The sequence below is a fragment of the Acipenser ruthenus genome, chromosome 29 (assembly GCF_902713425.1).
Source record: "Acipenser ruthenus chromosome 29, fAciRut3.2 maternal haplotype, whole genome shotgun sequence".
NCBI lineage: Eukaryota > Metazoa > Chordata > Actinopteri > Acipenseriformes > Acipenseridae > Acipenser > Acipenser ruthenus.
The window spans coordinates 8,839,278-8,906,935 of NC_081217.1; the positions used below are offsets into that span (position 1 = coordinate 8,839,278).

The 67,658-nt window shown below is 38.4% G+C and overlaps 1 protein-coding gene across 4 annotated transcripts; it reads left to right on the forward strand.

Annotated features, from left to right (window-relative positions):
• The first annotated feature begins 31,336 nt into the window (after positions 1–31,336).
• Positions 31,337–37,005, forward strand: LOC117964441 (zinc finger protein 64-like). Of its 4 annotated transcripts, none has more exons than XM_034907855.2 (6): positions 31,337–31,570; positions 33,063–33,230; positions 33,767–33,913; positions 34,751–34,813; positions 35,030–35,281; positions 35,455–37,005. In XM_034907855.2, the coding sequence occupies exons 1-6, from the start codon at positions 31,555–31,557 to the stop codon at positions 36,900–36,902; spliced, it is 2,094 nt and encodes a 697-aa protein (XP_034763746.2). In that variant the 5' UTR covers positions 31,337–31,554; the 3' UTR covers positions 36,903–37,005. The 4 variants fall into 4 exon arrangements, with proteins under 4 accessions (XP_034763746.2, XP_058860134.1, XP_034763745.2 ...); XM_059004151.1 differs by lacking the exon at positions 31,337–31,570 and adding an exon at positions 31,589–31,669; XM_034907854.2 differs by lacking the exon at positions 31,337–31,570 and adding an exon at positions 32,025–32,293.
• The last annotated feature ends 30,653 nt before the right edge of the window (positions 37,006–67,658 follow it).

Consider the following 67,658-nt stretch of genomic DNA (forward strand, 5'->3'; position numbering starts at 1 on the left):
CAGTCATGAACTTGTTTTACCTTTTATTAACTGAATTCCCTCTGCTCCACCTACTTAGGAAATGGCTGTTAGCGGGGAGAATACTGTAAGTCTATTTTTAACAGTCCCAACAAGTAGTAGTGAGACTGTTTCTGTGACTTTCCCAATCAAGAAACCTCCTAAAAAGATGTAATCCCTTTACCTGTAAGTATATAATACACCGTACTGCTGTTCTGTAAATACCAGAGATTGAGGGATGAGAACTGCATTTTCTATGACAAAAGGGAAGAATAGTACCCAACCAGACAGGTTAACAATGGGCTGTTTGGATAAAAAGAGGTGCTGGGATAATCAGGATGTGGATCATTAAGTGTCTCTAATTACTGTGTATTTACATAGTAGTTACATACTAAATACATGTGTACTTACACATAATTACAGTGTTATTATGCATAGTTACAATGTACTTAATGTGTACATCTTTTTGAACGATATATGTAAGTACACGATTGTATCAGAAAAGGTTTAGGATTAGGGTTATATCATACAAAAAATGGCATGGGTAACATTGTAATTATTTACTAAGTAACTACTCTGTAAATACACAGTAATTAGAGGCACTTTATGTCAAGTCTTACCAAGGTTTTTAGGTAGATTGTTAAGCCCATGAATGTTTTTGTGAAAAGACATTCCCTTTCTCAAGTGGCCCCTAGCAACGCTTGAATAAGTGATTTGTAACACCCTGCTGCAGCCGGGCTCACAGAGGGACACAGTGGAAGACAGGTTTCAAGCAGCAGGAATCTTGTTGAATTAACTGAAGACAAGGTCTGCTTTCTGAAGTATAAAAGCACAGAAGGCTAGGCAAAATACTGAACAGAATTATCACCGCAGCTTTAAAGATTTTCTGCAAGTACTGTAAGTGTGAAACTGTACCATAATTAACAAGAATTAATGGAGTAATTATGAATGGTAATTATCTGTAATTGTCTCCATTTCTCTAGAAGTGTTACTATTGATTAGGTTGTGGTTAGAGTTGAGGCTAGGGTTAGGGTAATACCATTACTATGTAATATAATAAAACACAATTACTGGTTCTAACTGGGCTGTTGTTTTTATATGATACATTTACAAAGCTGACTTCTGAACATGTTTTTGTTGATGTTATAAAATGTACATGAGTTCAAAAGCAAAATTAATTAAATATTTGAAGGTATTACATAATAATTACAGTGTAACTACCTATGTCAGGAATAGGGTTAGGGATAGGGTTATAGCATGCAAAAGAAAACTGACACATTAAGTACATTGTAACTATGCATAATAACATTGTAATTATGTGTAAGCACCCATGCATTTACTAAGTAAACACAATGTAAACACACAGTGATTGTAAGGTGTTACCCAAAACACACATTTAACAAGTTGTATGTGTAGAACATTACACCCCACCTCAACAGTGTGTGTGTGTGTGTCAGCTGGTGTTGACTTGCTGTGCCAGGCGACAAGTCTCTAGTCATTATTGATTTACTTTATGCTCATTCATGTTTCCTCGCTGTGCTCTAATGCAAGAGCCGAAGCATATGGTTTCAGAGACACCCGTTTCACTCCTACAGTCACCCAACACGCATCACTATGTAGCACTGTATCACCATGGCACCTGTCATGAATATGTGTACCCTGAGAGTTCAGGGTGACTGTAATCATGGTGTCACTAAATTGCTTGTGTGCCACAAGCCATGCCCGTTGTTGTATACTGACCTTGGATAGGCTAGTATGTATTACTAGCTATATTACAAGTGCATTCCAAAAGGGGGTTACATTGCTTTTAATATAATGGAAGTTGGGGTGCGTGTATTTCACACTTAAAATTAGGGATGGTATTAAAGGTATAAAAAGAAACCAGGGATTGCATTTGTATTTCCTTTCCCCGCTGAGCAAATTGTTAGCAGACCCCTCTCTGTGTGTACAATAGAAGACAGATCAGAGAGATACAACACAAAAGGACGTCTTCTAGTCTGGAAGAGACAAGTGTGTGTGAGAACGGACATCTGAGAAACATTCCATGCCATTAAAAGAAAAAGCAAGTAAACTATGAATGTTAAATGAAAACGGGATGGCAACACTTTATATTACACTGGAAATGAAGTGTTTTTGCACGTGGTTCCATAGAAATTGCATTGTGAATACTGTACACCGGCACGTGTAAATACAATACAACTTACTTTTATATGTGAAGAATCCCAGGGCGCTTTACAATACAGTGCCATTGCATGTACAAAAGATGCTAGCAAATGGCAATACTTAAAAAAAATTAATTAATCATGTTAATGCATTGTAACTACAGAATCGCATGCGTAATTACAGTTAATGTATTACCAAGACAGTTAACATCTTACCAAAATAATGGTAGATTTCCACATAGTGTGAAATGTCACTGATCTCAGATTTGCCTGTTTACCTGCTGGTGGTGTTTTGGGGTGACCTGGCAATGTGCCCCTATGAACCTTTTCAGGCATGTACCAGCTGCAATGCATTGACAACTGCAGGCTTGGATCTGTCGCCATAGCAAATGGCCATTACACAGAATGCTTAAAACATAATTCATCTTGACCTGCAACTCTCATGAGACCACGCTCTGTCAATTCACTGGAATTTAAAGATGTTCTCCTAACCGGTAAACCCTGGTAGTGACCACGATGTGATGCTGATTCTCATTGGTATGAGTAAAGTATGCTGAAGGAAAGCCAACCCAACGCAAACCAGCTTGCTGTTCGTTTGAATGGCTTTCATCATATGATTTGCGGTTTGCATCCAGCCATTGTCATTCCATTCAATGGGTTGAGATGCCAGTTCATTGGAGTGGTGTTCTGTGGGAAAGAATCATGTGTCCGGTTGCATCTTAAAACATCTTAAGTGTGTTTTTTCACTTAGCTAAGGGAAAATCTTAAGGGTGCACAAAACATCTTACCCGCTCTCCTTAGCTAAGTGAAAACACTTACGTGTATCTGGAATCTTTAAAGAGTTCAACCAATAGGCGAGTAGCTTACTGTACTCTGTAAATCCTGTCTCCATGGCAACATTTGGGCAGTTAAGTAAAACTACAGTATGGCTGATAAAAAAAAGAAACCCAAACTGGACAGAGGAGGAAAAAATAATGCTTATGGAGGAATATAATACAAGAAAGCACATAATAACAGGCAAACTGTGTCCGAATTTGACATGAAGAAGAAGAAATGGGCAGAAATAGATGAATGTGTGAATGCAAGAAATTTAACGGTAAATCGCAGCATTCACGAGATTAAAAAAAAAATAGAAATGAAAATATGTCAGTTGCTGCAAAAAAGGATTTTTCTGATTTCAGAAGAACATCACACAAAACAAGTAAGTCTACAAAAAATGTACACTAAACATATTTGTTTAAATACTATTTGTATGGCTGTGTTCACAAAAAAAGTGAGAGCAGTAGCTTGTATTTCGCGGACTTAACCATTACAATCTCACTCCAGATGTTATGCAACCGGCCAGATGTGTTTTATTAAGTATACATTTTTATAGTAATAAAAACACTTAAGCAATTTTGTAAAATATGTGCTTGAATGCAGTAGCTATCTTGATATAGTTAACTTACATGCTTTCTGATTAAAAGTGACTTTATAGCAACTATGTTCGTAATATAAGAACTTTGTCTTGTACGACGATAATAATAATATTGATTATCATCATCACCTCCCCTGTCATTTTCGCCCCCTTCCATTTTTAGAAGGAGGGCCGCCACCCAGCTGCTGGTTAATATAATTGGAGTGGACTCCCCTGTTTTAAGCGGGATTCGTGGTGGTATGGAAAGCGAGATAACCATTTAATCAAGGTAGCAACGAGGAACTAGTGTACAATGGAAACATGTACAGTATATTACAAGTGTAATAAACAGATAAACAGACAATACTGTAAGGAAATGGTATAGGGTAGTTAATTTGAGTGTCCAATAGTTTGCTACAAACTATATCAATTTAATCCCATACTATTTACTTTTAAATTTGCGGTTTACACATTTTACATTGTTATATTGTATGTTACCAGTCATTTATTATGTTACAGGGAGATCAGGAAAGAGCTAAAGACGGCGGACAAAGCAGAACTGAAAACAGAACTGAAAACATCAAGAGAAGAAATCTTTAAAAGGAGGTTTTAATCGTAGAGAGGCAGAAAATTAAGTCGTTTTGCAGAACGGTTGACTAACTTAAGTGAAATATTTAAGTACAAATACTACTGATGTAGGATCACTGGTTCCCACTAAGAGATTTCCCTTTAGCTGTTTTATGCAACACACTTAAACTTAAAGAACATTTAAGGGGAAAACTAAGGGGGAAATTTCACTTCAGGTGTTTTATGCAACCGGGCAGTGACCCCTGTAGTTGAAACAGGTAATTAAATGAGCGTGTTCTTTGCATTGTTAGTGATAGTGATAGTGATATCCTGGCTTGTGAGACATGTGATTCTCTAATGTTGCTCCAGATCTTTGGGGTTATGTAATGGATCTTTGTCTTTGAACCGTATGGTTTACAGTTCATATAATTTATTGGGCTATATATATATATATATATATATATATATATATATATATATATATATATATATATATATATATATACACATTGTATATATTGTATATAGTTGCTGTGATTCAGATTGAAGATGCTATCATTTGTAGACAGCTTACAGTACACAGCCGTCAGATAGAAAAAAAATAAAAATAAAATGCCAAGGCAGAAAGGTAATCTATTAATAGACTACAGCACCTAGAACTGTCACACAGATCTTCTGCTCCATGGGACCCACTCCAGCACAAGAGTTTCCTAACTTGAAAAGTACAGAGATGCCTGCTGTTGCCTGTAATTTAAAGACCTTACCTACTTAGGCCCTTGTTCATAAAAGACGTTTTAGCAACTTGCTAGATTCTTATCAACTTCCAAATATTTCGGTTATATTTGTTAGCAACTTGGTTATCACGCTACTAATAAAGATGCTAAAACACACGTAAGTTTTATGATTGAGGTTCATGGTCTTTCAGGTTTAGGTGCAAAGGAGCAGATTTAACGAATCCATGTAAATTGACACAACTGCATAACTACCTTTTTAAATATATAATATATACCAGAAGACCTAGAACCACGGTCCCTGTGGAATCCTTAGCGAAGATCAGCGACTGCATGAAGACAACACATGTTTTAAAGTTTTAATAAAACTTGATTTTCTTCTACATTTGTGGATAATCACTTACTGCTACAAGGCGTGCTTGACATTTATAGAGGCCTTTCTATGGAACACCCCCCCCCCCCCCCCCCCCAGAGACGCCCCCCTCCCCCCAGAATTCTAGCAACTGTCCACAACCCCACACAAAAGATGTGCCTGATCCCACCCTCCCCTTTTAGTTTCACCAAACATACTATAAGTAGAATTGAATTCAGTTTGAGGGTAGCGTACAGCAGCAACCATTTATGAAAGTGATGCATGGAAAGAGATTTTCTTTTTGGTAAAGTCAAAGCAGAGCAAGGGAATTGACTGTGATGTGATTAAACGACCGTAGCCAGTTAACATGACCTTTTTATAAGGAAATTAGGGCATTGTCTTTCAAGTTTTCTTACAAAGAAGAGCATGAAACAAGTGAGTTAAACATATTGTGTGAAAAAAATGATAAAATGCGTCTGAAATCAAACGTATCAGGTGCCTTTCAGCCCTTAACGTATAACTCAGTTAAATGTTCCTCAAGCACGGTGTAATACAGCTCTTTTCAAACAGCTTTTTGCTCTTTCATTTACTCTCCGATTATTCCCTTGACGTCCCTCACACTCTGTTTAGTTCTGAGTGGGTGGCACTGTGTGATCGAGTGGGCTGGTCCCTTCCACGGGGAGGAAGGTATATCAGCAGGGCACAGCGGGACACAGACCCTGTGCTTTTCAACATAGACTTGTTTTCATCCCCTTGCACAAAGGCCACACCTCTGCAGCTCTCCCCTCCCCAGCTCCTGCTTACTCGGGTTCAGCTGCTATATTATATATAGTAAAGGTATATTATCTTTGGACCATCTATTTCTTTCATAAAATTGAATTTCTTATATGTTTAATACCACATCACAGGGTATTTTTAATGATCTAAAAAAGTGGTATTGTATTCAGGGAGGTTGACAGGTATATAAATAGGGGAAAAACACTAGTTTAATTTACACAAAATTAAAGGGTGGCGGTATTTAGATCAGCCACTGTTTAGATCATTAAAATAAACTCCCAGGTGTGTTCTCATTCCCAATTAACATTTCCGCCATCATTTACCATGCTTGCTAAATATTCCAGTAAATGGTGGTAAATCTACTAAGATCACCATTTACCAGGCATACTAACTAACTATTCTTGATAAAGACCGTGGTGGTTTGATAGAGGACCTCTAGGTGTGTGCTGCTATAATCTCTATCCCCTCTGTAACAGTGATTTTGAGTAGAGATTTTCCATTTATCACTGGGGGCAATTCAGAAACGCCTCACTTCGGATTTTAGGAGTGTGTTTTTGTCTTTAGGTAATACTCATTCTAAAGCAGTGGCACTGGATCTAGGGGTGCCGCCATACCTGATCTCCAGTCACAGAGGCACCCTGGGAAATGTAGTCCATACTCAATTTCACAGGGTAGAAACTACACATTATTCAGGATCCTGTATACCTACCCTCTATAACTTTTCATCATACTTTATCACAATATATACAAATAGCCCTTCTATACAGCTGGTATCCATATTTTACAACTGCAACAGTAAAAATATGTTTCCTTTTTTCTTTCTCTGTTATGATGCCATACATTGATTGACAGTGGTGGTAAGATATAACAAGTGACATTTCAGCGAACCTGTCGGCACATTTATGCTGTTGACATATGAAACAACACTTACTTTGTTTCCCAAACTGTTGCTATAAACGCAACACGTATTGGCAGCCTTCAAACCACATTTCCATACTGTAGAGTTCTCAGGAACATGAGGGTATTTACACATACAACAGTGGTGTTCATGCAGGCTTGATCTTAACAACCTACTTTATTCTAGGTTATACCATACAGTGTAGACAGTCAAAGCTGTAGTTGCACAGATAATGGGGCCTCACACATGCATGCACAGTTTTGTACACCTGTAATCAAGTTGTGTGCTGATAGCTTGTACAGTCAAACCTGCTTAATATCACTCCTGTTAATGCCTCCCCCCGCTTATTATCACCACAGTGCATCGTCCCAGACAGAATACAATTGACGTCAATGGTGGCAAGTTTGTTTAATATCACTGACAAAGTTTCAAAGTAGGTTAGTTGCTGTACAGTGTTGAAATGTTCTGACTATAAAGCACTGCAGCACAATATAGAACACAGAGTCTAATATATTTAATGCTTTCTTATGTTTTTAATTTTTAGAATGTGCTGTACATGTACAATATATTAGGCTATATATTAGTATTTTATAAATGCCTCATATTGCAATCAAAGCATACCTATTACTATAGTACCACAGCTCCACACCAAAACAAGAATATTCAATCATAGCCCCTCTCTTAAATGATCAAGTGTGTACAGGGCCATTCGGGTGCTAAATATTCACTATAAATGTATAAAAGCATTCAGGTTCTGGCCCACTCTCAACTCTTGTAGGATGTACGATTTCAAATGCTGGTTCAAATCCCAACTCCCTGTGTATTTAATCAATAATCAATAATCAATAATAATAGTTCTGATACTGATAAAACTGTTCTAGACTGCTGGTAAAGAAGCCATCAAAAGTTTAGAACGGTTTCAGAAACATAAAAAAAAAAAAAACCCAGTCCATGTGTAAGTAAAGGTGTTCTGAATCGGGAACGCTGTTTCAGTGGTCAGTGTGTATAGATTTTATTGATATGATACAATAGGAAAAAGATGGTGTCTTGCACAGTTAAAGCAGCACTCATTAGTAACTTCAATAAGGCAGAAATGCTAATGCCACAGATTTCCTCTAAGCTAGTATTGCTATTAATGTATGCAACATGATGCCACTGCTGGATGCCAGTAATTCCCTTTCCTTTCATCTTATGCTATGCATATGGTGAGCACTGCTAGATTTAAACATTTTAATAGCATTCCCAGTGGAGTCTGACTCACACACTGTTAAACATCAACCTTGTCCGTGAAGCCTATTATTGAAAGAACCCTAACGAGAATAATTTCCATAGCTCTGTTTATTACAGTTCTGCACTGAGCAGGCAACATGTTGCTATAGTTCAGTGAACATGCACAGTATAATATCCATTACGAAGTTTGAGCTATTGATACTGTATACACACAGTCTTGTAATTGCATCCCATGGTTGCTGCCTGTTTTGTGTTTCATTTACTCTGTAAAAACGGATCTGTATTAGTTTCCCGGTAAATAAAAATGACCGCTTTGCATTTTTTAAAAATGTCTATTACAGTATTTCAAAGTGCTGTTACGGGACACAATAAAACCAAGTTTCAAGACTTGTTTTTGTTTGTGTTTATGATGTTAACAAGGTACAGTACAATATGTACCAGCAATGATAACCAAGGAGGAAAAATATGTTGACTGGAAACTTGCGTACCACAAATGTCTCTTATTAATACATTTATATAAAACGTACCTCTTATTTAAAGGGTATAGGGGGGTATGCATTAAAACAGTGCTCATCCTGCTAATTTACTGTGACAGATTTACTTATTTTTCGAATGAATAAAATCAACGTTGTGATAAATATGATGACAATGCCATATCACTGTCTGATTTGTGGTGCTGGTAGATTATTGATTTCTCATGTCCGATGGAATTGAGTGTTTAAATTAACTTTGCCTTTAGTATAATATCAGCACTGCTGACAGTAGAGATAGTTCAGTCCCTGTAAGGGACAGTTCAGAGATCAATGGAAAGAAAGACTAAACCAAATAAAGGAATCACAGTACAGCAGAGGATGTTGAAGCAATACAGGATGAGTGTCATGAAAACGATCAATGAAATTTGACTCTAAATAAATAAACAAACCACCCATCTGCTCAAAGCACTGTCTGAAGGAATGTACCTGTAGCTTTCATTTTACAATCTCGCTATATATGTTTTTTTAAAGCTACACTATTATGTTATTTTGCAATACGAAAAATAAAAGAAAAAAACAAGGATGCAAAATTGGATTTAGGAACAAGAGACTCGTATCCTTATTTCTGGGGAGAGTCAACGCTGATCTACAGACGTGCTCAAATTTGTTGGTACCCCTCCACAAAAAACAAAGAATGCACAATTTTCTCTGAAATAACTTGAAACTGACAAAAGTAATTGGCATCCACCGTTGTTTATTCCATATTTAATAGAAATCAGACATTGCTTTTGATTTTTTATTCAACATAATATTGTAAATAATAAAACTAATGAAAATGGCATGGACAAAAATGATGGGACCGCTAACCTAATATTTTGTTGCACAACCTTTAGAGGCAATCACTGCAATCAAACGTTTTCTGTAGCTCTCAGTGAGACTTCTGCACCTGTTAACAGGTAGTTTGGCCCACTCTTCCTGAGCAAACTGCTCCAGCTGTCTCAGGTTTGATGGGTGCCTTCTCTAGACTGCAAGTTTCAGCTCTTTCCATAGATGTTCGATAGGATTCAGATGAGGACTCATAGAAGGCCACTTCAGAATAGTCCAATGTTTTGTTCTTATCCATTCTTGGGTGCTTTTAGCTGTGTGTTTTGGGTCATTATCCTGTTGGAGGACCCATGACCTGCGACTGAGACAGAGCTTTCTGACACTGGGCAGTACGTTTTGCTCCAGAATGCCTTGATAGTCTTGAGATTTCATTGTGCCCTGCACAGATTCAAGGCACCCTGTGCCAGGCACAGGAAAGCAGCCCCAAAACATAACCGAGCCTCCTCCATGTTTCACTGTAGGTATGGTGTTCTTTTCTTTGAAAGCTTCATTTTTTCATCTGTGAACATAGAGCTGATGTGACTTGCCAAAAAGCTCCAGTTTTGACTCATCTATCCAAAGGACATTCTCCCAGAAGGATTGTGGCTTGTCAATATGCATTTTAGCAAATTCCAGTCTGGCTTTTTTATGTTTTTCTTTCAAAAGTGGAGTCCTCCTGGGTTTTCTTCCATGGAGCCCACTTTCACTCAAAAAGCGACGGATGGTGCGATCAGAAACTGACGTACCTTCACCTTGGAGTTCAGCTTGTATCTCTTTGGCAGTTATCCTTGGTTCTTTTTCTACCATTCGCACTATCCTTCTGTCCAATCTGGGGTCGATTTTCCTCTTGTGGCCGCGCCCAGGGAGGTTGGCTACAGTTCCATGGACCTTAAACTTCTTAATAATATTTGCAACTGTTGTCACAGGAACATCAAGCTGCTTGGAGATGGTCTTGTAGCCTTTACCTTTACCATGCTTGTCTATTATTTTCTTTCTGATCTCCTCAGACAACTCTCTCCTTTGCTTTCTCTGGTCCATGTTCAGTGTGGTGCACACAACGATACCAAACAGCACAGTGACTACTTTTCTACATTTAAATAGGCTGAATGACTGATTACAAGATTGGAGACATGTGTGATACTAATTAAAGAAACTAATTAGTTTGAAATATCACTATAATCCAATTATTTATTATCTTTTCTAAGGGGTACCAACAAATGTGTCCAGGCCATTTTAGAATATCTTTGTAGAATAAGCAATAATTCATCTCTTTTCACAGCTTCTTTGCTTTATTCTATGACATACCAAAGGCATGCAAGTATACATGATAAAATAGCTTTTAATTTCATCACTTTTCAGGAAGAATGAAGCATTATTTCAATGAGCTGTAAGGGTACCAACAAATTTGAGCACGTCTGTATTTACTCAGTAGCCAGGAACCACAGGGCAAAACAACACAGAAACAAAATATATTGATATATACTGGAAATATATTGAAAAAAATCATTTAATATTGTAATAGATTTTGTTTCCTTAAGTACCAGCCTGTAAAAAATATATTTAAAAAAAAAATCTTAATGTTTGAGCAAAAGATTTTAGAACCATTTAGAACAATTGTAAACAAAACAGTAAGGGTGGGTAACTATTAAAATTGACTCATTATAACTCAGTACTATAACACAGTAAATCACTGTAACGCCTTAGCAATAAAGGAGACCAGAGAGACGATGTTGCAGTTTCTGAATTCACAGTTTATTTGTTGTACAATTGCTGGGTGCCGACCAAACGTGCCATAGCAGCCGGCAGTCCCTTTAAACTAAGAATAGAAGGGGCTGTTCTTAGCTGTTACAGGCTTCTGAATGCACTTGTGCCTCGACCACGCAAAACAACCGTGTACACGAGCTCTATACAATGCTAACCAATCTCTTCACTTACTTCTGACGCTTCCTCGTGGTGAGGGCACCCTGCTGCTTTTATAGCGCCCCTTGATCCCACCCCTTCTGATGCCAGTCCACCAGTCCCAAACAGCCCCTGAAGGTCACTTCACATTCAGTTCCATAGCAGTCTTAGTTCAGTGTCCCTTTTTCTGATAAACTGACTCTCCATTAAGCATACCCTGCAGCAGGGAGTCTGGTGACGTTAACCTTGCAGACTGTCTGTGTTACAAATCATATGGTAATTCTGCAAAAAGAGATTCAAACAAGGAATAAAAAAAAAAATGGGGATATATTTTTCCTCATTTCTTCCAGCAACCTCCATTGTTTAAACGATGCGTGAGAAAACCTGTTTGTGAAATCCACTGGGACCTTGTATTTAATCTTTTGAGTCTCTCTGTTGAGTTAAAGACCATGTTCTGTAGAGTGCATTTAACAGCTGGCACCATGGCACAGACAAAGTGCCTAGAAATGGTTCTTCTGTGGTACTTAATACCTGTTAGCTTTCAGTTTTAAGCTCCCCACATCTATATTATTAGGCACATTTCTCTGCACTCCATGCCTCTCAGTGATGATGACCAACAAAGATAAACAGATGGTACTCCAGTCTCCGCTGTAATGCGTGTTGTTATGTGAAGGAATCAATCAGAGAGAAGCAGATTATTAGAGTGTCTGAAAGAGATCAAACACTGTTGCCGTCTGCACCCACACACAGCTGATTTACAGGCAGGCTGATAAAGTACTGCAGCTCCCTGTCAGGACTACAAGACGGCTCTGCAAGCTTGTGGATAAATGATTGCAGAGCTCTGTGATAATGTTTCTCCACCTAGCAACCGCCGACTGCAGTGCTAGGCTGTTCAGGAGTCATAATAGTGTCGTTCCAGGGGTCAGGTTTGACCATATAAGCACTTGTTTTTATCCCTTGACCTGTCACTCTACTGCAGGCCTTCTGAGCTCTCTCGTAGAGTGTGGGGCTGATGGCACTGCAGTTGTAAGAAATTCAATGGCTTACACTTTGGCAGTTTGCAGGAAGCAGTAACAGGGAATTGATACAGAACTTGATATCATCTACATTATGTGTGTGTTTTTATGCCAGCTGACTTGTCCTGTCTAAAAAAAGTGAGGTTTCTTAAGTGAGGTGATTTGGTTGTTTATATATATATATATATATATATATATATATATATATATATATATATATATATATATATATATATATATATATATATATATATTTTAATAGACTGTTTTAAATTGTTCTATTTCTACAAACTGGCTTCATATATTAGTTGTTCTAATTTTACAATTAAAACTACTTTTTTAAAATTTCTGTCATCAAATTATGTATTAGTTTTTAATTTAATGGTTTAATTGTCAATTTTTTGTGCGTGTGAAGCGCTTTGGGATCCTTATGATGAAAGGCGAATAGAAAAGACAGAAGACTAGTTCCTTAGAAACTGGCAGCTGCGTGGCATTTGTTTTAAATATGAATCACATTAACACTTCATGTGGCTTACAAAGCAATTTAGTAAAATTTCTGAACTTCAAAAATGAAAGTTGTCTTCAAAAGTCAAATTAAGTTTAATCACTTTCTTGAATCAAATAGTTTGACCCGCAGCTGAAATTAGTGCAATTAATGCATCTTGGACTAACACCGTGTCCACCTTTACAAAAAAACCAAACATATATTTTAGGATAAGTGATAATTAACAAAAAGAAAACAGAATAGTTTCTGTACGAGACAATATGAAGTCCTTTGAGACACTGTTTTAAAAAAAGCTTCAAACAATCAATCATACACTCCGCTTTACCGATGAAGGCATTAGTCAACCTGTTCAAGATATTACTTTCTTATAATTTAACCTCAGAAATATATTTTTAAGCTTTTTAATACTGAAGTTTCTTTTAGTATTTCTAAAACCTGGCTGCAATGCCCTAGAAAGAACTAAATCAGATAAGTACTTGGTTACTCATGCCCACCAGTGCCCCTCCACCCTCACTCTCTCTCTCCCTCTTAAACAACAAACATCAACAGAGACACAATACAAACAGATAACCCCCCTGTTCCCCCCTTCCTTTTGCCCCTCCCTCCCCCTATGCACACACCCTCATTACCAATCCCCACCCCTCTGTCTATCTCTCTCCTTTCTCTCTCTCTCTCTCTCTCTCTCTCTCTCTCTCTCTCTCTCTCTCTTTTAATTATCAGTGATGCATGGCTGCTGTAAGCATTGGCAGCACATGTCCTGCATGTAATCCCCCCCAATAGAAATACATTCGTCTCATTACTAAGAAGATTCTCCTGCCAGAAGCAATCGATTCAGGGATGCTTTCTACCCCCAGTGAGGTACCTTCACAACCTGGTACGAAGGAACGAGACACACGAGTAGAGGAGACTCTGTGGAGCCAGACAAATTCAAATGCTATATCACTACCATTGATCGTCATCATAATCAATTTCACAGCAGCCTGAACCTCCCAACCATGTCTCCAAATGTTCTGCTTCAGTCCACCAGTGGTCTGAGGTAGTCGTGAGATGTTGTTGGAGCTTTAAGATAAACTTCAACACCAAAGCAGTAAAAATAAGCACACATCTGGGGGCTCCCGAGTGGCGCATGCAGTAAAAGGCACTTTGAGTCCAGGCTATTCCACTGCCGACCGTGGACGGGAGTTCCCAGGGGGCAGCGCACAATTGGCAGAGCACCGCCCGGGTGGGGAGGGCTTAGGTCGGCCAGGGTGTCCTGGGCTCACCGTGCACCAGCAACCCCTGTAGTCTGGCCGGGCGCCTGCGGGCCTGCCTGTAAGTTGCCTAGAGCTGCGTGGTCCTCCGATGCTGTAGCTCTGAGGTGGTTGCATGGCGGGCATGCAGATTGAAAAGAAGCGGATGGCTGATGGCACACATTTCAGAGGACGCATGTGTCCGTCTTTGTCTCTCCCGAGTCAGCACAGGGGTGTCAGCGGTGAGCAGGGTTGAAATAGCCATGTTTGGAGCCAAGAAAACTCCATTGCACAAAGCTGCATAGATCTACACTACAGGGTCAAACCCAAGATGTATGAGTTTGAGCTCTATCTTCTGGTAGCTTTCAAAACTCCCTTCCAATTGCTGTGTCTCCTATGTGTCACATGATTCCATTTCATGACTCCTGCAACCAGGAAACCAAAGGCAAAGCAAAAGGGTTCAAGATAAAATGTCTTCCTCATGTGAAAATTAAATGAAATAGCCTGTTTTCGATAAAGTACTGTAGAGCTGTAGATATTGCTTTCAAAACACTTCTGACATGCTTTCATCAGGAAGAGAAAGGTATGTGTTTGTAAATAAGACATATATAAGTTGGGTCATGTTTCATGTACAACCGTAAGACCTTTTGATATCTCTGGCGAGGATACAGCCTTACTGTAATTTCTCAGGCTAGAGGAGTATTTGAACTCTGGCATGGTCCACAGAGAGCTACAGCTTTTCTAATATCACTATACTATCATCATTTGCCCCTGACATTTAGATTCTAGAAGGCTGCAGTTTTGCACTGCAGACATTTAAACTATATGCATCCCATTCCCTTGCTGTTAGGGATCCATTTTCAGAATATTTTATTTTTCCAAATGAGAAACAAGCATGGCTCTTTTATTCTTTTAGAAAAAAATGGGTACATTCTGTAAATATTCAATATCTGCGAAAAAAAATTGTGCTCTATAGTCCATTTTTTACATACCATTTTTTTAATAAAATACCATTAATACAATATTAAGCCTTCTCTATTTTTTTTTTACTTCACATTGGTTCTCTGTCACTCCACAAGGTTTCTTCTATACAGCTTTTCAAAAGAACTCTCAGCACCTTGGATGTCTTTGTCTCTTTGGAGCTTTCTGTGCTTGCTCAGCCTGCTTGAGGAGGGCAGTGGTTGGAACTGCTTTCTCATCGAGAATGGTGTTCAGAACAGGGTGTGTGGCTAGAAGCATGGGTGTTGGCCTGTTCTGAGAAGAGAGCTGTCATTTAAAACCTCTGGGGGAGTTGATCTGCTTTGCCCACAATGTGATTGGCAAGCAGGATGCAAGGGCATAAGAAGCACTATAGCTAAAACTACCTTTGGGAAATGCAAACAACAACAAATAAGGTCTGCTTTCCTATAAACCAGAGTGCAGCAAAGACTATGCAAGGATGTAATACACATAAACAGTGTACAATTTAACATGAACAAGACTATTTTTTTTATTGGCTGGTTTGGCGGCATTCTATTGCTCTTTTGGCAATCTGCCACCTGAGCCCAGAGCGGTACCAGCTCACCATTGTTGTGTTTCATCTTGTCAGCCCTTGGAATGGCCTTGGTTTAATTAACTGCACCTCGATGAGCATATCTACATAGAATGTGAAGGTTAATTAATGAAGTATCAATGCTTACTCCTAAAACCATCACCTACCAATAGACAGCCTACTACTCATAATATTACCCAGTATCTCATTAGCAACAGCCGTCCGATTGATGTGTTAGCTCTGGTCTTGGAAATAAAAGCAAATTGTATTAATGATGAACATTTTGGTTCTCTCTCTCTCTTAATCTCTCAAATAAATATACACAGTCCATTGGAATTAATGAATGGACAGGGTAAACATATTGTTAGAAAGTAGACCCTCAGGCTGTACATTTGTTCTGTTTAAGAAGTCTTTACTATATGCTCAATCACCATGGTGTGTGCATTTACAGCACAACCAGCGTTGGGGTAATTAAGCTCATCTCGTTACCTTTTCTCTGTTATATACCTACATTGGTGTTTTTTTTTCTTCTTTTTTTTAAAGCCAGAGTACATTTCAGTTCAGTTGTAAGCATACATGTGAACGGCTCTTTATTGTATTTACAGTCGCAGTCAACCCGGAAACACTAACATCTCGGTTTACAGCCGTCCCTAAAAACGTAATTGCTAACGGCACAATCAGGATTAATTGGCTTGAGTACAGAGTTTAATAAAGGCGTACCAGAGATTCCGACAGGTATATAAACAGCTTCTTCTTCGGTATCCTAAGCTCCTTTTGATGCTATACAAGGACTGCTTAGATGTATAAACAAAACGTTCAAAATAGATTGACTGAATGCACGCTTTGAAGAACTCAAATTGCAGTCATACGAAAAATACTGCAGTATAATTGAGGAGAAGTATGTATCTACAAAATACACGTGCATATTACGTTAAATCATTTATCTAACACATGTTTTATATAAATTATGTCCATTTTTTTCCCAATTAACGCTAGCTATTCTCTTACAAAAAGCCTTTATGTAACTTCAGTTTCTTTTTTTTTTATTTTCACTCCTAATGACTTGCGCAAAGTCGCGTGTATTGTAATGATTACAATTTACTATGTGCTACATCCAGTCAATTATTAAGTTTGTTATACTGCAAACATTAAAATAAACCTGTTGACACAATGAATACATGAATTACCAGACATACAGTTAAATAGTAAACAACTGTTTCGCAAGACAAGAGAAAGAAATATAACGAGAAGCATTATATAGCGAGTAATATAACGAGTAATATAACGCACTACGTTTTTTCTGAATAAATTAGTAATGAGTATTAAGTTCCTTTTATTCAGTAACGTAACGTGCCCAACACTGCGCACACTAGTACATACAGGGCATGGTCAGTGTCGTTTATTTACAGTTTCTGAGTTGTGTAAGAAAGAAGTCGACAAGGTAAATAGGACATCAGCAATCCACATGTATTACGCACTTAACAATAGCTCTCCAAACGATAGCTTCTCCACTTTCTGTGTTCTGGAGTATACTGGCACTAAAAGAGCATGCTACCTCCCATCTCCTCCCATCATTTCTCCCTACACCCCCTCTCGCCCCCTCCACTCAGATTAGCTGTACCCCCCCCTCCGCTTCCAGATCTCGCTCCTTCTCCACCTTTGCCCCTCAGTGGTGGAACGACCTACCCACGGATGTCAGGACTGCTCAGTCCCTGACCACCTTCCGGCGCCTCCTCAAGACACACCTGTTCAGACAGCATCTGTAAACCTCACAACTCTCCACTATACTGGACTATATGGCACCCAATTGTACCAGTACTTGCATCAGCTTGTACTTGCACTGAACTGCTCCATACCCTGCTGTATTCAACTACTGCTCCTAGCTGTAACTACTTCCTGTATCTTGTGTTTGATTTTACTCTTACACGTATCCGTATTCACGTTTTTGTAATTGCACTTATTTGAAATCATTCTCATCAATTTATCGTATTCACTACATGCTCTTACTGGACTTTACTCCTATAAGCAAATAAGTTAACTGCTCTTAGTTGAACTCGCTGTTAAATGTAATTATTTACTTTATTCTTTATTTTGCTTTTATTTGAATTTGATCTTATTTGCTACAGATTTTATTGTACTTTATAACTGCTCTTATCTGTAATGTGATATTCTGTAATGTAATATTTTTTAATATGATGATTTGTAATGTGATACTTTGTATTGTGATATTTTGTAATAATTGCAAGTCTCCCTGGATAAAGGCATCTGCTAATAAATAAATAAATAAATAAATAAATAATAACATCTGCCTAGCGCAGATAAAAATCTGTGCAACCAATCAGGAGCATGCAGTACATCTGCAACTTCTTGCTCAGCTGAACTACATGCATTCATTGCATTTGCAAACATTTGCACTGCAGAAACATTTAGTAAGAATGTATAAAACCCAAATGTTGCACACTATTTTGTGAAAATGTCACCTATTTGCAAAAGGCATCCATATATTTCTCAGTTGCCCATAATAATTTGCGCAGCAGGGTTCTGCTGTAATTAAACAGTTACAACAACTACTATGCAGGGACCAGAAAGTCCCAACAATAGTAGATCTCGATATTTATGCACTGCAAAAACTAAATAGTTAATTTAGTTAAAGACTAATCTGCACCTGATTTTGATTTCAAACTTCTCAAACTGGCCGACCTCTGTAATTACTTCAGAGCTGTTTCAAACACTGCCGCATGTATGTGCAGCTGTGACAAGGCCTGTTCTGATTTTTATTACATGAGAGTAACTGTTATTTACTTTATGTTAATAAAGTGTTGGTGGCTGAAGAGTAATGCTGGCTCCAGAGATCGACCAAAGTGAGGCCTCCCTAGTGCTTCAGCATGACAGCCGTCTGGAATGGGCTGAGTGGTGCTTCACAGGAGACATCAGATGGACACCTCCTGTCTTCTGTGTTTCGTCGACTGGGGAAGGCTTGACAGGGATACTGGTGTCCCAGCACCCTTCACCCCACCCAACCCAGCCCAGTTTACTTACCTTAGCCGTCCATTCCTTTTCATTGATGTTAACTAGAATATGTAATAAATGACTGATGTTTCACAAGGAACAGTCTCAAAGCTTAGTCATTGTATAACGTATAAGGCATTTGGGCCCTTTAGTGACAGGAATACTAAACCTTTATAGTGGATGTGGGTATATGAATGCCACACTCTAGAGTGCTGCATATATTTAGAGAACCGCTTACTTACTTTAGCACAAGGACAAGCGCATGTGATTGAATGTATACTTCTGTCTGTTTTATTATCTTTCTGAATGTCATTTCAGAGTTTTGCTTATGTCTAGAGAACTGTCCAATAGTGCTGAAGCTTGCTAAGGACCTGCTTTAGCTCAAGTTATTAAGACTGTCAGAGGTTAATGGAGGCAACCCGTCTACCTGTCTCTCTGAACGTATGTTTTTGCATACCTACAGAAGCGCTTATATGCTATCAGAATGTGGAGGGAAATGCAGGTATTTGCACATTTCTCATATGCCGAGATGGTCAGCTTTGCCGTGTTGCTGACAGCTCTAATGTTGAATATACGGCCGTGACGGAGGGTAAAGGTCACTGACGTGCTTATTTAATAAATCAAATCTGTCTTTTTATTAAATCAAAATTCAAAACAAAATACAGAAACAGACTTTAGGTAGAGCGTCGTTTTAAGATTATTGTAAGATTATTTGACAGGGATCCTTTTATTCCTGTTCCTTCAGTTTCCAAAGTGCAATGATGTAAAAAAAAAAAAAAGATGGTGCTGGATACCATTTCATTCTCATTTGCATTGCTCGTTTGTAATCCTAGTCTGTGATGAACCAATAGTGCAGAACATGACTGGAGCAAAGTGACTCAGATGTGTTTCCCCTAAACAAACTCTATTCAAAGTATAGAAAGAGCAGTGAAAAAGAAAACAGTGACTACACACCACCAATTTGTATTTTTTCTTATAATCAAAAGCTAGGGGGGGTTGTGGTTTAATTGTGGAATGTTTTTAAGAACCTTCTGTGCAGCTAATAAACTCTCAGTCGGCTGTATGATGCCAAAGCTTTACACATGTTATGCAGACAAAATAAATAGCTAGTAAAAAAAAATACTGTATTATTTGATAAATTCAATATTGAGTGTGAATTTCTAGTACTGCCATAGTGATGACATATCCTGAAATAAGCAAACAACAAAACGATTCTGAGAACAGCAGAAAGATTGCTTATCTACCCTCCTATAATTGCTTTGTTGTTGTTTTTTCCTTTAATAGAAAAATGTATATTATTAATGATATTTTCATTATTATTATTATTATTATTATAGACTCTCTCACTTGAAAACGATGAGAACCTGATTCCCAAAGACACATTGTTACTTGTAGATTAACTGAGCCCATACATGGTGAGATGCTGTAGTGAAATAGACCCTGCGTGTTGTGTTTGAGGTGGGAGACAATGCAGAGATGTACCAGATGGCTGAAAAGCAAGAGTTGCCTTCTTAAGTGATACAATGTGCCCTCTATTGACCAATTCCAGAACTATAACATGGACAAGGTTTACCTGTGAAGAGTTTAGCTGTGGAATCTCTGTTTAACAGAGGATTTCGAAATCGGAAACCCAGTTATACATTGTTTCTTGCTACCGGTAGTTTCCTTGAAGTGGGATTGGCTGCTTTTTAAGTACTTGAATGATGGTTCATTATATTCTATTGTAGGTGTGGAACACTGCAGAAGACTTTCAGCTTCAAGTATTATGCAATGTATTAATCAAGAAAACGTATTAAAACTAAAACTCGTCTAGGACAACTGGAAGCTGCTAGAGATTGGAAAATGCTGGCAGATGTTTGGACAACGGCTTATTTTCCTACCTGAGATTGCCACCACTAACCTTCGACCTGATATTGTCTTGTGGTCTGGATCAGCACGCCTTGTTGGAGAGTCTAGGTTTACCCAATGGAGGTGGGTTGTCGAGGATTTGTGGCACACTGCACAACCTGGTTTCTCAGAAACATCAGATTCATCTGAAGCAGCGGAGAGGAGCAGCAACTGGCTCTGGCTGAGACAAAAAGATTCTGGTTGGGGATCTCAAGCATCGTAGAAAGAAAGCAACGTCAATGTAAAGGAAGGTAAGTAAGCTGGGCTGAGTTGAGTGGGAGACAGACGGGGGTGATGCTGGGACGCCAGAATCACTTAGAGCCCTCTTAAGGTGTTGTGGGCTAGTCAACAAAACACCAAGTATGGAAGGTGCCCACTTGAAGACCCCAGAGAAGTAAACTACTCAGCTCAGTCCAGACGGTTGTCATGCTGATGCGCTAGGGAAACCGCACTGTGGTTGATCCCTGGAGCCAGCATTGCAGCCGTTGTGTGTACTGATGCGCCAGGGAGGCAAAATAGGCTGATCCCTGGAGCCAGCATTTCACTTTAGCCAACACCAGGCAGAAGGATATCTACATCATCAGATGGAAGGAAACGCAGATGTATCACATTAGTTTACAGTAAAAGAAGCTATGTCTTAGTTGGTGCTTATCTTGGCGAGAGATGAGTCCAATATCAGCATGAAGTTTTAATATCTACTCTCATGTAATGGAAATCATGATATTACAGAAGGTGTATAGTGGATTACTGTTTGTCAGTGCACAGTAAGACCTGTCTAACCCAGCGTCGCTTGGGAGTGGGACAGGAAAATTGTGCCAGATTATACAGTGTGCTGGTATACAGAGGTACCGTACTTAAGATATAAATGGCAAACTATTTGAAGACTTAAAAAATATTCTGGTCTGAGAAAGCTCTATTATTGAGAAACATTGTCCACATACATTTAGAGAGCACATATGTTACATAAAACTAGAATGGAAATGAGTCAGCTGTTCCTGAATGCAAGGTTTACCAAGAACCAAAGGTGACCCAGCTTCATTTTGCTGACAGAGATTTGAAACTTTTCTAAAGGGGTATTTCCACTGTTTGTAACTGATGAGTGGGATCTATGAGGAGGAACCAGCCTACAGGGTAAATGAAGTAGCTTTTTTCTTAAACTTTCCACCCTGTTAATTACCCCCCCCCCCCCCCCCCCCAGCTAGTTATTTGCTTTAATCTTATTTAAATGGATTTTATTTTAATATTACACTGTTTAAAAAACAATATAACCACATCCACTGTACTAAAAGTCCTCTCCACATGGTAACATACACTGACTTGCACTCAGACATGTTGCTGCTGTATCTACCTGTTTGGTATTGTTTGCACATACTAAAAGCCCCATGGTTAATAGGTTAATGACTGATACTGTATTTTTCCATGTCTGTGTAAGTTGCCTGACACAGACATATGTTTTGCCAGCAAAACAAACAAAAGAAAAAAACTTGACCCAAAGTAGATAGCGCTGGCTCTTACTTCTATAAAGACACTTTGACTGATCTTGTTTATGTAACATAGATCTGCTGACTGAGGAGCAGCTCCTAAACTCTGGCAAAAGCATTTTAACACAGACTTAAAAACAGTAACCCACAGCATTTAAGTCAGTGCAATAATAACCTCTCAGAAAAAATGCAAACATGATAAAAGGTAAGGGGGAGTTTTTGCTCAAAAGAGCCAACTTCCCAACGTTTCCGTTTATATTAAATTGTCTCCACAAAGTCATAACACTGTTCTTAGCAATGGTAAATTAGCCACTTACTTGAAAAATAAAACTTACAGAAAAACGTTACATAACTAGTACCAATCAATACAGGCACACATTGGAGTCATGTAATTCATTGAGTTGTTTTGTAAGATTAATATATTTATTTTACTTAAAATTGTGAAAAGTGCATTTTGGTGTGAAGACCTTGATAAATCTGGCCTGTTGTACATTATGATGTGGCGTTAGGTATATACACAACAAGGATTACTACCTGCAAAAACGATTTAAACATAACTGCAAACAGTTTGATTACATTTTTGAACCCGATACCTGTCTATGTTAACACACTATATAACATCTTATTCGTCTTTGTGTGGGACAATTCCGATGCTGCTTGTGTCTGTTTTGTTTCTATTTGAAGCGTCTAGTTTGGCCTAATTGAAGGCTAGTCTCTCACCAGGAGCTGAAGTTGTTCAGAAATACTCAAGTCAACAGAAAGGTCTCTCGTCTGTGTCATTTACTCAGTGGGAGGACAGCAACAACAACAACAAACATCTCAGATAATGAAAAGATTCCCTGCAGCCAAAGCCAGCCTTAGCTGCACAACCTGATCAGTATAGGAGAAACAAATGTGAGGAGCGAGCATTTCTAGGAGTCTTTTCAGAAGAATTCCTTGTGGTTGAAAAAGTACATTAGAAAAATAATGATCTCACAGAAACAGTGATAGAGAATGATAAAAATCACACAAGGAATGAAGGCAGGTGCTGGATTTTATGATCAAATACCCCGTTACTGCAGGTGTTGTTGTAATGGTTGGATTAAGTGAAAGTTACTAATATGAAGCTGCTCGATGTCTGATTTGAAGGTTATAGGACTGCGTATGTCTGTGTATGAGTGAATATCGGTGCGTGTGGAAGTGAGAGTGTGCCAGCGAGTGTCTATATAACCCATACACAGATGCCTGCAGTCCTTTATCTTAATTATACAGTGCTTCATTGTTACTGGGCAAGTTGGAAAATGCAGCTTTATTTCTTTTCTATCCAGGACCAGCAATGATTTAATCCGTTGTGATTTTCATTGAAATGGGTCAAAAAGGTTGAACTGGTAAGTGGTGAGCTAGGTGGCTGAATGTAAATTCATCCTTTTTAATTGGCAGTTGAATGGAATCCCAAGCGGTGCCTCAGGTATGATTTGTTCAGCCGATATTGTCGCTCTTCCTTTTGAACCCAACAGTATTCTTTCCTTTGTGTTTAAACTGCTGGTAAGGGTTCCAATAACAGTGCAGGTTTTCTCTTTACCAACATCCTTTGATGCCATTAGATGGAATCACATTATAATTACTGTTGACAACCTACGAATCACCCTGCAATTAAAATGTCTGCTGGTCCACTATAGCAGCCTGCTGAGATGCCTTGTGACAGCTCAGCACCATTAAGGAACTGTAAGCAGCTGCTATTGTTCTAGGAGGGCTGGTTGTGACAACATAGACTTCAGAGCAAAAGGTGCCTAGCATGAACTGGAAGATTGTAAGCAAGGGAACTACCAGGTTTATTAGATATAGTCCTACATTATTGCTACCTAGTTTGTCATAAGTTCACAGGTCCCAAGTTTCATCAACTGGACATTTTGGGAACACGATTCCCTTCCTGGTTTGATCTCTGCATGCATATAACCTGCACAAGCAGACAAATGCCAAAAAAGAAACTACAGAGAATGCTTCTGTGGGCGGGATTTCCCTTTACTGATGGAACATTTAAAAGAACAGTTACAGGGCTGGCACTGCCATCTCCAGTTTCTCAAAGTGGGTCATAAATGTGGGATATCGGTGCAGCACTACTGGTCATTGTATGGTGAAGCAGCTGAAGCCTTATGTCATCCTGTCACTGGGGTGACCTAAAGTCTACTTGCAGACACGACAACAGCCATTCCCAATGAAGATGGATAGGTCTAGACTACAGCATGAGACTACAAAGAAAAGCAAAAGGATGCATCTCGTAGCAAGAGTTACAAAAACTCATCAAGGCATCCCAGCAGGCCATTGTTGTACATGTATTAAAAATCAGCAGAAGGGAATTTGTCAAATTTGCGACAGTGTGTGAGTTCAAAGCGATTTCTCCACTCATTATAGCTTTGTCTTTGTTTGGAAAGGTATTGCTTCGATTTTTCTCCGTTCACTCGCCCTAGTGGGTTTGGAGCTGACCAGTCAGGAACCAGCAGGGTGTGTCTTTCATGAAGAAACTACTATGAATGACAGGTTCATCACTGTCACGTTTGGTGCGACTCCTCCAGCAAAAGGTGTATTATTTTGCCTCTGCCAGCAGAGATCTACTACTTCTGGAAAGAATAGCATGGCTGAAATATCTATTTGTATCCAACTGCCGGCACACAGAACACAGCACCTCTTCAGAAAAGCTCTGCTAGAAGAGGTTGGGGACAATGCAGTGACATTGCACACTTCCACAAGAAATGCCATCGAGGATCATTTGATAAGGAAAACTGTTTTCCTCCCTGTCCGAGTGATCCAGTCTGTTCCACAATTTTATTTAGTGACCTGACAGTGTGAACGTCTTGTTATTCCACTAGAAGGCAGTGGAATTGTAACACGAAGAAGCACAAAGAGCCCTGTTTTGAAGCAAGTGCAAGGGCAAAGACGACTTACAGAATTTTATGCAGCAATTAAGAAATGACTTAGTTAGAGAGAGAGAGATGCAATTAACTTAGTTGCATAGTTTCTTGCAATTTTTATGCTGTTAAAATGATTTTTCCTTTGTGTTTTTGTCTCTGACCTTGCTTGATGTACTGTATATAAATGGCCTGGTGAAAGGATTTTTAGTAGGAGTCATCCTCCAAGCCTGAGTAATACCTCGACCATAAGGGAATAATGACTCACAACAAAAAGCATGACAGGACATCCCCACCTGGTGAAATTAAATAGTGATTTGATGGAAAGGTGAAGGTTACTTGCTTACACCTGAGCACAGTGCTGCAAATCCCAAGAACTCCATTTATTGCTCTGGTACTCGCACACAGACACAAACCTCTAGTACACTGAGCAGCCATTCATAAGGTAATATATATTTTAAAAAGAATTGCCTTCCGTGACACAATGTCAATATTGCCAACTAAACCTGAACAAAGACGGAGAAGAAGACGCAGTGTCTTTCTTTAGAACAAATTGCTGAATAGCAAGAAGTTAGATTCCAATAGTGTATCTTTCACACTGTGTCAGAATGGTGCTCTCCCCCTACTCCATCAGCAGGATTAGCTGGCTGAATTTAGCATCTCTAAAAACCTGACTGCTGCATATTTTGCAGTTCGACTTGCTTTTCCAGTTTGCCATGCTTGTTTTCTGCATTTGACATTGGACCCTTTTGACAAAGGTTTACTTAATTAATTATTTTTTTCAAAGGCTGGTTTTATGAAGATTTGCATGCATTTCAAGAACCCTGACCACTGTGTACCCAGCTTTAGCGCCTGCACCGAGGCTCAGATGCATATGAACAGAACATAAACATCAGCTGTCCTTGCCTCGTCTCGTCTAGAATACTGGATCTACAGTTTAACCTGAGAGGCGGGCTTATCTAAACATTACAGGGTTGTCTGCACGTGAGCTCATTTTATGGCTTCAGTTTCACGGGACAATCCGAAGGTGCTCAGGTTTTTTTGAACTCTTATTCCAAAGCGTCTCTTGTCATGTAAGTTAAACAAAGAAACAAACACACACATCGATAAATAAATAAAAACAAGTGAACTGTTCCAAACTGTCCCGGGAATCCGCTAACCAGAATATTCAAAAAGTGTTTGGACCATTTGCACCAAGTGGGAGCAGAGACTGGCATCAATGTTTCATGTGTGGAGTAGAGAGCAGAGGCTACAGCGGTGTAGTCCATACTAGTGGGAGCCCCGGCCTAGTATGCCTCTGACATTGTTCGAGATGGCAAATGACAAAATTAAACATGAAAAACAACCCAGGTTATTTTTTTGTTTGTTTGTTTTTTGAAGTTTCCGCAGGCAAACTCCTAGAAAGTCAGTCGACTGGTGTCACACATCATTTAGAAAATAAGCCCTTTACGTCAGCCATTTTAAACTTTGCAAGCCGCGTTAATGGAAGCAGCTCTTTTTCGTATAATGATGTTCTGAACAGCGTTAAGTGTTTCGATTTGTCAAATTGTAATCCATAATGCTCCAGCCTAATTAGACATGGTGACTTTAGATCAAAGTGAAAACTAGTGGGTTCTTTCTGGCCAGCAGGATTCACATTACTAAAGGCATTAAAATGGGTCCATAAGGCTTGTAATTACTATTTCTGTCAAATAGATGTCAGATGTTTGCCATATGTAAGACTTTGTTTTACAACCCACATTAACAATTAGTGTGTGTGTTTTTTTAAACATTTGAGCATCATTGAGTTGTGCCATGGGGTATTCATCCTCTTCTTGTTTCTTACAAAAGGTTTAAACCTATTAACACGTACACACCTGGTTCTTATAATGAATGCAAGTGAAGAACTTGAGTCCACTGGCATAGTCTATCAATCCATCTGTATTTTTTATATAGCGCCTTTCAGGATTAAAAAAATAACAAAAATGAATAATATGCAAAACAAATAGTAAATAATAAGATGATAAAATACCCATTTAAATTACATCCATTGAAATAATAAAAAAAGTCTTAAACTTTAAAAAGGAGTGACGAAAATAAGTAGTATACATTTTTTTTAATAAGTAGTATAAAATAGGATGATAACATTTAAAATACATTTGCTAAATTATAGAAATATGTTTTTAATCTTACTTTAAAAACATCAAGAGATCCCTCCCTTACAAATCATGGCTTCCGCATTTTGCACAAGCTGCAATCGAGATAAAATACAACTTGAAATAGCAGAGAACGGAGCATTGCAATAATCAATCCTCGATGTTATAAAGGCATGCAGGGTATAGAATTGGAATGGCTTTAGACAGTAGGACCAAATGATTATTATTTTATATATATCATGGTAGTTGGTCTATTTGTAGCCTTCCAGGCACAGTCAGCTTGCTTTTTACTTTTGTGTTTAAGTGAAATGCACTTGATTTAATGTATGTAATTGCTCCACATTTGATTTGATTTGATTAAGTACTTTTTAATAGGGTTCTGATTGACATTGTCTTACCATGTTTTGACATTAAAATGCTGCCTAATTGATCAACTAATGGTACAGGTAGGGTGGTGCGTTAATATTTAATTTCACTAGGAGTTTGTACATTAAACATTATTGTTGTTTGTACAGCAAGAGGAGAAGGTTTCGAGTCTCGGAATGAAACAGTACCCTCCAGTGTAAACAAAAGGAACTGACATCAATACAATAATAAAAAAAATAAAAAAAAATTCTGAAGTCTTAATTGTCATCCAAAACCCCCTATTGCACCAAACACCAAATGCAAGTTTTATTTTTAATTAAACATAAAATATATCCGACAATGACCAGAAATGGTGAAGTTAATATAAAAAGACACAAAGTTCGGTATCTCTTTAAGCAGGATACACCTGCAGTGTTGGGCTGTAAGGTATCTGTCAAGGTCGAAGCGTGGGTGTCGTGATAATGGCGATTGCCTCTAGCTCTACTCGGACAGTTTGTGGACTGATTGATAAAGTTCAGAACCAAACAACACATGGTGGTGCCAGCAGGATGTCCACACTTAATATTTACTGGCCATCCTTCGCAGGGATGAATCACTGCTTTACCCCTAAAAAAACACTGGAAATGTTTGATTAATACCATTGTCAAGATAACTACTCCACAATCTATAGCCCACAATCCTATTGATCTTATTGATATAAGTATTAAAGAGATAGCAGTGACCATTCATACAGCCCCTCTTCTGGTGTAGTTCACCGAAGCCTGGATCTATTACTGTATCGATGTAGGCTGCAGCTCGTAACAATGTACAGCCTAATCATTTATTGCAGTTTTTTTTTTTTTTTTACTAAATAGCTTTGCCAATGTAAAAGAAACGGCTCTTTAATTCAGCAGCACCGTGAAAGCGAAAGAAATAAAAGAACAGGCAGGCTGCTGTAATGAACCAGCCCATACAATAATCACTGGTAAAGAACAGCTCAATGTGTTGTCAACCGTTTGCTGCCTCAGCAGGGAAGAGATCGGGGCTGGCAAGGCTGCCATGCACAAATCAGCAGCAGGAGGCTTCAGAGCTACAGATGCAATCAAGCAACTGAATAACTGCCGCTAGAAATCCCGCAGCGTGTCACTCACTGTCAAAGACAGTACCTGCAGCCGAGCTTGTGGATGTGGGACCAGGCCACTCAAAGCCCAAGACATCTGTCAATTCAAAGGGTTTGATGATCACTTCTTTTGTTGTGTCAACAGCTGCAAGTGACAAATATGAGGGCAAGCAAACATTGATTTGTGTGCCAGTCATTGTACCAGGTTTGGTGGGGGGAAGGCACATTGCATCAGTTGAATGCATTGTCCAGTAGGCACAGCACGTTTTGAGTATTATAGGCAGGTGCACAATTAGTGTGTGTCTTGTTTTGGTCACAAGATTTATAGAGATTTAGTTAGAATTGCAGGTATTGCAGAAACACATGCTGCAAGCACTGGCACACAGAGCTTGATTCAATACATTTCTGTGTGTTGCAAATAGGGACTGCTTCTCTGGCTGTTTTGTGGGGTTGTGAAGCACGCTAAACAAGCAAGACAAATACAAAACCTAGAGTGAAACAATGCGTTTTTAGTGCTTACCTAATACTACCACATTGTGAATTAATTTAAGAAAGAAAGACATTTTTCAAATTACTGCCACTGTAAGAAAGTCACTAGGCAAGTGTTAAGAAGCTATTAATGTGACATGTTGTTCTACAGTGGGTAGGTTATATGGCTGCCTATGATAATTATTATGAAAATGCCTATGAGCCTTGGAGGGTTCAGATACTTCAAGGTGTGAACGAGAATGAGTGAAGGGGTGCCTGTAAACAAAGTAGCATGGGCTGGAGGAAATCCTGAGAAGCTAGCTCCCAAAATATAAAGAATTGTATGACTGTTTAATCATTGCAAGTGTGTTGGAAGTGTCGTGAATATGTCGGAAGCAGCCTGTATGAAGACACACTGTGTACTGATCCTCAGTTGACAAATTAAGCAGGGCTGGAGCCCTCATTTAGACGATCGTCTGGTGGAAAGGCTTGTATAGTGAGCTGTTCAAACGCTGACATAAGTGCAACTGAAGGTGCTGATAAAAGTGCTGATTGCTGAGAGCAAGACAGAAGCGCTGCTGCTAAATAGCTTGTCTGAGTCTGTCAGGGAAAGCTGTGGCTCACCTTTAAAAGTCGGAAACTGCAAGATGATTGATTATTTTGTGTCGGCAAAATAAAAGTACAGGAAAGTGCTGAACTGCATCCATTCCCTTGTGATTCCTCCCAGCTTGGTCGTTTGACTAGGCTACTCTACAGTATTTGCCAACAGTGGTAGAAAGATTATAAACAGCTGGCCAAGTCCCAATGTCAAGACATATTAGTGAAGGCACTTAGACGAGATAAATGGTGTGCTGTATTGGAATATATCCAGCAACTGTAAGGTTAAGCAGATGATGGATAAAAAGCTTAGTTTACTCATCCCTGTTGAGTTTTTTTTCCCAACATTACGTTTTGTAAGTAATGATTTTTATAGTCTGTTGTTGGGATCTGAATGTCTAAACACAACATTGCTAAAAAAAAAATACGATTGTGAACCGATAACATTGTTAGTATTTGGAAGCTGTCTCTGTATAACATGAAAAATGTATGATACCATCTTTATATATAACTAACCATCAACAAAACAAATAAAACATGTTGTGCGTTAGTCAGAGAAGCTACTGTAGGAATCAGTTTACATGATTTCCAAAAGCTATACTTATTTAATATTTAGTAGTATAACTTTTATCAGAGTGAAAAGCACAAAACAACGCCAGACAGATATTTACCAGTCACCTGTTTCTTTATTTTAACTCAACTATGGGGCCACACAATACAAAACACTGTGTAAGTAACAGAGACAGCCAGTAGTGAATTCTGTCTTAAATAGAGTGGGGTAAAGTCATAGCACCCACAGGCATTGTTTCCGTGTACACTAAATCTGAGATTCCTGTGTGAAAATAACAGGGTTATTTTTAACATGCATATACTTTCATTAGTCATGCGTCCTGGTTATTTCACCCTCTTTATCTTACTTCAAAAATAACAGACTCTGTGTGATCCTTTTAAGTATAAACATCAGGTAAAAATTAGACTGCAGTTTGCTCAGCTTTTTTATAGGGTTAATGCACTTCTTGGACCTTCTTGTATAAAGATGTATGGGAAATGTAAAAAACATCTAATTATATTACAGACCCTTTGTTTTTAATTCTAAATAAGACAAGTTTGGTTTTATTATTTTTATTTCGTTGACTTGTGCACCTGGCATCTCTGTATCAATATATCACATAATTTGTGTAGATTTGTAAGAAAAATACAATGCAAAATAAATAAATGTCAAATTCTTTGTGCAGATTTGGTGACAGTCACAATCAGATTATTTAGACAGGAGCTCCCTCTACTGGATATAATTGTAATTTCAATTGTTGGCTAACAGCCGCAGATCCTTGCAGGGCTTCATGATGAGAAATAATCTGAGAACCACAGGATGCACGTTTTCAGTTAACTCAGCCCTCATCCCTACAAGCTTGTCTACGTGTTTTTTGAAACACTAATACTACCCTGCACCCCACATTAGGGAGAGGCCAGCCCCGGGGATGAGTTCAAACATCAATTTTTATCCCTTAAAGTCTAGTCTGTTTCTTCGGGTGTTTTCCTAGTAAGGGCTAATTACTAAGTGTCTTGGTCGGCCCTTGAGCTTGTCTCATTGATATAACAAAGATAAAGACATGTCTTTCACCGAGTAATTAAAAGATAGTCTCTGTACATGAGAATCTCCCAGGTTCAAGATAACAATTCATTATGTGAGTCATCCCAGCGTGGCTGAAGAGACGCCTTCATCGGAGGGGATGTGAGTCGTAAAAAACGACATTTCGGAATAAATAGTTAAATGTCTGAGCCAGTAAGAACTCCCAAATAGACTGCTTTACTGGTAGTTTAACATCACATCAGATATAATAAGTACTTGTTTTGTGCAGTTACAGCTAGCTGCAAAATCTCTGTCATTAACCCATGGACCTTTGGTATGTGTGGTTTTTACACATTCTGCTAACTGAACGGTACTGCCACTGCGCATTGATGGGTCTAAAACAATAAACTACAGCTCTAAGCAGGACGGAATGGATTCAGTCGCAGGTGAAAACGATGTGTTTCAGAATTTAGTTTAACTTTTTTTTACATGCTGTCAGTTCACGTAACTGCTCGGTTTAACCATATTAAATAAAAGAAAGCAAGGTATTAATATAATTATTGTATCGGGAACAAATATGTAGTGTTTGTTGGGTTACTTTAGCACAGACTTGGTAAGAACTGTTTTTTGCAATGCTGTCCGTGCTGTACTGTACTTGTTTTTAGGCACACTCATGTACCCGGCATTGTTAATTTAATGACTCGGCATGAAAGCAACTGCAATTATAACATCTCCTTCTGAGGTACGATATGTTTACTGGAACCAATTACACACAGTGTGTTTATTGTTTTGTTTTAGCACACGTTTCACAGTGTTCTTTGCTAGTTCCCATAAACACGCCGGAACATGTATCGTTTTGTCTTAAAAAAATAACGACTGCATCAGTATTACCATCTTCTATCGCCGTCCCCACAGGCGTTTGAAACTAAAGCAGAGCTGCACCTTCAACAGTTTGCCGAAAACAAGCGAGGCACTGTCGTGGAAAAGCAGTAAAACGATTCTGTCTTTAAATGAATTCCGACAGTGAAGGGGGTAGGCTGCAAACACGGGACGGATTAGGATGAAGTTAGGACACTAAATTATTTATTAAATGATATTTTCTAACGTTTTGCAAACGAGTAGGGCCAGAGCTAGTGGTGTCGGATACATGGCATCGTTTAATGCTGCTGGTAGGTATTTTCAGTTGTAAAAGTTAAATCGTTTTTTGTTTTCTAATTTATAGCGCAGGACAAATAAAAGTTACCTAAAGATACCGTTGGTAAAATAAACAATAATTATAGTTTATTTTTTTAAAAGCAGCTGGAAAGTGACTACAGTATGCTGTTGCAGTTTTTACCAGTTATGGCGACAAAACGAACCAAATTTGACATGGTAGCTTGTGTGCGTTCTATAGTGTAGTCCTATAGTCGCCAAACAAGCGATGGTTTGTTTTTAAATCTATGAACAGTGATTAAATGTAAATTGTTTACAACACAGCACTGGTAAAATATTGAATGATCCCAATTTGCACGACTGGTGTTGGCAGTGGCACCCCTCCTAATACAGACATCAATGTAGTGTGTTCGACTTCATTTTGAGTAAAATGCAGACTAAGGTCACGTCAGCTGATAGGGAGAGTTGCTGTCAGTGCTCAATATGTGGAGTCAGGTATAGCGGGAGATTATAGGGTAATGGCAGGATACGTGGTCTTTATCAGGGTCAAAGTGAAAAAGAACAACAGGGTAAACACTGAGGTACAGTAGCTGTTAGCCACAGTTAAGAGACTGTGTGCCTCCTAGGTTAAGAGTTTAGAGGCTGTTCTGCCAGTGAATGCAAATGCAACTGGAATGGGGCAAATGGAAACCATGACCCACCCACCTTAACCAGTTCTGCAGGTTTGTTTTTATATATGAAATGTATCTTTGAATAACTACTGCTGTATTTGTAATTGACCTGCAGTTTCTGGAGGAACCCAAGTTCTGGTCGAGGTTGGTCCAGATATTCACATCTGTGGAATCTGTAAGCAGCAGTACAATAACTTTGAGGACTTCCTTGCCCACAAACAAAATGGATGCCAAATGACTCCAACCGCCCCACCTGCCCCTAGCAATGTGGAGACTATCTCAGGTACTGTTTGTCTGCCTGTATGTGTGTGCCTGCCTGAGTCTTAACCAGCTAGTTATTCCACTTAATGTATAATGGCAGCTTGGTTTGACTTGGTCTGAAAGATATGTCTAGATACTAAAAATGAAAATGTTTTTATTTAATTAACTTTCTGAGCAGTAATGAAGCAGGTTTCTAGTTTTGCCCTGATTTGAGATTATTTTTAAACTGGACTGTTTCTAAATTGAATATCATGACACCTTCACGTTTCTAAATTGAGGTAGATAGTTTTCTGCTATGAATATCATTTTTTCTGCTTTGCTTTTCATGTTTATGTATTTTTTTATGGTACAGCTAAATCACCTATTTTTATGCTGACCTCAGCAGGAACAGTCTTGAGGTGGCTTATTACACTTTGTAAATAGTACAAATTCTCAACCTCAATTGAATCAACTCCAGGTTTCCTTATTTTACGATGTACAATGCATTGAGTTATATGCATTAGAGAACAGTTGAGAAGTAACGGTTAACAACTTTTCTTTTATTTATTTAATAAATAGATGCCGCTTCAGAGTTTGTCTTTGAAGAAAGTTACCAGTCATGTGTACCCAGAGGCAATAAGAAGGTTGAAGTGAAAACACAAAAAGGATCTTCTAAAAAAAACAGACCTGCACTGCTGTCAAAGAGGCTCTGCTGCTGCTTCCAGGGTAGGTATGGGTTTTATTCCTGATGGTAAAGAAGGACTCACACTAACTGGGGCTTCATGAAAGAAAATGTCAACAGTTTGACAGGGAATCTTCTATTGCATCTTTGTGAAACACCACCAAACCCACTTTGCATCTTACTTTTACGAATGCTTTCCCAGTCCCAGATTACACTAATCTTGGATTACATTACCTAAGGCAACATTAGGTAGTCCCAGATCAGTGCTTACGTGGGTCTGTGAAACCAGGTGTTTGTCTGAATGCAGGTTTTGTGTTGGTATGAATATGTCCCTCCGGTTCTGCCGTACAGCGTCAGTTAAGATCAGTTTACTTGATTATACCACATCCTGTATCACAATGTATTGTATTCTGACCATTGTACTGTGGTTAAGTATTATATTGTATTTGCACTATACTTGTGATATCAATTTCAAGGCTATTAAATGAATATTGTCTGTAAAATCTAAGAAATGATTTTGTAAGTATAAGCTATGCAGTTATGGGAGAGGCATTAAATTTGTCTTCAGGAATGGAAATAACTCCTATTGCATAGCAGTTTCACCCTAGGTTTTACTATGGGCTTGACTAGCCACAATGTATAGGTAACAAGCTTAGGTGTCTTTAAACTTGCAGAAAAAACAAGAATGGATCAAACTGTTATGCAATGGGAGCCTTGTTTCCATCTGTGGTTTTAAAGATAAAATTACTGAATACACTACATTTTGTGTGTGAATTGCGCACCTTAATTGTAGTTTCTGCATGGGCTCATACAAAGCCTTATTGTAGGCATGCTTGGGGAATTTCATACATTTCAATTGTTATATTGTATGTGTGTTTTAGGTTGCTCCTTCAAAACACAATATGGTCAAAAAGACATGGAAAGACATTTAAAAACTCACACAGGTATGTACTTTTTTATTTTTAATGCAGAATGAACATTAGTTAACAAAACAATATGTACTTATTCAAATTCAGTTCAGAAAACAAATAACGTTCTAGTATACCCATACAGTGTTCAAATTTGGTAGAAGACCATTTTCAGTCACCTGCATAGAGCAGACATCGGTCTTTAATGGTTTTAGGCCTTGACGTTTTATCTGTTTGTTTTTGTTTATGTAGGCGAGAAGCCATTCAAGTGTGATATATGCAGCAAGCTGTTCAGTCGAAAGGATAAGCTGACGATGCACAGTCGCTCGCACACCGGGGAGAAGCCTCACAAATGCAAATATTGCAGCTATGCAGCAGCAGACAGCAGCAGCCTCAAGAAGCACCTTCGGATTCACTATGACGAGCGCCCCTTTAAGTGCCAGATCTGCCCCTACGCCAGCCGCAACTCCAGCCAACTCACTGTTCACCTCCGCTCCCACACTGGCAAGTGATTCTAACTCTCTGTATCCTGATCACCAAGCTTACTTCATAAGGATATTGTATTGCTCATCTGCTTTATCTGTTTGGTTCCGGTACTGAGCAATACAAATTCTACATAACGGTGATTGTGTTCTCTCTGTAAATACTGTCAACTTTTTTTTTTTTTTTATTTGCAGGAGATGCTCCTTTTCAATGCCATCTTTGTGAAGCAAAATTCAAAATCAACTCCGACCTGAAGCGACACATGCGTATCCACTCTGGAGAGAAACCTTACAAGTGTGAGTTCTGTGAATACTGCTGTGCCATGAAGGGGAACCTGAAATCCCACATCCAGCTCAAACACAGCACAGAAAACGCATTCAAGTGCACACAGTGTGACTTCCAGTGCAGGAACAAGACTTCCCTTCGGCAGCATGCCAGGGAGCACCAGCCTGAGCAGCCGATTAAGTGTCTCAAATGCAGCTATTCCTGCTCCAACAAGACAGCCCTGAAAGTACACGAGAGGATCCACTCCGAGGATCGACCTTTCAAGTGCGAGTACTGCAACTTTGACACCAAACAGCGGAGCAACCTGATCATGCATAAGAAAAAGTTCCATGCCAACAAAGTTAAAACTAAGGGCCAAGGCAAAGTACGGAAAGTGGAGGTTTGCCCAAAGCCAGGACTCTCCCGCTATCGAGCTAAACTTGATGCCGCGCGGTCATTCCGGTGCGATATTTGCGAAGCGTCTTTTGTGAGGGAAGACTCTTTGAGAAGCCACAGGAAACAGCACGCAGATACCCAGATGATATCGAACACCGCCCTGGCAGTCCTGCAGATACAGATGCATCACGAGGACCAGGTGACTTCTCAACCTCAATTGAATCAACTCCAGGTTCCCCTGCAGTCGAACCAGGTGTCCTCTTACAGCGATGGCCACCTGAAGATCCTCGTCGGCCACCAGCTCGGGCAGGAAAGCACTTTTGTGCACGCTGCGGTGGACGACAGTCAATACCAACCCAAGGAAGATTCTGCAATCACAAACTCTGCAGATCAAAGCAGAGTGGATGGAGTTAATGGCAGCCAGATGGTTCAGCAAGTCAACTTGATGGCGCCTGTGCAACACATGGTGCCTCACAATGAGGTCAATCCAATGGAACATCAGACCGTTCTTCTTACCCATATTGCTCCCAGTACAGGTGACGCTCTCCACCAGGCTCTGATTCAGACCACACAAGTAGCTGCCCTGGACTCTAATAACCAGACCTTCATTACAACCTGCTCAGACCTGGAAGGGCTCAATGCCCTGATTCAGGAAGGGGGCACGGAAGTGACAGTGGTAACGGAAGGAAATCCCAGTGTTTCTGTGTCGTCTTCCATAACTACACCGTCGATCATCTCCACTCTTTCTCAAGATCTGAAGCACAAGCAGGCCGTTGTCGTTCACAGCGGTTCCAGCTCAAATGAAAACACCAGTCTGATGGTTCCCAACATCAGTATAAGTACTCAAGGGGTGATCATTCATAGTTTACCTCTCGTTGTTTCAACTGCTCAGCAGCAATCTTTGGACCTGCTTTCCTCGCAGAACCTTTATTCGGAACCCCATGGTTCTTCAACAACTATAACTTTACAGGAGTCTGTATAGAATTGTGCAGGAAGGTTTAGCAACAATCATCAATACTTTGCACTGTAACAGCTATCATGTGTGTTGGCCATATATAATAAAGAGTGTTGTGTATTGAACTATAGCCAAGTGTCTTTTATGATCATTTAAAAAGAGTTTGTAAAAGATGATTGACTATCAACAAGGCTCACAGGGTTGTATAATCGATTTGTATCTAATGGTTTAAACATGAATAGAGTAGTTGTATGGCAGCTGTACTGCAAATGAATACTTCTGTAACACAACAATGTGCCTTTAAAAGTGTTGTCAGAATGACCAATGACCATAGCCTGAGTGGTAAAAAAGTGACTGTTATGCAAATGAAACATTTTATTTCCACCCCTGTCCTGATTTATAGGGGACATGTAGGCTCAAAGCCCTGGCTGAAACACCATTAGATTCATAAAGGTACAGCACCTTTAAGGGACTAATAAAAACAGGCTAAATACCATACTTTAAAAGCTTACAGTATACAAACTGAACCTATTAGTAACTTGACTAATCCCTATTGCTTAGTCTCTCTTGAGAACAAACGAGTCAGCATTTTAAGATTTTTAAGCTTAAAAATAAATGTTTAACTAACAACATATAATGAAATATAAGGTTATTTATTTGTGACTATTCTTGTCATCTACTGCAGTTGAAATTGATATTATAATGTAGCTTGTCACTGGCCATGGAGTGGTGCTTTAATCATGCTTCAGATTCTTGAATTTCAGGATAAAACAAAGCTGTCCAACCAATTTGACAAGAGTCGCACCCAGTTACCATTTAGACAAACCCCTGACTGGGTACAGATCCTCAGGAATATCTGGGTGTCCGGGTTCACTTTTGGGTATTTGTAAGCCTACATCAGGTAACCCACATGAATTAATCACAGAACAAATGCAATCTTCGAAGTGTTCCTGCTTTTGCAGCCTTTCTAGTATTGGATTCATTACTGGGTAAGGTTGAGCTGGAGAGATATTTGGAGGAAACACATACAGATTCAAAAAGGCAGGAGCCTATGTCAATTCCGTCAGACATCCCACCTATCAATCCACCAGAATACCAAATGGAGGACTGTGCACCTAAGTGGAAAGAAATAGAGCAAGCTGTGAAAAAAGCAAGGGCTTCATCATCTCCAGGGCCTAATGGAGTTCCGTACAGAGTGTACAAGAGTGCTTCAGGAGTTCTACGAATTCTGTGGAAATTGATGAAAGTGGCATGGGAAAAACAGGTTGTACCAAGAGCATGGCGCCGAGCAGGTGGAGTCTTTATACCTAAAGAAAAAGATTCTACAAGCATCAGTCAGTTTCGTCCCATTTCCCTATTAAACGTAGAAGGCAAGATTTTCTTCAGCATTATTGCTCAGAGATTGTCAGCTTACCTATTAAAGAACTGCTTCATTGACACTTCAATACAAAAAGCGGGCATTCCAGGTTTCCCAGGTTGCTTAGAACACATCAATGTGATCTGGCAACAAATTCAATCAGCTAAAAAGGAGAGGAAGGAGCTCCATGTGACATTCCTGGATTTGGCTAATGCATATGGTTCAGTGCCACATGAACTACTTTGGGCAGCATTTGATTTTTTCCGTGTACCGATGACAATAACAAATTTAGTGAAAGCCTATTTTGGAGATTTACAATTCAGTTTTTCAACTTCAGAATTCAGCACTACATGGCAATGCCTAGAGGTTGGAATAATGGCAGGATGCACCATTTCTCCACTGGCTTTTACCATGGCAATGGAAGTAATCATTAGGGCATCAAAATGGGTAGTAGGAGGAGAGCGCTTGGCTTCTGGAATGCGACTACCACCAATTCGAGCATACATGGATGACATGACAACCATGACTACAACAGTAGCCTGCACTAATCGATTATTGGGCAAATTAACCAATAACATTGAATGGGCACGAATGCAATTCAAGCCCACTAAATCAAGGAGCATCTCTATAATTAAAGGCAAAGTAGTAGATAAAACATTCTTCATTAATGGTGAGGCAATACCAACAGTGTCTGAGAAGCCAGTGAAGAGTCTTGGGAGATGGTACGACGGGGATCTAAAGGACACAGTTCGTGTGGGAGAAGTTAGACAACAAGCAGTGGAAGGGTTGAAGAGCATAGACAGTTGCGCTCTACCAGGTAAACTAAAACTCTGGTGCTTTCAGTTTGGTCTACTGCCGAGGTTGCTGTGGCCACTGACTGTGTACGAGGTTTCTTTGACAACAGTAGAGAAGCTGGAAGCTTTAATCAGTTCATACATCAGGAAATGGTTGGGAGTTCCACGCTGCCTCAGCAGAGTGGGACTTTATGGTAAAGGAATACTGCAGCTACCAGTCTCTGCTCTAACCGAGGAGTTTAAGTGCGCCAAGGTCAGACTGGAAATGACATTAGTAGAGTCACGCGATAAATGCGTAAGGGAGGCAGCACCTGTGTTGAAAACTGGAAGAAAGTGGGCGGCAAAGAAAGCTGTGGAAGATGCAAAGGCTGCCCTTCGAATTGGTGATATCATGGGGCAAGTTCAGCATGGAAGAGGGGGTCTTGGTTTCAGTTCAACTCCTCCTACATGGCACAAGGCGGCCCCAGCTCAAAGGAGGAAGCTGGTAGTCAACGAGGTGCAAAAGCAAGAGGAGAGGATGAGGTGTATAAAGGCCATTTCCCAGGCCAAACAGGGAGAATGGATGAGATGGGAGAGTGTGGAACAACGCAAGATTGGCTGGCAAGACCTATGGTCAATGGAACAGAGCAGGATCAGTTTCCTCATCAGGTCAACATATGATGTTCTCCCATCACCACAGAACCTAAACCTCTGGGTAGGAGAGGATCCCTCATGTCCTTTGTGTTCAACACCTGCAACATTAAGGCACATTTTGACAGGATGTAAGGTGGCTCTTAGCCAAGGACGGTTTACTTGGCGCCATGACCAGGTGCTGCAATGTTTGGCCTTAGCATTGGAAGACAAGCGTAACATGACCAATAAGTTGCCACCTGTTCCATCAAAACATTACACACAAAAGACAACATTCCTCCGCCCAGGAGAGCAACCACCAAGAAAAGGTGTTAAAACCAATCCTCGCCCAGGACAACTGGAAGCTGCTAGAGACTGGAATATGCTGGCAGATGTTGGTCAACGGCTTATTTTTCCACCTGAGATTGCCACCACTAACCTTCGACCAGATATTGTCTTGTGGTCTGGATCAGCACGCCTTGTTCACCTGGTAGAGTTAACAGTGCCATGGGAGGATGCTGTAGATGAGGCGTATGAGAGGAAGAAACTGCGGTATGCTCAACTAGCCACTGAAGCGGAACAGCGAGGATGGAGAGTTCGGGTTTACCCAGTGGAAGTGGGTTGTCGAGGATTTGTGGCACACTCTACAACCCGGTTTCTCAGAGACGTCGGATTCAGTGGCCAAGAGTTGCGTCGCACAGTGAAGAACTTATCTGAAGCAGCAGAGAGGAGCAGCAACTGGCTGTGGTTGAGACGGAAAGATTCTGGCTGGGGACAGGTAAGTAAGCTGGGCTGAGTTGAGTGGGGGACGGAGGGGGGTGATGCTGGGACGCCAGAATCACCGTCGAGCCCTCTTGAGGTGTCGTGGGCTAGTCGACGAAACACTGAGGATGGAAGGTGCCCACTTGAAAACCCCAGAGATGTACCCTACTTAGCTCAATCCAGACGGTTGTCATGCTGATGCGCTGGGGAGGCCGCACTTTGGTTGATCCCCGGAGCCAGCATCGCAGCCGTTGTGTGTGCTGATGCGCCAGGGAGGCAAAATAAGCTGATCCCTGGAGCCAGCATTACACTTCAGCCATTAACACCAGACAGAAGGATATCTACATCATCATATGGAAGGAAACGTAAATGGATGGAGACACATATGGATCACATTAGTTTACTGTAAAGCTACGTCTTAGTTGGTGCTTATCTTGGCGAGAGCCGAGTTCAAATCAGCATGAAGTTTTAACATCTACTCTCGTGTAATGGAAATCTGGGTTTAGAGTGTTGGGCTTGGTATTTCATTGTTTGACATTCATGAAACTGTTTCTAGGTTATTTAATAACAGCTTTGTAGATAACTGTCTAAATAAAAAATTAAAGCAATGGATCTTATTCACTAAACATTAAGACTGTTTTAAGGAAGCCAACTTTGATTTCTTAAATTAAGTTTGCATTTCACAAAACCCTTTCAACTGTTTGAGAGAGTTTGAAGTTTCTTCTCAGTTTATATATATATATATATATATATATATATATATATATATATATATATATATATATATATAGTATTATTATCTAAGAGTATTAATAAACACTCCACTAAACAGTTTTGTGAATTTGGCCCTGTGTTGTAATATAGACTTTAGACATGTGATAGAAAAAGACAGTCACTCTGAATTTAGGTTTGTTTTAAGATTATCCAGAATTGGTTAATACTAGAGTACCATATGTACAAATGCTAGAACTTTAAACCATTTCTTTTTCCTAGGATGCAGTAAAATATACTGTATATATTAATCACAGTTCTGTTTTATGCCAGTAGGGGAGGCTAAACAGACAACTACAGCTGAATCATTGAGCTTTAAGTGAATGTAAGTGCTGTGTGTTCATTGTTCAGGTACGTGAAATAAATAACCAAGCAGCAGTTTGTCACCGATAAGATCCCTACAGCACCTGGCATCTTGTGCATTAGTATAGTAATATAACTGCCACAATCTGTTTGATAGCATGGGTTTAACGAATTATTTAAAAAAGTTATCAGTTATAGGAAGTCATCTGCCTACGGGCTTATTGTTAATGAGAGCAGATCACGTTGTAAGCCATTTTAACAAGATACATAGGAAAGATAAGGAAGTGGTTATCATAGAGAGATAGCAGTCTTGAGCCCGGGCCCCTAACCTGGCAAACCTGTAAGCCTGACTCCTCAGATGATAAAGCCTCTGAACGCAGGGTCTTTGTGTGGACAATTATCTCTGTTTCTTGGAGAGCATCAATGAAGACTGTGCATGAGACATGATTGTTCTACATTACAAGCAATTTTGATCTAATTCTGTTTAGACATAGCTGCGTTCAGCCCTCAGTAATTGCAGTATGGTGATGACCACTTGAAAAGTGCTCTCCAAGGAACCATTTTGCATTGATTTTCCTTTCACTGATAACAGCTCTCTAGGCTCAATTGTGGCCGGTCAGCTTTTACAAACTTTAAAAATATTGACTATAAATCTTTGCAACAAAAAACGCTGCAAATTAAAGACAGTCCAAATCCAACATTAAATAGCTGGATTTATCTACAATGCATAGCTGTGACTACAGTGATGTAGAAACTGAAGGAGGAAGGTATTGAATGTGAACTCATGTGAGCAAATATATTCATCTACCAATCAACCAGTCTTCAATGCAGACCATTGCTTATTTAGGGATCTGCTGGCTGTCAAGTAAAGACAAGTAAATATAATAATAAACAATGACATGTTCCTCGTGAAAGGGTTTGACAAACGTTTTATTTAGAAATACTACTGTACATGTCATCCTATTTAGAAAAAAAAACTAAACAGGATGTATGTTTGTAAAAGGCCTCATACATGAATGTCCCTTTTTATACATGTTTGGATTAGTTTTATACGAAACATTTATAATTTTAAAAATACATTCTGATATCATACTTGTTATGCTTGTAACATATTAGAACTGCGTCCGATCTGGTGCTGCAATTACTAATGAAAGCAAAGAACATTTAAGTGTTTTAAAATGGGGCTTAAAATAGGCGTTAGCTGAGATTTGCAGTGATTCATTTTGATAGCCTGCATGATCGATTGGTCAATTTGCAGTGTGTAGCTCAGAATACACCTTGCAGGCATAGTAAACCAAACATCAGTGTCAAATATCAGCTCGGCATCAGAAACAGCAGATGAATGAATTCATAAATTAAGAAAGAGTTAGAGGGGGCTAGGAAAAAAACAGTCGGACAAACTAACGGGGCCACAATGGATAGACAAGATCTAGAATTTAAAATGGTGCAGTAAATGGAAGAATAAAAAGGTAATTCGCTGTCACACTAATGAAGGTTAGTAGATTGATAGCATCTGTGTAAATGATCTGTCTTTCATGTTAATGCAGTCTTCATAAATTATGTATGTGCATGTATAGTACACAGAAATATGATATATATGCAGGAGACCTATGATAAGGGCAGCAGTGTGGAGTAGTGGTTAGGGCTCTGGACTCTTGACCGGAGGGTCGTGGGTTCAATCCCCAGTGGAGGACACTGCTGCTGTACCCTTGAGCAAGGTACTTTACCTAGATTGCTCCAGTAAAAACCCAACTGTATAAATTGGAGGTAAAAATAATGTGATATCTTGTAACAATTGTAAGTCGCCCTGGATAAGGGCGTCTGCTAAGAAATAAATAATAATAAATAATAATAACGTGCAAAATGACATGGTAGATGGTGTGTACAGTTGTAGTCAAAAGTTTACATACCCCGATGGAAATGTATAATTTCTAGAACTTTCTTGAAAACAACGAATTTTAGGAAAAATCTTTTGTAGCAAAAGTTTTGCTTTTGTGGTGAGGAAGAAAAGTTACAAAAAATAGATATCTACGATTATTTATTTCAGAATTTTTTTTTGCAAGACTCTAAAAATGCTAATTCAAAAGTATTCATGCCCTTTGATGCTATGATTGTATTGTCTACAAGGTGTTAGAAATTTCAATATGATAATGCAGAACCTAATTCTAGAAAAGACTAGAAAATGCTGGATTGTAGGTGAACATTCTTTGAGTATAAAAGGGTTAGGCATAGGATGATTGCCATCATTACCAATAAGTCAATATGGGAAAAAGTAAAGAGCTATCTGAAAACCTTTCTGAAGAAAATTATTTATTGTCATAAAGCTGGAGAAGGATACAAGAAGATTTCCAAGCATTTGAGTATCCCAATTTAAACTATTGTTTGTATTATCAAGAAGTACAAGACTCGTGGTACTGTCACAATGCTCCCTCGGTCTGGAAGAAGGAAGGTTCTTTCACCAAGAACAAGTAAAAGGATTGTGAGGAAGGTTAATAACAATCCGAGATTGACTGCCAAAGATATTCAAAGTGAATTGGCTGCAAGTGGGGCTGGGGTTTCCATTTCAACCATAGGTCGAGTATTGCATGGTGAAGGTCTCGATGGTTGCAGGCCAAGGAAAAAGCCACTCTTAGGAAAACATTACAAGGACAATCGTTTAAAGTTAGCAAAACGGCATTTGAATGATGGATATGAGTTCTGGTCAAAAATCAAGCTATTTGGTCATGCTGATAGTCGTTACGTTTGGAGAAAGTCTGGTGAGGCGTACAAAGAAAAGAACACCATACCTACTGTCAAGCATGGAGGTGGTAATATCCTGCTATGGGGCTGTTTTTCCTCTAGTGGCACAGGAAATTTAGTTCCAATACATAGTAAAATGGATTCCATAGCATACCAAAAGATATTGGCCAATCATCTGAAACCCTCCGCTACAAAACTTGATTTAAAGCACAACTGGACGTTCCAACACAACAACGATCCAAAGCACACAGTAAAATCTACTTCAGAATGGTTAATGGGTCTGAAATGGCCTAGTCAAAGTCCTGATTTAAATCCAATTGAGAATCTTTGGTATGAGTTAATCATTCAAAAGAGGTTATTATTGCTAATGGTGCCTCAACTAGCTATTAATTTCATTCTCCTTGTCAGTATGAATACTTTTGAATTAGCATTTCTGCTGAAATAAATAACTGTAGATATCTATTTCTTGAAACTTTTTTTTTCCTCATCCACAAAAGCAAAACTTTTGGTACAAAAACATTTTTCCTATAATTTGTTTTTCAAAAAATTTCTAGAAATTATAAATTTCCATTGGGGTATGTAAACTTTTGACTACAACTTTGTATATATATTAATCAGTCCTTAGAAATTCTGGCATGTGATTGGTTAAAACCTCATCCCATGACCAAAAATAAATCCAGCTGGTGCTGTTTTCAGTCAATAGATTTTTTTACACTCCCTCAAATGATGTCCTCATGCTGAGCATCCTTCCTCTCTTCACACAAAGCAAAAGGGCGGATAACAGAAAAGGAATTACAAAATATAACACAAGATGCTGCAAACACTAAAATCGTCATAAAAACTTTGCTTTCAGTGTTATCTGACTTCCTAAAATTCAAAGAAATCCAACTCAACGATGTAAATAAATACGACGTTCACAAGCTCAACTCGCTCCTCCGAGATTATATGCCGCAGTGAGAAAGTCAGACGGAGAGTTCTATGCCAATTTTTCTTTTTTTTAATAGCTATACGATGTGGACTTCAAAAATATTACTTTCTTGACTGATTCATAAAACAAATATGGACTGCAGACCTCAGCTCATCGTGGGAAACTAAAGGCCCCTCAGGAAGAACTATATTTACCCTCAGTGGACACCCATTAAAATGATCTGAATTTGAAACTGAGAGATAACCAATATTGTAAATTGTGCCTAGAATACCTGACTTATTCGACACCCTGTAGTTACCCAAACTCAGTTTATATCAAATGTACGTTAACTCTGGAACTGAAAGTGGCTCGGATGCTACAGTATAAACTAAAACTAATCTGAGAGCTATTAACAAAACTTCAGAATCTTTTTTTTTTTTTTTTTTTTTGTCGGTTTTAAATGTTCTCTAAGGCTAATGTGGGGATTAAACACCAAAACCTCTTTAAAAAAAAAGGTTAAGAAAGGGATAATGAATTTAAAATGCTATTTAATCAGAGTACAGGCCAGTTGTCCAGTTTTCTACAGCCGGTATCCAGATACTGAGTGAAAGCGTTTCCCTCATCCACGCTATTCATCCTAAGCCTTTGTTTGTTCTTCGCTATTATTATTTCTGTCAAGGGGTTCACTGGCTTTGTTGTCTTTGCCAGTCCAAAGAGAACTGCAGGTGCAATAACAGTATCAGCCATTTTTCTTGGATGGATGACATCTCTAGAGGTTGACATGATCTCTTTGTGTGATCACTTCCAGTATGCTTTTCAGGCAGCATAATCTTTAGTGCAGATAATAAACTAGGTAATTTCACCTTAAACTATACAGACCATTTCAGATCCCAAGAGCAGTAAGACGTGTTTAGATTTTGTGCTGTGGTCCGTTGAACCACTCCACAGAGCAGAGGTGTCAAAACACAAGTTCTGAGGCAGGGTTATCCGGCTTTCAAAAAATCCTGAGACGGATAATTAGGCTCCAGCGTGCCCAAATAGGTTGATGGATTTAAAGTTTTCTTACGTCCTGATACAGGGGCTACAAGATGGTCTGATTGTAAATGTTTTTGTCTGGTCTCCTTCATACCTCATAACTTTCCATCAAAGAAATTGGAATGCCTGTAAGACAGATGGATCAGTTACATATATAGAGTGTGCCGTAAGTCAGAAATCGGGACGATCATACACTATGACCTCATTAATATCTGCACCACACATCAAAATGATCTTTCTATGTAAAAGATTATTAGAGAAGCGGCCAATATTCACATCTACGTCTATGATGCCTGAATTTTTACACCATGTGTTACACTAATGAAGGTATCGGTCAAAACATCCCTGTACATGACCAAGTTTCATTTAAGTTGTACCTTGTATGTAAGCTCTGTTGCCTTTTTTATTATTATTAATGCCCGTGCTAAAACCACCTGGAAGTAAAGACAGGAGTAAAGACATTTTGCTCTGGCCTGCGAATCGAACACTACATTTTTAGTGTTTTCTAAGTATTGAAACCCTTGCTCCAGAAGATCTCAAGTACGATCTGCTAAAACAAAGGCAGTAGTATAGTCTCTAACGTGGAGATGTATCCAGCTGCATTTTGCCTTAATTCGACTAACACTAGTCAGGTAATGGCCAGTACATGCATGGTACATAGTGTAACTGCCTAAGAGGTTATAATTTGGCTTTGTTCATCTGTCGTACGTTTTGAATGTCAAAATAATCCAGTTTGAACACAACAGTGAAAGTAATCTTGAGTTCCTTATTTTATTTTATTGTTATTCATGCTATGCATTTACAGTGCGTACACAGAGAACTGTACATGCAATTCAATGTGAACCGCAACAGAAGGTGTTACTGTAAATCGTGTTGTGGAATCTGTTGTTTAAGAACCTGAATAACAAACAACACTAACAAATAATCCTTTAACACGGAATCTGCCATTTAGCGGTGGGATTGAAACTGCAGTTGGACAGAGCTAGCTGGCAGCTGAAACATCAAGCCCTGGCTATCAGCTGTGCTTGTATCCCTTTACCTTGTTCTGTCCATCTGGTTCCACTATATAAATTATAAACAACCATGTACGTTTCCAGAGCCTCTTTTTCTGTAAGAATCCACACAAAGATCCATTAAAAGCGGCAGGATCACTTTTGCAGTAGAATGTGATTTCTGGGTGACTGTTAATTTATCTTGCTCCACTTCATTAGAAACCTGACAGCTTGTTTACATTTCCTAAAGGTAGTGTCAGATGCAGGTATGGGCTCTCAAGCTCTCCTCCCTCCTTCATGCATACTTGACACTCTTGTCACTGAACCAAACCGGCCCGCTCCTGCTGCTACTTGCAGCTGCTGGAGGTTATGAATGTCATCTGCAAGCTCTACTATTGCGAAACAGATTTTAAAATACTGCACTGATAATGTTGTCTGTTAAAGGGATTTATATAATCACATCACAAGACTTTGAAGGATTGCCTATGCGTGTGTGCTGCTCTTAAATGGTCTCTTTTTCCATCCTACAAGTTAATGTTAATGGAAGATTACAGTACAAGGTTGTAACAGTAATACTGAATGACATTCGGGTTACCGTTTTCCATTAGTTAGGTAAAGAATGGAACAGTGGTGTAAATTCTAAAGATCATAGGATATCCGACGCAGGGAAGATGACCACCAGTTCAAGCTGTGTTAGCGTGTGTGTATTCACTTCTTGCCAGATTAAACGCATTCTAACATACATGGATAATATTCACTGGCTTTTATCACCCAAAAGTAAGAGTCTTTATCTCCTTAGTCCAGTAAACCCCATAACCATTTATACTACAAACCTATTTTTGACAACTGCATTTAAAATTGTGGCAATGCAATAAAAACAAGGCAATGCATGTATACAGTCATTTATAATCTGAGATCACGAATCTCTAAAGCTGTGTTTAATTTTGTGACCACCCTTCTGGAAGTTTCCCATAGTAAAAGCATAGCAAAGTGTCATAAAGCACAGTGAAAGCATGGTGAAGCATAGCTAAGCAATGTAAAAAAAAAAACAGTGAGGTATTTTAAAGTGTATTAATCAACATGGCAAAGCTGGGTAAAACAGCAAAAATAACGTGTTAAACGTTTATAAGAGCATACAGAAAAAGTATATCGATTGCACTAAATTACAAACGGTTTTTAATATTAGTTCAATAGGTTACTTTTACAGCCACCAAAAAGAAATTGGAGGAATTCGAAGTGCCTTGATGGAAAACATAGAAAGAGACCCCTTTAAACAGATATGTATTTTCATAAATAGTTTATGGAGACAGGAGAATTGGCTACTCTTCCAGCTGCAAATACCCCAAAGGGTATTCAGATCCCAGTCGCGCTGCTCTTAACCCTATTCACAATCCACTGTATTCTCTCTTATAGTTGCACAATACTGTGATGCCAGGGAAGCAGCTGAAGTCTCCCAAACTGTCCATAGGTGTCACTAACTAACTGACTAACCCTGATTCTTGTGGAGAGCTCCACTAAAAACATACGTTCAGCAACAGATTGTCAGAGTTACTTTTGCACCCCATTATGTTCATTTATTTCCAGTATTCTTCCAGTGAAGATCACATGAAATAAACGTTTGCTGTGTTTGGTGCAACGCCAGTAAGAAATAGATTCAATTCAAACCCTTAACCGAACATCCTGATTGGTTTATTTGTACATGTGTGGCTTCACAGTTTAAATATGTAAGCTGTTCAGGTTCCCAAAGTTTAATAAACTTTGCAGACTTGATAGTGATAACTTTATAAAGCCAGACATGAATATAGTCTAATAGATGTATTTAACAGAATTCATACTCTTGTGTTATTTTTTTTAATTCATTATTTTTCTAATTGATTCAGATCATGTTCCAAATGGACCCATATGTAAAATAAATCTATGGTATAGGGGGTCATATATTTGTCATATTATTTTTTGTCAATATTTATAATTGTTAAATTTATTGTTGTATATAGAATGGCCCAAAGCTGTAACTCATGAATTTTTAGTTTTGTGAAAGATTTGAGTTTTTGATGCTTTATATAAATTTTGCTATTTATAAAACTGTTCTAGACTATTGCAGGCTTCTTTAGAAACACACCAAGGATGACATTAGCATTAATTAGAAATTCTGCATTGAACTCTACAGTATGTGGGAAACCAAAGGGCTGATTTGGATGGTTCCCTTTGATCCATTATCTCCAGACTTTGTAGAGCTTTTATTCCCAAGTACTCTTATGGAGGGTTTCTCATGTGTAACCTTCCAGTTGTGACAGCGCAGCTAATCCCTGCACAGTTTGCATGCATAATGTCTGGGGGGTTGGTAATGCAGGAAACAAGGAAATGAGACATCCATCTCAATTCTAGTGTTCCACACTTACAGATGAGATGGGAGTCACTCCAATGCCCGTTTATTTGGTAAGGAATAGAATAGTTTATTTCTGCTACGAGTGACAGCTGCTTTAGAACTTGGATTCAGGTCAGTTAGATTTAATGATGAAGCATCGATCTGAAGGATAGACTTGCATGCTTTTAAAATCTCCTGCTAAGAGAATAGGAAATATCTGCTTCTACTTCCCAGAAAAATGGCCATGCACAACAACAATTAAACAGTTATACAAATAGTGGAACTATTACACAAACTGTACAAGTGTATGTGTGTGTGTGTGTGTGTATATATATATATATATATATATATATATATATATATATATATATATATATATACTGTATATTATAATATATATATACTATATATATAATAATTGTGGCTCAGGTTCATTTTCACCCTTAAAAACCATAGACCCAGACCCAGAACGTAAAGTTTAAGCATTTTTTATTATTTAGTACTAACTAACTAAGCTGTTTACCGGTTTCACAAAACAGTTTTTAAACACACATCAAACACAGCAAAGGTTCACAGAGTACCTTTATAAACCACCCAGGTTTCTTCACGGTGACAGCCTCGCTTCACACAGGCTGGAGACTGTCTCGAACAAACATTTCTCTTGGTTTAACATTTCATCCTGGCTTGCTCCTGTGGCATTCTGGGGGATGTAGTCTTTTGAGACTCCCTCCTGGACTACATGTTGTTCCTCTCCGCCCCCCCCCCCCCCCCCCCCAGTCTGTCACTATATATATATATAGATATATATTAATCTAAAGTTAGCAATTGCTTTAATTCATTTAGGCATTTATTGTTAGAAGCTCAAACTCTAGTTATAGCAGTTTAATCACATTCTTTATGATATATACTGTAGTTGAATTCTTTTCTTTGAGATGATTATTTGTTTTATTTGTAATGCTGATAATAATAGCAAGAAGAATTAATAAATACAATGCTCACATAGAAATCTGATGGAATACTATTGAGATTTTGAGTTTGTTGCCAATATTTCCAAGTTCTCAGTATCATCGTTTCATTTATTAACATGCTCTTTAAGCTATTCCTCGTGTTATTCCTATGATTTTCTGTTTGAATTTCATTTTGCCATTATTTGAAAGCATTACCTTCTTTTTTTGTTGTAAATGACACCACATATTGTCACATTATCAAATGTTCTATTCAGCATTGTTTAGTTACATTAACTGCTCTTTGCTATAGATTGTTTAGCCATCATCAGTCTGTTTATGCCCTAAAATTGAAAGTATTGATATTTTAATTGAGGAGAGCAGATACAAGTCTTAAATTCCCAACCTGGTACCTTGGAGTGAGCATAATATTGACAAGAGATCTCAATAGCATCCTTACTGCCTTTCCTAATGTGTGAGAGGTGTTTAAATATTTAACTAGCTTATCATGTCTAAAACTCACACAAGTATGCTGTTCTCCTTTAAAAATCAATCCTGGTTTATTCCTTAAGTTAAAAGGTTGCTTTGTTCAAAAGAATGATTGATCTTGACCGTCTTTCCTCAGTTTAAACTAAATTATTTAGCAAATGTGTGTGTGTGTTTGTGTGTGTGTCATTTTCTATTCAAAGATCCAAATGGATATATCGTTTTAAAAACTGTAACGATAGACATTATACTTTGTAGTAGGCTATTTATTTGGAGGCTAAAAGTACAAAATTGATGCAATGCTGTATATAGTTTGAAAACTATACCATTGCTTCAAATTGTTTGAGCCTCTTCAAAAGACACATTCTAGTTTGTTCTCACAAGAACAACAACTTGGAAGCTGCTTTTTATTTCTGATAAAAGCCATCGTTTACTTTTCTAATTGCTAACACCGTGTAACAATTTATTTTTTATTTTTTGGTTCCTGGGTAGTACGTGTTATTTCCTAATTGCTTATGCCTCAAAAGTATAGAAAATGGCTATTATTCCCCACAAACTTTGCTTATGTGACCAGGACAGTGATATTTTGAACTTTACCTATTTTCCAGAACATTCCAGATAGATTCAGTGCTTAGTAAACTTGGAGTAACTTCTAGAACTTTCTAGAACTTTCCAGTAATATAAATAGTGGTATAAATACAGGGGCCTTAAGCCCACCAGTTCAGTTTAGTTCCAGCTGCCTAAGTGGATACATATCTGCATTTTTCTGAGATGGCATCAAGAGGCTGCAAGCATCCGGCAGACGCATTTTGAGACCTCAAAATGGTGGCATTCCTGATGGGTCTCCAAGGCAGTTTTACCAAGTTTCTCTGATATCTTTGCCTTTGGGACAGCAGGGACACCAAGGTGCACTACCACAGGTGGGACTGGCCACAGCGGACCGAGTTCTCTGTGGGGAGGAACAACGTCAAGTGGGAGCCACTGGTGAACCCTCGGAAGGTGCTGATGCCATCACTGCACATCAAATTGGGCCTTATGAAACAATTTGTCAGAGCTCTAGATAAGGAGGCGGCAGCCTTCAAGTACCTTCAAGACTTCTTCCCTAAGCTGTCTGAGGCAAAGGTCAAAGCCGGTGTCTTCGTCGGACCACAGATAAAGAAGATCCTGGAGTGCAATGAATTCCCCAAGAAGCTCACTAGTAAGGAGAAAGTGGCTTGGAACAGCTTTGTCGCAGTGATTCGGGGCTTCCTGGGCAATCACAAGGCCAAAAACTATGTGGAGCTGGTTGAGACTCTGGTGAAGAACTACGGCACAATGGGCTGTAGGATGTCCCTCAAAGTCCATATCCTTGATGCTCATCTTGATAAATTCAAGGAGAACATGGGAGCGTACTCGGAGGAGCAAGCCGAGCGCTTCCACCAGGATATACTGGAATTTGAATGCCGCTACCAAGGACAGTATAACGAGAACATGATGGGAGACTACATTTGGGGGCTGATTCGTGAAAGTGATTTACAGTATAATCGTAAATCTCGAAAAACTACTCACTTCTAAATCTTTTGTAGTCATTTTTGTATTACTTTAGTATAAATTCATGTTAATTTGGATTCATATTGTAACACAGCAGGAAGGGGGTTAATCCTCCCTGCATGAAAGAAAACATGTGAGAATGCACATTTGTTTAATTGTTTTATTGTTAATGATCCCCTGCACCTGGTAGTGATTGTAAATTAGGACCAGGTGCAGGGTATATAAGCGGTGCAGTCAGTCTGCTCAGGGCTGCGGTATAGAAGGAGGCAGGAAGGTGTGCTCTGCTTCCAAGCAGTCGGCAAGGGTGGAAATACTGTGTGTTTTGTGTTGTGGGGAAACGGCTTAGCCGTCCCACTTTATAGTAAAGGTGTTCCTGAGTTTTAGTTAGCGCTCCGAAGGAGCTAGGTGTTTGTTTTTGTTTTTGTATTTTTGTTTGTATTATTAAAAGTGCGCGGAAGCGCTGAACCCCCAATTTCTGTGTCTGGGTCAATTTTTAAAGGGGCAACGAACCCGAGTGGGGGCAATATATCACAATATGTTGTTTTTTTCTGACTTTATGTGAACGAAAAGACACAAATTCGCCCGTTTTCTCATTGGAAATAGGTAAATTTCAAAATATCACTGTCCTGGTCACAAAAGCAAAGTTTGTGGGGAATAATAGCCATTTTCTATACTTTTGAGGCATAAGCAATTAGGAAATAACACTTACTACCCAGGAACAAAAATTGTGTTACATAGTGTAATCAACCAGCCAGTTCATGTTTATTTAAAGTCTGGCTTCCTTTAGGTTGCTGTACAATTTCAGTGATTCGATATGGAGAAATAAAAAAAAAAAAACAGCAACTAAATATTTCAATTAGTTCAAATCGTGCTTACCCGCACATGAATGATTTTCATTCTAAATGTAAACAGCCACACTTTAATCATGCATTAACTCCCATGTGTAAAAGAAATCTACAATCTATCAACTTTATATATATACTAGAGATGTGTTTATGAGAATTATTTATTTTAACCCTTTGGTTCCCAAGAGTGCTAAAAAATACTCCTCAAATCCTACATATACAGTGAAGTCTCCTCAGGAATTAATGGATATTTCTACTGGCCTTCTTATAAATAACTAAAGTAATACATTACACATACACAAGACAACACTGATATCATTAGGTTACATCCAAAAGACTGTAGCCTGGGAAACATGCTTTGTTCATGACTTGTGGAAAGTTCTGGATGGTGAGGTCATCTGCTTCATTGTTATTGAAGCCCCTCCCTCAAGCAGTGTGGGGGTAGGTGCTAATGTAACACGGTGATGGTATTTTCCACACAGTCCTAAACATTAGTGTCCAAGGTCCACCCCACTCAGGTGTTGCCTGGACTGTGTCAGAATTTGTTGACTTGACGGCTCAGGGGCGGATGCTGGTCAGTACTGTATTACTTGACGTTGTTTTACTAATAAAGTATTTTGACAATAATTTCTAATCAAATATGCGTGACATGTTTTCTTAAAGAGTTGTATATTATATTCAGTATTCTTTTCCTAAAAGCATAGTTAATACAGACTGCTGGAGACTGTAGTTGTCCTTTTACCCCACTTGCTTAGGAAATATCTTGGTCCCATGATTGATATTCAAATACATGCAAAGGATTCATGGATAAATATGTCCAACAAATGCAGTGATATGTAACCAATTCTAAAAGAAACTTTTAAAACTCTTTTTAACTGATAGACTCAATATGTCTCTATTTGGAACATTTGCCAAAGAATGTTATTACATTCTTTTATTTCTGATATCTGTCTTACAATGTAGTGTGGTAGATATAGTTATGGATTAAAAGCAATGGTGTCCAACACATTATTAATTTAACACTGATGGAGAACAACTTTCAACAATGAGGTTTAATGTTACAAACCATAAAAACACAATTCTTAACACAACCTGCATTTCTGACATGCATTCCAAATACTACATGCAGTAAAAATCTTAGACATTTATTACTCCCCCGCCAAAGAAAGTAGGATTTATTGCTAAACTGAATGATGTTTATCTGAATGCTGCTTGGTTTTGTTTGCAGTCTTGTGTGGGGGGTCACATTGCAACACCCCTGCTCTATATATGTTAATAGCCTGCAGTGTTGAATTACTATCCCTGCCTTTGTTACACAAATCATTGTATTTCTGCTCTGTTGTTGCAAGATGTCTGGACTGATTGAGACTGCTTGTCTCTCCTCTCTTCCACTTAATTTTTTTATGGAAAGTACTGATATCTGTGAAACACTTTGCAGTGAGCAGGAATGTCAATGTTATTGCATATGAAAAGCAGTAGCATCTGCTGCATTTCAATGGCCTCTTATGTAAATGAATAAGTGTATCAGTATTAGAAGGTGCACAGACAAGTGTTTAGCTATAATAGCATCACAGTTATTTCATCTTGTGCTCGCCACTTGATCATTTTCAAAGGTGAATTGTAGGACAAATTACATGAATTTAGTAGACTAATTATGACTTCAAACCCAGAAGAAAAATAATAATATGGTCTTATAAACAACATTTTCTGTCTTTGTTCTTTCCTTTCAAATGTTACAAATGTAAGGGTTCAAAGTTTAAGTCTAAAATGTATAACCGGGGTGCATTTGTCTAGCAGTATTATTATACACTGTACTATGCACTGGTGAGGGGTGTAAAATTGTATGACGCATTTATCATTTTAGATGAGGATTTACATACCTACATTTGACACTTTATTTTGACTGTTTTAAGGCATGTATTGTTAAGATCATGTTGTTGTTTTATTGATTAAATATGTATTCATTAAATCAGATTACAAAACTAATGATCTTGGAGGTTAAAAATGTTTTTTTAACATTAGAGCAGTCATGTGTATTTACTGCAGAGCTTGCTTTTAAATGAAGAAAATTAAACAGAGTTGTTTCCTCAAATAGTGGAAAATCTAAGAGTGGGGTGACTGAATATTACAAGAACAAAACCAAAGCGTTGCAATGTGTCACAATAAGTGTTCTTTGCGGTTTTCTAGCGAGAGCCCTGCAAGTGAGCTGCATGTCACGTCTGATGCTAATTCCACTTGTTTGCCGGAAGCTAGGTATTATTCATGTTGTTTTGAGGTATGATTGCTGAAATTGTTTATACAGGAAAGCCCTGGTTTAAATTAATCTCACCTGTCCAAACAGGCCTGTGGGGAGTTTCCTGTTAGCAAGATTTAATACAATTTGGTCAGTTCAATGAAGAGTGCCGTTTCTCAAAGATGTGACTGATAAAGATCAAATGTAGAATCTGAAGACCCCCTAGACAGATATCTATTAAAGGTCAGTGCAACCTAACACCCACTTAAGAATGCTTTCAATCATGGCTATTGTTCTTTGTTACATACAGTTCCTTTGGCTGGGTAAGTATGCTTTTGCAGTAAAAACAAAATAAAATAAGCTAACAACAAAGCCTAAGTGAGACAGAAAAATGTCAACAGCATTGTTCTCAAAATTCCTGATCAGATTAATTATTCAAGAAGTTACAGTCCATGCCATGTAATCGTCAAAGGCTAAATAAATTAGTTTAACTCAGTGCAGTTCATATTACCCAGACTATATTATATAATATGCGTTTTAATCATAGCATTATTTTCCATTTTATCGTTGTTAGGTAAAGTGTATTGATTTATTGATTTGCTTTTGGCTGAATCCTGAATCACTAAGAGGCATGCTGTTAAAATGTCTAAAATAATGAGTCGAATATGTATAGATGCAATGTTGGACCAAACCCCTTCAATATTTACCACCCACTTTCCAGTGGCCTTAAACACAATTGACAGTGTTTAGCAGGCATTTCTATTGTATGTTATTTATTTTGGAGGGTGCACACTCATTAGCTAGAAAGACCCTTGTTTTAAAGTAACCTATCTATCAAGCAGTTTCTTCTTTTTGTTAAATTTGAAATAAACCGGTGTATAATACAGTAATTAATTAGATTAACACAAAATCACATTAGACACATGCAGACACTGGAAGCTAATTCAAACCTGATTCGCAAAGATTTCTCTCAGAATTGATGTCATAGCAACATGGTGGGCCAGGGACCAATAGCAGGGCTTATTCAAATGAGGTTAGCACACTACTGATGACATAAAAAGGTACATCACAGTTCCTCCCTTATCGTCTTCAATGGGAATGCCATTGTGCTGTATCAATGGGCAATGTTAGAACAAGAACAAGGTAGAAAGTCTGAAACAAGGCAACACTCTTATACTGCGAGAGACAGTGTCAACTGGACATATAAATCCTGTTTTAATTCAAATAACACAGTACATAGTTCATGCATGCTGTTATCCATTTCAGTGTTGTCAGTTGGTAGACTACCACGTGCAAGACAACAAAATAAGATGGCATCATGGTTCATAATATGTAGATGTCTGTCTGTTATTGGAATTTGTTTTTTTTTAACGGACCTGAGGTAGAGTGAGAGCACTGCCTGTAAATAGTGTAGGTGTGTGTGTTTTGGTGGTGATTGGCAGGGATGGGGTTAATTCCTGTCCCTGCCAAAAACCTGTGAGAATGTGTCTGTTCCCAAATGGAATAATTGGTGCTAATTGGGAACAGCCACATCCTACAGAAAGAGAACCCAAACCTCCATTAGGGGCAGATGACCAGGGAGCTGGAACAATGAGAAGATACAATGTTTTGAACCACTTGTAGAAGTAGATGGGTTTTTGTGACTGGTAAACAGCTTATCTGTCCAGTATAGTTTAGAACTGAAACGTTTAGTTAGCACTCCTGGAAGGAGTTAGGTTTTGGTTTTGTTTATTTGTTTTGTGTTTAAAATAAACATAAAGGCCTGCCCTGTTTGAAAACCTATCTGTGCTTGTGCAGCACTGTTAATTAATCAAAACCGTCTTTAAAAAATCAGTCCCTAACACAAAGTTCCTTACGTGCCCTGTATTTTCAGATATACAGTAGTTTAGATGATAAGTATATCCCAAGACTGGTGCCTATCCTTTAAATATAATATTTAGGCCCAGGTTAGAAAGAAAACAATAACTGGAGAGTTTCAGTTGTTACTGAGGACTGTTGAGAGAACTTCAGTTCAGTTAAGGTTATGACAAAGCTCTTTTTGACATAAAATGAGCTCTTTTGAAAAAAATGGAAAGACATTTCAAAAGCTATGCTTGAACTGAGTATATGTATTGTTCCCAATCGATTCATAGGGATTGGTCAGAAATTGAGGGCTGGGGGGTGTTGGAGTCGTCTAAATTTTGATAATGGGGAAAAATGTTTCTTTGTTTTCTTTGTGTGGCCTAAGTAAGGACTTTGGGCATGAGGCTAGGCCGGTTGCTATGGAATTTAGACAGATTTTAGTAAACAGTGCAATCCCTTTATCATGACCACCGAAAGGGAGTCAAATTAAAGAGGGAAAACCTCTGACTGCCTCCCAGTTAAATGGCATGGAGCAGTGTTAACGGCTTACTGGTGTCTATATCTGGTTTCTATATGATAACATTGGTTGTATAGCAATGCCATTGACATGTAACACTGAATATTTTGATACAGTATTGTATTCTAGGTTTATTAATGATGGCATACAGATGGGTCTTCAGCATATGAATTTTTAAACTATGTCTACACTTATTATACGATGAATAATATATCTGGTAACTCTATAAACCATTCATTTTTTATGTGTATGTCAAACTTGTTCAAGGAACAATATTTAGAGGGGGATAAGGTTTTGCTAAAAGAATACCGTGTGCATTCAGCGTTCAGAAAGAGCCAATTAAGTCAAATAGGCATAACATGTAAATCACTTCATGGCCAAAGTGACAGAAAAAAAGTGCACATGACCTCAACCGGCAATAACTTAAACACAAAAAAAATATATTAGCAGAAGTGCGACTTATAAATGAGCACCTATTTAGAACATGGCTAATGAGAGGGATCAAACACACATTCTATTTATAAAACACTTAAATAATGTCTTTACTATGAGACATGACAACAGTGATAATCAAACATGTGTATTTGAATTTAGAAGGATTTTTTAAAATCTTTAATTTTGATTGAAAACGGAATTAACAAACTCAGTTAAAATACAGTGGCACCAAAAATTGTTCAGACAGTTACCCTTAGTTTGTCCTAGTTTTATGTACTATAGTTAGATAGTGTGGTAAAATAATTTTACAGTATTTTCTCAAGCTGTGGCTTTATTTATAAATATGTAATATTACATCCAGGTATTCTTCCTAGTGTAGAGGATATGTTTTCAAGATATTACCACAAAGTAGGTTAAATCAAGATTGTTTACATGTTGTGCCTTGAACTACACACAATAAAATTAAAAAATACTCCAAGAAACTAAAAAAATGAGATGGAAAACATTTCTGATTCAGCTCTTCTGAGTGTTTTATGTTATGGATGACATGACATGCACAAGTTAGTTCATAAAGTTGATCAAGCTTCACTGGCTTCAAGGCTATTGAACATCAGATAACTTGCTGGCAACTCATTCCGGGAACATTTGAAAAAACTTGTAAGTTGTTCTCAAGCAATTAACGTTCAAGAAACACAATCAAAATGCTTTAAAATGTCCTATTACAAGTTACTACAGTTTTGCAGTTTGCAGTGTATGAAACCTTTTCTCAACTCTTGAGAGAGTTTGAAGTACAGTCTTATTTCTCAAAGTACAGTCTGGTCCTTTTTGAAGAATTATAGATTAGTTGAAAACTGTTCTGTTGTGTTGGTGTTTGCTCAGAGCCCTCTATAGGGCACAGATCAATCTGTCTCTGAAGAGCTACAGCTGTGCTGTCCTGGGGTTTGATTCTATTATTTATGCAATAAGGCTCACCAGGGGGTAAGGCTTGTGGGATAGCCTCGCCCTAGGGGCATTATAAGGCATAAGGCTAAATTACTTTAGGGGTGGGGAGATACTGCAGAATGATTACTAAACCCGTATTGTTTCATGTTGTAAAACTCATTAGAAACCACATGTGCTGAAATCTACAGCTATGGCCAAAAGTTTAGCATCACCTAGAAATTTAGGATTGAGACATCATTTAATATATATATATATATATATATATATGAACATAGTTTAGATCTTTTATTTAACATCATGTAATCAAAGAAACTGCAAAAGGATGTCGCAAATGTCTACCATAAGCCATAATAGCAGTACAGTATTTCATGTTAGACTTCGAAACGTCACATTTTTCAGTTTTTGTCAGTTTTTCATTAAGTATATGGAAAACTACAAAGCAGCATGTAATTCACTATGTCAGCGCAACATTATTCAGCAGGTTTCATTAGACTTTATTAAACAAAATTAGTTCATTCTATAGGGTGATGCTAAACAGAGCTGTAGATTACTGTAGTCATTAAATGTTGTCTTAACAGATACATGTTCAACTTGTGATTATGAATATTTAAAAAAAGAAATCCAGTCAAATGAAACTGAATGGGTACTGCGGTAGGGCTGGCCTTTGTCCTCCAGGGGGCAGCAGCACGCAGACACCGCTGTCAAGCTCCTGTAGAGACAGCTGTGCTCAGGGATGGGATTGGAGGACTCCCACCTACCTGTGGTGGTGAAATATCAGGGTCAAATAATTGGTACTGTTTAAGCATCAGTAAAGAGGACAACATTCTCAAACATTATTATTATTATTATTATTATTATTATTATTATTATTATTATTATTATTATTATTATTATTCAGTTATGAGGCCTCAGGTTTTGCAGTACACACTACTTCTCAAGTGTGTGTGTGTGTGTGTGTGTATATATATATATATATATATATATATATATATATATGTAACTCCTCCTGTAAGCATATAATGCTAAATTGTAGTGCAGTATATTGGCTGTGCTTTCTACTATTTTCGTTTAGTTTTATAATTGTAGGGATCCTTGTAGCAGGTGTGAAACGTACCGACGGACAGAAAGTTTCTCCCAGATATATGGCAGTAGGAGAGACACTGATAAGAGAATGGATGGGCCACTACAGTCTGCATACAGCAGAATCGGCCTATCACTGCTCGATCACCGCACACCAGTCATGTCAAGCATGGCTTGCTTCTTCCTGTGTGTTGATAGCGGGGTCGGCATGTGATGGGGGTGGAACCCTCTGTTGGAAAGTCTCAATCAAAACCTCATTTGCACACTGCTAAACCACACCAGGGTATGTCTTATGTAGCAGTTATTTTCACTTCCTCTGAGGCCAGTAAAGAGTGTGCAATGTTTCACGGCCCTTGAAGATACTGGAGACAGAGAGACACCCCTCTATATCCCCCAGAATCTGTTATTCTATATAAAGTTAACACCAAGTAGGACAATTGGATAAGAGGTATACGTGCCACCTCCACAGTGTCTTCACAGGGTAGTTCATCCGCAGTGAGGGATAAGAGGGTACAGCTCACTGCATGTAGCAGACAGAGCTACTGCAAAAGGGTTAAATAGCCAAGATTCTAGAAGCAGCAGCCTATCAGGATGTGTCTGTGGACAACTCACAGTGACCTCATTCAATCCCATACTGAGACAGTGAGTCAAGTGGTAATGAGCACAGTGAGTGTAAGCACTTGGCCCTGTTTCAGGTTAGCGTTCAATTAAAGTGCTGTTTCTGACTGGGCAATATTAATATCAGCAGCAGGTAAATGAGTCAGTTGATGAAAATTCAGACTAGAGACCAGAGGTTTGATATGGTGGTTTGAGGCAGCTTAGTCACCCACAGTAGGGGCCCTGTGTATTACTTGCTGTAGACAAAGAAGATTAACAGACCTGGGAAAGAAAAAACCACAACGCTTACTTTGTAACAAGAATGTTTTAATGATGCACTTTACATGACTGGGTTTTGATTCTTAGACTGCACACTGCAGTTTTATATTCAGACACAGAAAATAAATACAATGTATCTTGATCAAAAAAAGAATAAGCAATGTGACATGAATGCATTTCTAGATGTAACATGGAATTTGTTAAATATAGTTGGTGTCGATTGTTGCTATATTATGTTGTTTAAATTGTTGATAAACTGTAGTCTTTTACAATAGATCAAACACTAGGCAAATGTGAAAAACTTGGGTCATTAACTTTTTGAAGCTTAACTTACTTTCACAATAGGGCAATAAACACATTCTATTCTAGATGGCTGATATGATATCACGTACAGTTCATAGATATGTATAAGACAGATAGCCATAGTCATTCAGTCAAAGAAGAATGGGTCAAGTCCTTTACAATCTGACACCCAGTCCTGCATATCTTTAGTGTAACCAAATAGCAACATTAATAGGAACTGATGGGCATTAAATTACACTTATATGAAGCTCTACACTGCCAGGATACAGTGCTGGGGAACTGAATCTCAATCACCTTTCCATGGCTGTCCCGAAAATGCTCTAAAACTCTAGCTGTGGCTGTGGGGTATAAGTTGATCAAATAAACCCCTAAAACAATTTAGAAATCCAAAAATAAACTTTTATAAATATGTTTCGACTAGAAGTCTTTCTCAAGTGTTTGTCGTTTTAATTTATTGTGTTTCTTTTATATTTGTAAATGTAGTGCTGATGAGTGTTTAATGGTTACAGTTAACACCAAAGTCAAGCAGAGATATGGTTTTGGATTGTACTTCAGTTTTGCACTAACCAAAATGATTGTCTTTTTTATCCAGAACTTCAAATACATTTGTACCAAAAATTGTAAGAAGTTGACAAATGTTTGTTTGTATGAAAATAACAATACAGTTGATTTAAAATGTAGTATGACTTACCTTGGTTTTAAGTACAGCTTTGATAAGCATTGATCTGAAATACTGGGAACCAACTCCCCAGTAATGTTGTTGAAGCTGACACCCTGGGATCCTTCAAGAAGCTGCTTGATGAGATTCTGGGATCAATAAGCTACTAACAACCAAACGAGCAAGATGGGCTGAATGGCCTCCTCTCATTTGTAAACTTTCTTATGTTCTTATACAGTACTGAACTTTACATACTGACTGAGTTAAAACAGCCCAAGATTCTTTCAATAGTTCCATCATACTTCCATATTGCTCACAGATGGTATAAATAACTTCAACACGTTTGTTTTAGATTTAGTTTATTCATTGGTTAATTATATTATGCAGGTTATTGTGATTTCAGAGTAAAATCTCAGTGTCCATTAGAGTGGTTCAATACATGTCCACTACTGCAATATAGCTGGTAAATATTGTGGGCACTATCATATCAACTGAGTTGGCAAAGACAACACAGTATAAGGTAGCAGTGGGTCAATGTCTCTTTATTATGAACTGGAAAGGGCTATCCGTTAACAAACAGCTCTGTTTGCAAAACTACCGCATTCACAACCTGGCTTCTCCCCACAGCATGTAATCTTACTCTGAGCACTCTTGCTGCGTTTTCCAATGTGCTACAGAAAACATGACTTTGTACGGAGAAATCTAATTGGAGGTTTGTTAAAGCCACTTCTGCATTCAAGCGAGACGGTTCACCGTCGATTGTTCCATTTTGGTGGGCTCGTGGTTTTCAGTATGTACGTGTTGCTCAAGATTTGGGGTGCTAAATTATGCATGCAAGTAATTCTCTTTAGGTTTCAACATACTTTCTTTACCATGTATTGTGTTATATAAACAGAATACTCCTGAAGAATTTGAGGTGAAACGTTGTATATTTTCAGACATTTTATTTTTTGTTGATGCAGGAAATACTGATCAAAGTTGAAACCGCACTATAGAATCATGCAGAGCCCATGTAATAGTAATGATATGAATGTTTTATTTATTTATCATTTATCATATTACACTAAAAAAAGATCAACACTTACAGATTTTGAAAAAGATAAATATTTGACTGCAGTAGACTCCATTGGCTGATCAGATCCATATTAAATGAAGACCTGTTTACAGTACCACTGAGACATTTCTCTCACTGTTTCGCTCAGACCATTTTAGTTTGGAGCCAATCTGAAGATATCTCTCTAGAACCATCACTTTGATCCTCATAAACGGATTAACTCCACCTTGTAATTAAAAAAGCAAAATAGTGTCAGTTTAGGATTTGAAAATGTAATTGCAGTTTCAATCTTAATGAGTGATTACAACAGACACCTTTCTGACAATTACTATGGAAAACTCATTTTGCCCATGTGAATAGTCCCATGAGAAATGTTTTCAAGTTTGTCTCACCAGTACTAGTGCACCTCAAACCGTGTGATAACATAGCTGAAACATTATGATCCATTTCCAGATTTTTAACGATCATTCAATGACAATGGCTTTATGTCCATGGAGCTTGAGAGAAGAGATAATCCATTGATGATTTCACCCTGCACTTTATCTCTTGTGTTTGCAGATCAGGGGGAGGCCACAGATTCTTCCCTTTGTTCTTAAAATTGTTTTAATTAGTCACTGGGCAGGAGTCCCAGCCTGGTATTGAGATTATTCAATAGAAGCAGGAGATCATGATGTAAAAAGCCTGATTTTTGTTCCTTACATGAATCTTATTATTTTGGTTTAAGGATTATTTTTAAATTGAACTGTGATGATCATATGATATGTATTGTGTTCTGATGCTGTGGATCTGCTCGTCTGTTGGAAATGGAAAGGGCACAGTTATAGCACAAGTCATTGTAAGTTCATCGTGACCCAAGGGAACAGATGGTTTCGTTAAAATGTGAGCTTAAATAAATAAAGTCTATCTGGAAAGACACTGTTGAAGCGCAGTGTAAAACTGTAACTGAGTTTGCCTCAAATTCCGTAACATTGATGAGTAAATCATGTCAATTGCATATACAGTTGACTCAAATATTAATTTGAAGTTTGAAAGATCTACCACTCTCTCCCTCCCCATAAACCTCGATTCGATTCTAAAAGAAGAATAATATAGAGGCAATTTTCTAAAATCTAAATAAATCAATAAATAACACTATTAAGTCAGTTATATTACATGTGTTGCTTTTGTTACTGTTGTTAATACAAGGAATAAAGTTCATCTATAATGCATAAGAAGGCTGTCGTTTTATTGAGGCACTCTGGTGACTCTACAAACCCACAAGGTGAAGCTCATGTTGTTTATGTTATTTTGGAACCAGAACCCCAATTTAAAATGACAGTAGGCTATGTGACTCTTTTGTTGCAGCTTTTTCTTCTTGTTGGATACATTTTTTCTACTTGATCAAACACACTTTGCAACGTGGACGTCATTTTGATATGCTGACATCCTGATTACATCCCTAGGTGTACTTGGTTACTGGTCACTCTGCATTGGATCTGAGCATGGACTGACACTGCATTGTGTTTGATGGAATGACGTATAGTAGCCTATAGTATAAAGCATCATACTGTAACTGCGCCCAGTCTGTGAATCGTGTGAAGGAGGTGGATATGCTGCGAGAAGCGACTGATCATTTCTTTTGTATGTGTCATGTTTTTAACCCAGAGTCAACATTTTAAAAAAGGCACCAGAATCCGGATCTCTCTGAGACTACATCATTAAATCAAACACAATGCAGTCAGTCCATGCTCAGATCCAATACAGTGTGACCCCCTGTTACAACTAGCTCTGTAAGCAAGTACACCTACAGATGTAATAAGGACAGTTACACATGCTGATATATAATAAGGATGCCCTGTAGTTTATACCGATGTGAACTAATTATTATTATAAGCATAGTACAGTGCTTCCTCCAATTCAGTTTCTGCTCAGATTTTAATACACAACTTTCTGTTTAGATGTACATGCACTACAGTTTAAATTCCACCAGGAGCGCTATTGCCAAGAACTTTAAGAAAAACCAACCAGTACAATCAATGATCAGTGAACAATGCTAACCATATTAATATAAAAAATGTATTTCCTTCAATAAACATTGTTATTGACATATTGAATGCATAGCCAACACAACACTTAAAACCCTAACACCCGTAACAACCCCGCTTTCTAAACTTCCTAAAATATTACCAGTTACTTTATTCTGTCTGTGGCAGAGTATTGTGAACATATGAAGCTAGTTTTATGATGTAATGTGCACTGTAGTCTCTCAAGAACTACACAGAACTATTGTGCAAAGTTTGGCATAATCCCTGCAGTTCACAAGGAAACCGCTCATATTGTAGCCTTTAAATTGCTTTAGTGTAACACGGTGTCTTGTAAAACTCTCATTGTACCTGCAGTATGGACACCCTGGTGTTTTGTTGAATGTTGGGAGCCAACAAATCTCTGGATCCATTCTTGCATAAAGCCAGGAGAATTCCATTACAAAGTGCTATAGCCAGCAGAGAAGAAATGACAGCTTTGTTTTGTCCACTTAAGCAACCTCTGGATCTCCTCTTGGAATCTGTCTTGCATGCATTCAAATCCATCGCCCGAATGACTGGGTTAATCACACTGTTCCAAATGATGTCGTGTTGCGAAGCAGATGCGGAGCTTGAAAATAATTAACTTGTTTAATTTAGCTTTAAACATGCTTTCTTTTCTATATTCATCCTTGTTATATAAACAGAATACTCTGAACATTCATAGAGTGCTTGACCCCTTTGGGATTTTGTGGTTATTTGGCTATCCTCATTGGTGGAAGAACTGCAGTACTGTGTGAGGATACACGATGTATCCTCTATTTAATAAGATTAAGGTATATTACCCTTCATTTTGTTGCACTGGTCTCTGCTTATACATGACAAAAGAAATAAGAGCTGTATCAGTGATCTGTATTTCATGTTGCAGTGATGTCCCGAACCTGTCCCCTGTCCCCTGTCCCCCCCATCCCTGTCCACTCAAACTCTCCCAATTTATTTAGGAGGTTGTGAACCAGCTGACTTCCCATTCTTGAGATAATCCCTAGCTGCTGAGTGGCTGGAGGCACTGACTAATGATTCTTCCAACTTGATGATGCAATCTTTATTGTGCACACAGATTGCTTAAAGCAGGAATGCAAGTAATACATTTGTTTATTCCCGCAACACAATAAAGTAGATGAAGCATGAGCTGTCCGACAGGTATCCTGTTCTGTTGCAGGAACAGCTTTTTCCTAACTTCAGTGCTATCGATAGATGTTTGTCAGTGCCAAATTTAGAGCCCCCAAATGTTGTTCAGTTTTTGCATTAAAATATAACTTCTTGGTGTCTGTTAAGCTTTCTGTATGCTGTACTTAATCAGAAAGCACACCTTGTTCCAGTTTTTTTGGTTTCCATTTCCACAAGCTATTTTTTGCTGTAGCGACACAAGTGTCCTCTCCCTTTGAAGAATGCTGCTTTTCACTGCATCACACTGTGAGACAAGCAGGACTGCTCCAGCAGAAGTTTAGGAAAATGACAAGCTCTGTTCTAACCTAAAAAGAAAACTGTAATACACCTAAAATACTGATCTTACAGCTTACAAAGCTCATGCTAGGACTTAAAAGGTAACCATTTTTATACATATGACCATATGGCACTATTAAAGTTAGGTTTAATCTAGGAGCAGGGTAATACTGGTACTTTTTTTTTTTGCCTGGCCTTCAGTTTGTTTAAACATAGTTGATCACCAATTTCAATTTCAATGATCGATTTGAAGCTGATAATCCTGCATAAGGATCTGATGTTTGCTGAGGGGTTTTAGCTGTCCTTTTTGTAGTTGTTTATCAATAGGTTACTATATATTAACTAACCATTAACAAAAAAAATGAAAAACTGTGGTAATAGGTTACTTAGCTGTTTTTTAACTGTTAATAAACTAAACCAGTGCATGGATATACAGAGAGTGTATTATAAGAGTCTGGTGAAGGTTGGTGTGAAATCAAAGCAGTTGCCATTTTCACCATGTAGTGTGAGAGACGAACACGATCATGTAGGGCAGAACGATAATGTATTAACGTGGGGGCCTGTCATAATACTGCAGTCACATGGTTTTCATTGGAAACTCATGTAACAGAACAAGGCCCTTTCGAAAAAAAAGTAATTTCATTTTAGGAAGTTCAGTAATCAAAGAAACAGTAAATTTTAATGAACTTTCATTGCACTTCCTAATTAGTTTCTTCTTTTTTTTGCTATGAATGTGGGAGGAAGTTATTTCCTGGGCAGGTGTAACTCAAATCCTAGGTCCTTTTGTTCAAGAATGTTTTTACTGGCAAGTTATTAATCGCTTAAGAACACTGAGAAATACAATTCCCTTCTGGAGCTTAATGGAGCATATAGATTTGGGATGAGGCTTCTACAAATACAT

Bases quoted from the DNA above. Each gene is read 5' to 3' on its own strand.
- LOC117964441 (XM_034907854.2), top strand. From the start codon at position 32,215: ATGATATTTTCTAACGTTTTGCAAACGAGTAGGGCCAGAGCTAGTGGT. The intron at 32,294-33,062 runs GTAGGTATTTTC...ATTGACCTGCAG, and splicing joins GGCATCGTTTAATGCTGCTG to TTTCTGGAGGAACCCAAGTT. The intron at 34,814-35,029 runs GTATGTACTTTT...TTGTTTATGTAG, and splicing joins ACATTTAAAAACTCACACAG to GCGAGAAGCCATTCAAGTGT.